The sequence below is a fragment of the Eretmochelys imbricata genome, chromosome 16 (assembly GCF_965152235.1).
Source record: "Eretmochelys imbricata isolate rEreImb1 chromosome 16, rEreImb1.hap1, whole genome shotgun sequence".
Classification (NCBI taxonomy): domain Eukaryota; kingdom Metazoa; phylum Chordata; order Testudines; family Cheloniidae; genus Eretmochelys; species Eretmochelys imbricata.
The window spans coordinates 8,223,186-8,294,484 of NC_135587.1; the positions used below are offsets into that span (position 1 = coordinate 8,223,186).

At 45.0% G+C, this 71,299-nt stretch overlaps 2 protein-coding genes across 3 annotated transcripts; one reads left to right on the forward strand and one right to left on the reverse strand.

Annotated features, from left to right (window-relative positions):
- Positions 1-719: 719 nt before the first annotated feature.
- Positions 720-30,810, reverse strand: LOC144276035 (ectonucleoside triphosphate diphosphohydrolase 2-like). The gene is made up of 9 exons (XM_077835855.1): positions 30,633-30,810; positions 23,570-23,687; positions 16,005-16,155; positions 14,514-14,673; positions 11,003-11,230; positions 7,289-7,561; positions 5,881-5,976; positions 4,002-4,136; positions 720-3,051 (listed from the first exon to the last, which is right to left on the reverse strand). The coding sequence occupies exons 1-9, from the start codon at positions 30,741-30,743 to the stop codon at positions 2,833-2,835; spliced, it is 1,491 nt and encodes a 496-aa protein (XP_077691981.1). The 5' UTR covers positions 30,744-30,810; the 3' UTR covers positions 720-2,832.
- A 1,817-nt stretch (positions 30,811-32,627) lies between these two features.
- On the forward strand, positions 32,628-50,691 carry NELFB (negative elongation factor complex member B). 2 transcript variants are annotated; one of them, XM_077835804.1, is made up of 13 exons: positions 32,628-32,753; positions 34,361-34,524; positions 34,706-34,805; positions 35,495-35,725; positions 36,956-37,141; positions 38,706-38,818; positions 39,410-39,512; positions 40,993-41,088; positions 42,756-42,898; positions 44,964-45,070; positions 45,725-45,866; positions 46,458-46,566; positions 46,835-50,691. In XM_077835804.1, the coding sequence occupies exons 1-13, from the start codon at positions 32,652-32,654 to the stop codon at positions 46,970-46,972; spliced, it is 1,734 nt and encodes a 577-aa protein (XP_077691930.1). In that variant the 5' UTR covers positions 32,628-32,651; the 3' UTR covers positions 46,973-50,691. The 2 variants fall into 2 exon arrangements, with proteins under 2 accessions (XP_077691930.1, XP_077691931.1); XM_077835805.1 differs by having other exon boundaries at positions 32,677-32,753; positions 34,365-34,574.
- The last annotated feature ends 20,608 nt before the right edge of the window (positions 50,692-71,299 follow it).

Sequence of the window (71,299 nt, forward strand, 5' to 3'; positions counted from 1 at the left end):
ATTTCTGGGGCAGCTCATGCTGTTCTCAAGCCCACAGGTGGAGTGTCGGGGCGGGCAGACCTGGGGGCCAAGTGAAAGCTGAGGTAGGAACCTTCAGTTTGCTCTTTTTTTTTTGTTTTTGAGTTGCATGTCTAAGTATAATTTTAATAAAAAGTTGTTCTAATAGGGAATCTGTGCTAGTCTCAACCAGGCCTCATGAACAAGAAGAGCTCTGTGTAGCTCAGAACCTTGTCCCTCTTACTAACAGAAGGCAATAAAAGATATTCTCTCACTCACGAAAGCTTATGCTCAAATAAATTGGTTAGTCTCTAAGGTGCCGCAAGTTCTCCTTTTCTTTTTATGTCACTTAACACTTTTAAAAAATGTTACCCAAAGGGTACGTCTACACTGCAAAAAAAGACCTGCAGCACAGTTTGGGCTGGCCCAGATCATCTGATTTGGGCTCAGGAGGCTCAGGCTTTGGGGCTAAAAATTGCAGTGTAGTTGATCGGGCTTGCACTGGAGCCTGGGCTCTGAAACCCTGCGAGGAGGGAGAGGATTTTTATTGCAGTGTAGATGTACCCTGACTGACTTAGAAGCACAAATGCTTTTAATTTTGGAGCTTGTGTTCTTAAGTCACTCAGGGCCTGACTGTTAAAGGTATTTAGGCACCTAAATCCCAGGCATCTAAATACCTGTAAGAATCTGGCCAAGTCAGTTTTGAAAATCACACTCTAAAGTCTTTAGTTGAAGGATTACATTTTATTTTATTTTATCCTTTCCATTTCTTTGAAAGCAATTTCCTCAATAGCACTGGGCTCTTTTACAAGAGTTTGAAAGTACCCATGGCTTTACCTAGGGCAGTGGCTCTCAACCTTTCCAGACTGCTGTATCCCGTTCAGGAGTTTAATTTGTCTTGCGTACCCCCAAGTTTCACCTCACTTAAAAACTACTTGCTTACAAACTCAGACATAAAAATACAAAAGTGTCACAGCTCATTGTTACTGAAAATTGCTGAATTTCTCATTTTTACCATAGAATTATCAAATAAATCAACTGGAACATAAATACTGTAGCACATTTCCGTATACAGCATATAGGAGCAGTATAAACAAGTCATTGTATGAAATTTTAGTTGGTACTGACTTCGCTAGTGCTTTTCATGTAGCCTGTTGTAAAACTAGGCAAATATCTAGACAAGTTGATGTACCCCCGAAAGACCTCTGCGTACCCCTAGTTGAGAACCACTGACCTAGAGAACCACCGTTTCTTCCTAGGATTGATGTCACTGTATGAAGGGTTAGTACCAAGAATTATGGTAAAGCAGCAGAGACAATGATTGGCCAGCGATGTGACATCATTCCCAGAAGCACCATGTTCCAGGAATACTGGAATAGCACACGACACTAGAAGTGCTCAGGTATCATTGCAGCCCTCCAAAGGAAATTTGGATGTTGGAATATAAACTAACCGCTTAACTTTAATCCTGGTCTAATGGATAGGTCATTGGACTGGAAATCAGAAGATCTGGCTTCTATTCCTGGCTCTGCCACTGACTGGATGCATGATTTTGGGCAAGTCATTTCACCTTCTGGGCCTCAGTTTCCCCTCCCACCTTTTGTCTTTCTTGTGTACTTAGATTGCGAGAACTTTGGGATGGGCTGACTCTGTGTGTTTTCACAGTGCTAGCACAGTGAGGCCCTGATATTGATTGAAACCTCCAGGTGCTACCTCAATACACATCATAATACCACCAAAGCCAGAAACAGAGATCATTCATTTTTGAAGATTCCCACTAACAAGAAAGGAGGAAGCTGTCAGGAAGATGAGCATGGATATTTTCTTTGTTAAAACTAAGATGCTGAAACAATCAGATAATTACTACCAACACTGAAAAGCTACTTTCGTAATTGGAACATGACTGTGAACTGGCAGTTACATTACAGCTGAATTTTAAGGACGTTCAGTTCCCAATCAGTGGACATAGGATCTGCTCTTCTGGGCGGGAACAGCACCTTGTACAGCAAATTCTTTTCACAATCTGATCATATCTGATCACTCTGCCCTTCTAGAATTGACAGGAATGTCCTGGTTCCATTGTGATGACAATCGTCGTATTAGTGTGCCGCTTCGCTTTGAGGCTTGCTCAGGAAGCCATTTTTCCTGCAAAAGCTACTGATTGTGGTCTCTGTGGGCCAGAGTTTCAAAAGAGCGCAAGGCCAGATTTCCATTATTTTCAGATTTCCAATTGATTCTGCTATCCGCCACCACGGTGCAAATCCGAAGTAACTGACTGCCAGGGAGATACCCCAGAGTACCTCAAGGAGTGACTGAAATCCGAATCTCTTCCACTGGGATCTGCCTCCTCAGCTCCACAGAAAACAACTACCAGCATGTACCCAGCATTCAGGGCTAGTTACCAGGCACTTTCTATGGCATCAGTGTAAACTACATGTTTACAGCCAGTCTGGCTTGGGGGGAGGCCCAGCTGGCTGAGCACCATGCCGAACTCTGGAAACCCCATCTGGCTGTTTGTCTCTTGGAAAAGTGATTGGATGAAAAAAATTAAACACTAAAGAGCTTTTTCTGACACCTATGCAACAGCTCTGCAGCGTCTCATATTCCACGGGTCCAGGAAATTGTGTAGCTTGCCAGCTAACTGCAATCCCAGATTTCCTGCAGCATGAGAGTTGCTATCTCTATTTGCAATGCTGAAGCCTAGTAGAAGCCCACCAAGTCTCAGAAATCTCACAGGAGAGACCTTCGTCTCTTCAGGCCACTCCTTTGTGTGCTCTCATTCTCTCTGTCCTGTAATTGCCCTCTGCTGAGAGCTGACAACCCCTGGGACAACAGTCAGAGTTCTTCCACAATGTCATCCTGCCCATTGTCCTTAGCCATCACACGGTATGCGATGCGTGTGAAGGAGCCCGTGAGCATCAGGACAAAGAGGATGAAGAGCAAGGGCCAGATCCCATATTCAATCCCTTTTAGGGAGCTCGGCTTATCCTCTGGGATGGTGTTGGTCAGATTCAGCATGTACCCAAGAGCCCAGCCAGCTGATATGTTACCAACCTAATGAAACAAAACAACAGAGTAAGACTGGGTTCGTGGCAGGTGACTAGTGATAGGTGAAGCCCAGGGCTGGAGGCTCAGACAGATATCTCAATGCCCAGACCCAACGCTTAGTTAATTTTATCCTGGTCTCAAAATTGGGTTAGAAGACTCAAAAGACCAGGCTTTCTCAGGAGATTACTAGTTTCTGAAGGGCACTTCTGCTTCCAGTCCTGGCCAAAGGCAGGAAGGGAAGGGATGTGACTTTTCTTTTAAAAGATGTGTCTAACCAATCTAACCCTGCCCCCCAGATTATTCAAAATCTGAACCCAAATTTCACAGCTGGCCCCCGGCTCTGTAACAGACCACACTAGCTCTCCAGATGTGAACACTCCCAAACTTTGCAAGGCATTCAAAAACCAGAAACAGACTGGGATTTTTTTTGACTCAGGCCCATCTCTCAACTCAGAAAACCATGAAGATGTCTTTTTGCCCTTAGTTTTAAATTATCTCCAGGCCACCTTCCCTGATCTACCACCTCGAATGGTGTCCTGCACCCCACGATACACTGCATTCTAATAGAGGACTAGTTGCTCAATGTTAGGGTTGGAATTTTGACCCATTCATTCGTGATGTCTGTCAAGTTTCACAACAGTGACTGACAGAGATGATCATCTTTCTGTGGCTTAGTTGATGGTCCTGCTTGTCAGACCAGTCACTTTATTTTATAAAAATATAGCACTGGGGTATAGCTGCATAGCTCAGGTTCTGAACGTTTGGACTCATTTCTTATTTTATCCACACTATTTTTCCCCATCACCTTTGCCTGGGAGGAACTGCTGCCAGCCAGGAATGACAGCATCCGTGTAAGATATCTCAAAAATGATCATGGGAGAGGACATATCCCTCCCAGGCACTGTTAGCTACCTCCCCACAGACACATCTGTTATCTAAAGCATCACATTACTGACCTTCTCCTGGAATGTAATCTGGCCAGAGCTGTCCAAGTCGAACAGGAATCCCCTTGTACTTAGATGGTAGATGAATGTGGATACGGAACAGTGATCAGCAAGACTGTCTGGTCGCATCTGGAACCTCTTGCTCAGCTTAACAGCATTTGCAAAAGAAGTTAGACAAGTAAATATTCACTAACTGCATTTCCGAATGCTCCTAATATGGTAAAATCCAGTCCTTGTTGCTCTGTGCCACCAGTTGCTGAATTGCAGCAATGCTCAGGAATGCTCTCAAGCGTCTTATTTATGGCTATGAAGTGAATGCTTCTTTCAGCCTGCTAAGCTGAAGACTTTTAGTTCACCCGCAGGGAAGGGAGAGACCCTCCTTCATCCAAATCACTTTACATTTCATTTTTGTTTGTCTTTTCAAAGAAAAAAATCTCTTGAATTCCCCATGGAAGGATCTCCATGGACCCCCTGGGTGTTGAAGGACCTCATGTCATGGGGCGCTCCATGTGGGAGGGAACAAGAGGATGAGGATAGTTTTGTATGGAAAGAAGAGTAACAGGAGACATAAGTATGTAAAATACAGGAGGGCCAGTTAAAATCCCCTTTCTACTCCTTAATACAAAGGAATGAGCATTTGACTAAATGAGAAGCCCAGGGAGAGGAGCTTGGATCACAGCTCCCATGGGTGATCTCTCTCTTCTGCACAACACTGTACAGATTATATCAAAGTCAGGGACCCTATTTGTTCGGCACAATGTACCTATTCTCCAATGCTGAGCAGTCTTTGGAAGCCACAGAGCAACCACAAACCACAAAGCTAATAAAAATGAAAAATACAAAACAGGAAAATTTAGATTGGATGACGTTTGACATTTGCGGAGATTTGGAGTTTTTTATAACCTGGGATCTCACAGTGATATCCCAAACATATGGTACAAAAGAGCCTATGTGCACTCCCTGATGATAAGTCCCATTCACAGCGAGATGGCACCTCCAGCCAGCTTGAACCACCCAACCATTCCAGCCACATCTCGGTGGTGTCAGCAATGAGGTGGAAATATTTCTACCAGGAGGATCCACAAAATGGCTGGAATTGTCAGAAGGGCTCAAGCACGGACAATCACGGCCAGATTTTGAAAAGAGCTCAGCATGTTGTGCAGAAGTTGGGTGCGGAGCTCCTTGGAAAGCCTGGCCCTGATTGTGGATGTTCAGCCCTTAGAAATCTGGCCCAGGGAGACCAAGCAGGACTCGTTACATTCAGCTGTTTTCAGAAGCTGGAAACACCCTTGTCACAGAGGAGGCTGGAGAGTGTGTCTGCTCCTAGTACTTTCTCTCTCTGCCTTAAGATGGAGCAGGGGCGTGTGCAATGCTTTACAAAGTGTACAAGGAAAAGCTCATCCATTAGGTCATTATACCCATTCCCACAGTACCGTGTATGGACAGGTGACTGCCACATGCGCTGTGTAGACAAAGAGGCAAAACAGTCCCTGCCTGCACCCATGGAGACAAGAATACCTCATACTGACACGAGCATCAGACCAAATAGCCAAGTAACAGATAAGTTGGGCTTGCTTCTCAGTGACACCAGTGGAGTCCCTCTGCTCAGCCCCATTGTAACAAACACCACAATCTGGCCCACTGACGGTGTGTAGAGAGTCTAGGTTTAGAGTATTTTTGCATTGACTGGATCCCACTTCTTGAAAGTCCCACGGCTTTGGAAATGGGCTAGATCTTAACCCAGCACCCAAGAGAACCCCCGAGCTCCCCTTGGCTGGGGTCACCTGCTCGCAGCACTTTCAGGATAACCGAAGGTCTGAGTCGGGTTTTGCCTGAAAGCGTTGCCTGCCTCACTTATCCCCATGGTACAAGTGGGTTAGCTCACAGTCACCTCTTCCATAGACAGCCCACAGAATACGTCGACTGCCTGGCCCAGGTCAGTAGAGGGTGTCATCTTCTTCACAAGATCCAGAGCCTCAGAAATCACCTAGAACAGCAGCAGAAATACTCATTGGAAAATTCAGCCCGTTTGTAGAATGAATAAAGCAAGGCAGCAGCGTGAGGGCACACATGGCATGTTCCCAGGACGCTCTCCCAGCACGTCTCTGTTTGGTAGCTGTATGTCTCCATGACATGCACCAGGAGATCAAGCAGAATTCATTACACCTGGTTATTGAACAAAGGGGCAAACAATAGAAATGTCTCTGGGAAGCTGCTTTTCTGGCCTTTAGCATGGACTAGGGCAGCCCTTGAGCTCCTCAGCACCAGACCTCCGGCTGGGGCTTGCAACAGGGAATAACTGGGGTGCAGAACCGCCCTGGCTGGCCACACCTCTTCCCAGCCCTGATAGCCTCAAAATGCCTCCGACGTGCCCCCCTGCACCAAAGGTCTGGTGGAGGCTCCCTGGGCCAGGAGTAGGGTAACTAGTTAATCTGATCCTCCAGCTACTATGTTGAATTACTTTCCCTTGTAGTTTGTATGGTAAAGATGTGGCTGGAGCTGCTAGATGCAGAGCAGCACCCAGGAGAGAGTCGGGTCTCATCTAGCACCTTTCACCCTCAAACTTTCCAAGCGCTCTTTGCGGACAGCGGAGTGAGGTACCAGCAGTGCAATAGCTGCAGCAGTCGTATGTTCAGCCCTGGCTCCCATAAAACTCTGGACACAAGGACCTGTGGTTCAGAGAGGGGATGTTGGGCAGCACATCAAAGTAATTCCCTACAGTATGTTTAGAATGTGCCAGAGGATCTGTAGCTTCCCCCTGAACAATAAGCAGATATGAGAAAGGACAGCGCCTCCAGAATCGCAGCACCCTGGTACTTCACTGCAGGCTCAGACAGCCTAAGCCTCTGTTCCACCATAGCACTTGAAGCCAAAGCCTTCTAACCTGGAGATCCTCTGGCTGACACCCGTGATGGATATCTGGTTCATTAAACCCATGCCCACATAGACACTTGAGAATTGTCACTAACCAGAAAGTTATCATCGTTTGGAACCTCAAAAAGGCAGTACACGTCAGATTCTCTTGGCTTGACGGGAGACCCCTACCACTTAAGCTAAAAAAGAATCTGTTGCTATTATTAGTGGAGGGCCCATGACACACCTTAGAATAGGTCTCATTCCATCCAGTAGAGGGCAGTGCTGCACATATTTACTACCCAGAGCAATTCCAGTTCCACCTAGCAGAGGACAGAGAACTAATACATACTAGTCAATCTCACAAAGTTTATTAGATGTTGAGCTGGGTACATCTCTTAAGAACTCCATGCGTAAAGCACACCTTAATGTCCTGGAGAACTTACCTGAAATCTAGTTATATTGGGTTGGAAAACTCCATTTGGAGAACACTGTGAGAAGCCGCAGAACAAGGAGTCGTCGAACAAACTTCCCATGAGTCTCCTGCAGGCGGAAGAGTTGCTGGAGCCATTTACGTGAAACACATCTTCAGAGGTAGGTATGTTTAAAGAGGCGTTACTTCCAGTGCAGGGCCCAGTATGCACAGAACCGAACCGCACTTCCCGGAAATAGGAGAGAGGCCAGCAGGGATTAGACACAGATTTCACGTAGCCATCATCCTAGAGGGAGAGGATAAAACAGGAGCACAGAGAGCGAAAGGCAGTGCTGGAGTCTGAACAGGACTTTTCAAATAAAGACAAAATACAATGAAACTAAGAACGAGAAGTACTTGTGGCACCTTAGAAACTAACAAATTTATCTGAGCATAAGCTTTCGTGGGCTAAAGCCCACTTCATCAGATGCATGCAGTGGAAAATACAGTAGGAAGATAGATAGATAGATAGATAGATAGATAGACACAGAGAACATGAAAAATGGGGGCTGCCATACCAACTCTTAACGAGATCAATCGATTAAGGTGGGCTATTATCAGCCGGAGAAAAAAAAATTTTGTAGTGATAATCAGGATGGCCCTTTTCAAACTGTTGACAAGAAGGTGTGAATAACAGTAGGGGAAAATTAGCACGGGGAAATAGTTTTTAGTTAGTGTAATGACTCATCCACTCCCAGTCTTTATTCAAGCCTAATTTAATGGTGTCCAGTTTGCAGATTAATTCCAGTTCTGCTGTTTCTCGTTGGAGTCTGTTTTTGAAGTTTTTTTGCTGAATAATGGCGACTTTAGATCTGTAATTGAGTGTCCAGGGAGGCTGAAGTGTTCTCCGACTGGTTTTTGTATGTTATCATTCTTGACGTCTGATTTGTATCCATTTATTCTTTTGCGTTGAGACTGTCCAGTTTGGCCAATGTACATGGCAGAGGGGCATTGCTGGCACATGACAGATTGACAGAGCCAGAAGAGTACCCAGAAGTCACCTACTACACGACAGGCCCAACAAAGAAAGTAACAGAACGCCACTAGCCATCACCTTCAGCCCCCAACTAAAACCTCTCCAGTGCATCATCAAGGATCTACAACCTATCCTGAAGGATGAACCCTCACTCTCACAGATCTTGGGAGACAGGCCAGTCCTCGCTTACAGACAGCCCCCAAACCTGAAGCAAATACTCACCAGCAACCACACACCACACAGCAAAAACACTAACCCAGGAACCTATCCTTGCAACAAAGCCCGTTGCCAACTCTGTCCACACATCTATTCAAGGGACACCATCATAGGACCTAATCACATCAGCCACACTATCAGAGGCTCATTCACCTGCACATCTACCAATGTGATATATGCCATCATGTGCCAGCAATGCCCCTCTGCCATGTACACTGGCCAAACCGGACAGTCTCAACGCAAAAGAATAAATGGACACAAATCAGACGTCAAGAAAGATAACATTCAAAAACCAGTCGGAGAGCACTTCAGCCTCCCTGGACATTCAATTACAGACCTAAAAGTCACAATTATTCAGCAACAAAAACCTTCAAAAACAGACTCCAACGAGAAACAGTAGAACTGGAATTAATCTGCAAACTGGACACCATTAAATTAGGCTTGAATAAAGACTGGGAGTGGATGAGTCATTACACTAACTAAAAACTATTTCCCCATGCTAATTTTCCCCCTACTGTTATTCACACCTTCTTGTCAACTGTTTGAAATGGGCCATCCTGATGGTCACTACAAAAGTTTTTTTCTCCTGCTGATGATAGCCCACCTTAATTGATTGGTCTCATTAAGAGTTGGTATGGCAACCCTCATTTTTTCATGTTATCTGTATGTATATATATATATATCTATCTTCGTACAGTATTTTCCACTGCATGCATCTGATGAAGTGGGCTTTAACCAACAAAAGCTTATGCTCAAATAAATTTGTTAGTCTCTAAGGTACCACAAGTACTCCTCGTTCTTTCTGCTGGTACAGACTAACAAGGCTACCACTCTGAAATGAAACTAAGGAGAATTTGGTTTCAACATACCAGGTTTATAACAGAGAAAGGGTGGATTTTAAAAGTTTTGCATAAACCAAGCCCCCGCCATTCAGATTCTCATCCAAACTATCCAACCCTCTGCAAAGTTGGGACTTGGTACTGAATGTTTTCACCTTCTGTGGATTTCAGTGAAGCTGCAAGTGTTTGGCACCTTACAGAACCGGGACTTGTAGTGAGAATTTAGAGAACATGCCCTTTATAAGTTTCCTGGTCTTTCTTGTTGGACCAGAAATAACGCTCATCTGACCTTCCCCTTCCCAGCCCAAAGCAGACATGCAGGGAAGGTAAAGGATGTTCACAGGTCAGACTTTTATCAAAATTTCAAGAACAGGCCGTCTGAGTTTGGGATGAATGTTCAGTCTACCAGTCAGGTCCAGCCCTAAAGATAAGAGATCCCCATGCCCAAACTCTTCTCATCCCTCTGAGACTGGGGAGACATGGCTGGGAATTTGGTTAATCACTCTGCTGTAGCTCTCGTCACACTGATTCTCTAGCGTGAATCAAAAGGAAGAATGGTCCATTGGTTAGACCACTAGCCGGAGCTGTGGGAGACCGGAGTTCAATTGTTGCTCTGCCACAAACATCTGGGCATTTCACTTAGTCTCCCAGTGCCTCAGTCCCCTGTCTGTACAATGGGGAGAATGCACTGCTTTATCTCACAGGGGCATTCTGAGGATAAATACATTAAAGATTGTGAGGCGCTGCTCAGATGCTCTGGTAATGGGTAGTACCATACCTAGGACTAGCATTTTGGGCTGGAAGCTTCATTTCCTGATGAGCCCTTTGCAGGCACCGTCATTCAGGAGCTAGTGTTTATGAACCCCATTACTCTACCGTAATGCAAGTGGGGCAGAGCAGGTCTCTCTGGGTTAAATCTGGGTCCAAAACGAGGGCAGGTGCAGCAGAGAGGTTTTTAACTTCTGTGTGTGTCACTTATACATACGGTACCCAGTGTCCATCCAGCCATGTATGCAGTACCCGTATTGCTCAGCAGCCATGAAGTAGATGTAGACTTGGCAGAATTTAATTTTTTATATATAATTTGGATGGAGAATATTGATGTTTATTTTTAAGCATTTTTTCTATTTTTATTGATTTCAATTTTCAGTTGCAGGAAATTGTGGGGGGGGGGCAGACAATTATTTAATAGCAGTAGATGTTGAGATTCAAAAAAGTTAAAGCTTTATAGCTGTTTAAAATACAAACTGCCAACACCACATCCAAATATACAAAGTAAATATCCTTAAATCAAACTCTCATAAGTTCTTAAGCAGCGTTTTTCTTACTGTCCCTTTCTGTACATTTCAACGAGCATTGATGGAAATATTTTTTCGTCGGTTTGTGTGGGTGCGGTGAAATCAACATTTAACAATGAAAATCTAATCCTTCCAAGCCCAAGCATATATGCCTGTGTTCATGCCACAGACACGCATTCTATGCACACGAGTATAACCAGTGCTTGTGACACATGCTCTGTGCTTGTGTACTCATAGGCAAGCTCCTGCATTAAAGAGGGTGTCTGATGTTATCTGACTATGTATGTACACGGACTATAACTTAAGACATTTAACATTATAGGTCTGAAGCAGCCATGAAGCACATGAGCTGCACTCACCTGTATGGCTTTCAACAGCAGCCGCTTCCGGAGCTGGTCTGTGCCATAGCACAGGAACTGGTGGGTGTAGACCCTGTGTGCTTGCCCGTACAACCGCAGCGTCACCTCGTTCTCAGGATCTGTGCTCCTTTCTTTGATCTTGAAAGTGATCTGGGTTGAGGCTTCTCTTATGGTCATGACTCCAACTGTTCCCCTCTTGGAGCGGCTCCACCGTCCAATCCAGCCATACTAGACAAAAAAGAACCAGAGAGGAAGATTTTAAAAATAAAGCCCCGTACACTTGACAAGTCTCTGAGTTCAGATGCTCTGGAGGAATGAATGGGGAGGAACTGGAAATGCAACATCACACCTGCCACCGTCGGGGGCACCAGCCACTCCAGCCCCTGCCACTTCTCCTAATCATCCACTTCCCTTCCTTCCAATCTCAGCAGCAAACTACTCATTTTCTCCCCTGCTACTATTTCTGTATTGGTGGCAGAGGTATCTATTTAAATAACGATAATAACAGGCCGTACCAACATTAACATGATACAAAGTCACCCAGGGAATTTTCCAAAGCCTTATTGCGTATCTAGCAAAATCAACTTTCCACTGGAAAATGGGCACGACCTTTAACCCCTAGCAGGACATCTAGGAGTCTGAGGTCTTGACACTGAATTGCTGCCACACTGTGGAGTAAACCTGCAGCCAGAGGAGTACAACCTGATAGCATCATTTACGTTCTTGGAGCAGTTTTGTTTATGGGATGGATCTCGAGTGTTTGAGATAAACGGACGGTAAATACAGAATGAGGGAAAGGTGTATGCTGTGTCTGGACAGCCTCTGCCAATCACATGCAGGAGGTCATTGAGTTAAAGACTGCAGCCAGGTTCTTAAAGACTGGATCATTTTTAGAGCTAAGGAAATACTGGATAAAAATATCCCTGGTCTAATATATATGAGAACTACTACATCATTCCGAAAGCTATAATAACTCTCACTGAGTGGCTGGGTCACTATAAAAAGTAATTTTCGCTCTGTTGATACTCACACCTTCTTCTCAACTGTTGGGAAGGGGCAACATCCACCTTGATTGAATTGGCCTTGTTAGCGCAGACCCCCCACTTGGTAAGGCAACTCCCATCTTTTCATGTGCTGTAACATATATACTGCTTACTGTATTTTTTCATCCGATGAAGTGGGTTTTAGCCCATGAAAGCTTATGTCCAAATAAATTTGTTAGGCCACATCTACACTACCCACCGGATCGGCGGGTAGTGATCGATCTATCGGGGATCTATTTATCGTGTCTAGTGTGGACGCGATAAATCGATCCACGATCGCTGTGCCGTCGACTCCGGAACTCCACCACGGCGAGAGGCGGAAGCGGAGTCGACGGGGGAGCGGCCACAGTTGATCCCGCGCCGCGAGGATGCAAAGTAAGTGATTCTAAGTTGATCTAAGATATGTTGACTTCAGCTACGCTATTCTCGTAGCTGAAGTTGTGTATCTTAGATCGATCCCCCCTGCCCCCCTCCCAGTGTAGACCAGGTGCCACAAGGACTCCTCGTTGTTTTTGCTGATACAGACTAACACAGCTACCACTCAAACTCTCACTGTGATTCACTGAATAATGTACTCATTTAAGATCCACATTAGTTGCTGAATAGGTGACTCCAGCTACAGCACTGGACTAGCTCCAATCATTTAATAACAATCATTGCAGACATGAGCACTGAGAACTGCAGAATCTCAACTATGTTTAAAGGCATGGGTCAGTAAGCAGTGATTTGTTACACCATTTCTCTCTACAGAGGCATATTGATGACTACACAGGACTCTCTTCCTAGCCCTACTGAAGTTCAAGTACTTCAATTCCACAGGGAGCTCTCCCTTCAGGAGCATCTTGTAGTCTCAGTTCTCATTCCCCACTTCTTCTTGCACAAGCAGATTTGACTGGTGCTGACATTAGTGATAGAAAGGGGCCACAAGAAAAGGCAAGGACATGTATAGTCAATACAGTAGCTGCTGTTCTGAATGGCACTACAAATCTTGTTAATTACCGTGCCTGTTTTTGAGTTGTCTCACTGCATTCTACAGCATGGTATAATAAGCCCTTTGTGGAGGATTCACAGACTCATAGACTTTAAGGTCAGAACGGAACATTATGATCATCTAGTCTGACCTCCTGCACAAGGCAGGCCACAGAATCTCACCCACCTACTCCTGCAATAAACCTCTCATCTATGTCTGAGCTACTGAAGTCCTCAAATCATGGTTTAAAGACTTCAAGATGCAGAGAATCCTCCAGCAAGTGACCATGCCCCATGCTGCAGAGGAAGGCGAAAAACCCCCAGGGCCTCTTCCAATCTGCCCTGGAGGAAAATTCCTTCCTGACCCCAAATATGGCGATCAGCTGAACCCTGGGCATGTGGGCAAGATTCACCAGCCAGACACCCAGGAAAGAATTCCCTGTAGTAACTCAGATCCCACCCCATCTAACATCCCATCACAGGCCATTGGGCCTATTTACCAGGAATAGTCAATGATCAACTAATTTGACATGTAGGACAATCTTAACTGCTTTGGGGTCAGTGTGATCAGACTCCCAGATGTGACTTTTAAAAAACAGCTTTCCACAAACAAAATAATGAAGGGTTTATGGACTGTAGCCAGCAAGCGCATGGAATAACGAGCCTTTCCCTTGTATGGCACTGCCAGCTTGGGAATACAGTGTTCTGTTTAATCCATACACCCTTGGAAGAGAGCGAAGGAAAATGTAATGAACTGGCGCAAGCGTGACAGAGTGAGGGGCGCATGAAGGCATGCACATTACTGCCCTCTACTTGCCGAAGTCAGAACTGCTCACAGCCGCAATACTACCATAGCTAAACGAGATTTTACCTGAGACAAAATGCTAGAGGCCTGTGATACTGGAGCAAAAGGATATGAATTCTGTTCGCTGTCTTTGGCAAATCCTGAGAGGTAACTGAACAGAACTAAGTGACCCACCAACCTGGAACAACAGTGAGGAAAGCACTGTCTGCACTGGAGCTGCAAGACTGAGGGGTCATCTTGTTTTTTTGTTTTAAACAACCCTTAAGTCTTGGGCCAGGTTTACTAAGAATCACAAATTACTTTAAAACCTGGACAAATTTTCCTGTAAGCCTTGGGGAGTTTTTGGTGCAGACGGCAGCATGTACACATCTGTAGGACCCTATCCTAGGACAGCCGTTCTATTAACCCAGTAGTAACAGTTTGACCTCTTCCACACTGGCCAGCCAAACGCTATTATCATATAGACTGGCCATAACTAAGTTGAAAGAGTGTTTAAGAACTGTTTCAAAACTTTGCTGGAAGCCCCATACAGGTAGAACCCTAATGGTCCCATCACTATCTCCAGTTGGTTACTATTTCCTCCTCCAGCCCCATTCTTCTCTCTGCTATGGAACCACTGAAGTCAGTGGAATCACACCGGTGTGATGGAGCGGAGAATCATACAGGTGTCCTACGCCAACCCTACAGCCTTTACCTTGATGAAGTTCTCCAGGAGATAGTTCACAGTGACCCAGCCAAACACCCCCTCATTTTGACTGGACAGAATTTCTGCTCCCTGAAAGTCAAAGGGGTATGACTTCAGCGTGGAGGTTACAGCGGCAGGAAGAGTATTCGACACAGTGGGACTGGTGAGGCTGGGTGAAGAGGGAAGAAGCACATTAGTTGATAAAGGGCCCCAAGAACAATCCTGAGTGACAACAGCCTCAATGCTTCTGGCATGAGGCACATTTTGGGGAATCATACAATATCAGGGTTGGAAGGAACCTCAGGAGGTCATCTAGTCCAACCCCCTGCTCAAAGCAGGACCAATTCCCAATTTTTGCCCCACATCCCTAAATGGCCCCCTCAAATATTGAACTAACAACCCTGGGTTTAGCAGGGCAATGCTCAAACCACTGAGCTATCCTTCCCCCCATAACACAGTGTAAGTTATAATACGGCACCAGTCAATTGCACTGATCACCAGCTTGGTCACATGGCTGGAGAGGAGCACACACAGGCTCTGCCCTTGGGAAGCAAAGCTTAAGGTCTTAGAGAGGACACAAGGTCCAGTGGTTAGATCATGAGGCTGGAAACTGGGAGATCCAGATCCAATTCCCTGCCCTACCACAGACTGCCTGTGTGGCCGAGAGCTAGTCAGTCCATGGGACTTAGACCCCTAAATACCTCTGAGGAGCTGTTCCTCCACTCCTCCTCTGTGAAATGGGGACAACAGTGCTCCCCCACCTCTCAGGGCCACTGGGAGGATAAATAGGTTAGACTGTGATGTGCTTAGAGAATGGGGGCCACCTAAGTACTTCAGATGGTTTACCTGGCCAGTGTAGTCAGGGATGAACAGAGGTGGGGAGCACGGGCAGAGTATAATGGAAGCTGCGGCAGGCTAAGCCTCGCCAAACCTCGCACCATCGGGGGGAAGGGCAGTGTCAGATTTGGGGCCCCTGGAAAAATCTCCCCCTGCCACGGCTCCGGGGCTGGAGGAGCTCTCGCTTTTCCGGTCTCAGGGCCACAGCAGGGAGGGGGAGCGGGAAGAGGAGCGAGCGGGGGCAAAGCCTTGTGGGGGGAGGGGGAAGAGAGTGGGGACAGAAGGGGGTGGGGCTGTGAGTGGAGCTGCAGGTGGAAGGGGTGAAAAGGGGGAGGGATGCCAGGAGCTCCACCATGGTCCCAGCTCAGGCTGAGAGCTCAACCTGTGGCTCGAACTGAGCTCTCAGCCCCCGCTGCCCTGGCCAGGAATATGTGGGGGGAGAGGCCAAGCTCTCAGCCTCCCTCCCCCACTCCAGCCGGGGCCACAGGGTGGGGCTGAGAGCAGCAAGCAGGAGTGGGGCCTTGGTTGGAAGAGGCAGTGAAGGTGGCTAGCCTCCCCAAGGGGAAGCTTCACCTACCGCCCATGATGGGGAGGCTAGTTTATAAAATGGTCATTCACACCCAATGTGCTATCAGCACATAGGTAGCTGAAACCTTGACTCACTTCAGCAGCCTCATGTCAGCAGTTGCTCCCAAATAGATAGGGGTTTGGTCATGCTGTTCCTCAGGGATTTCCTTCATTGCCTGGTCGAGGCATGGCTTTAAGCTGTTCCCAGCTTCCCCTAGGGATCCAGAGTGGCTGGAGATTCCAGGACCTAAGGACCCAAAAGAAACATAAGAAATATTATGACAGGGTGGGGTTAGCCATTAGCCACAGCAATACACGCATCTTTTGAGATAAACGCAGTTCTGTGCAGAGTTTAGGATTTGTTACAGCAGATCTGTAAGGTGATGAGTCACCTGTGCTAGGCTCCAGCCAATCCACAAGCCAGGGACTGGTCTGGTGACACTCAGGGCTGGTATATAAGCCTGACTGGCAGAACAGCAGCTGAGTCTGCTCACTCTCATTTCAGGGCTTGGAACTCTCTCCTGCCTGCTAGTGGCAACAGACTACCCAAGCCTTAGCCTGCCCCTGCCCTGTTCCTAGTCCTTCTCCATCCTTGCGCCAACCCTGCTCTGGACTCCTGATGCTGGCTCTGACCCTTAGGCCCAACTGCCACAACTCTGACGACTAGGCCTGACCATCCCCCTCATGGTTTCTGATAAGATCAACCAGAATCCTGCCTCTAATAATGGCTAATACATGATGCTTTAGTGGAGTGAGATAAAAAGTGAATGCATGTAAATATAACACAAGGCACCTAATTAAACCAACAGATGCAAATTTAGGGTGTCTACCAAACTATATAAATCAGCATAAAAGACCCACATCAGAGATCTGAGAGAGATAAGTGGGAAAGCACGCAGCAGACTGAGCTGAGGCTGTCAGCTTCCTTCTTAAGTCATTTCCTCATGTTCACAGGGAGGTATCTACACAATCGTTGTGGCTGCTCTCAGCTATAGCACAGGAAGCCTCTGTCTAGGAGGCCAGAGGAAGCTATCAGTGCAAAGTGTCCTGTGCATGCACAAGGACACTGCTGAAGGAAGATTAATGTGGCATTGAAACTGGATTGTTTTCAGAATAGCCAAACGATGTGTCCGCTTTCTGGATTCTGGTCACTTGCACAGAACACTCAAGAGGCTTGTTCTGTTTTAAGACCTGATGAGAAAACGTATCATACGGTCTCCCACAGTATTCTTCCCAGCAAGTTAAAGAAGTATGGGCTGGACAAATGGACTATAGGGTGGATAGAAAGCTGACTAGATCATCGGGCTCAACGGGTAGTGATCAATGGCTCCATGTCTAGTTCGCAGCCGCTATCAAGCGGAGTGCCCCAAGGGTCGGTCCTGGGGTCGGTTTTGTTCAATATCTTCATTAATGATCTGGAGGATGGCGTGGATTGCACCCTCAGCAAGTTTGCAGGTGACTCTAAACTGGAAGGAGTGGTAGATACGCTGGAGGGTAGGGATAGGATACAGAGGGACCTAGACAAATTAGAGGATTGGGCCAAAAGAAATCTGATGAGGTTCAACAAGGACAAGTGCAGAGTCCTGCACTTAGGATGGAAGAATCCCATGCACCACTACAGACTAGGGACCGAATGGCTAGGCAGAAGTTCTGCAGAAAAGGACCTAGGGGTTACAGTGGACGAGAAGCTGGATATAAGTCAACAGTGTGCCCTTGTTGCCAAGAAGACCAATGGCATTTTGGGCTGCATAAGTAGGAGCATTACCAGCAGATCGAGGGACATGATCGTTCTCCTCTATTCGACATTGGTGAGGCCTCATCTGGAGTACTGTGTCCAGTTTTGGGTCCCTCACTACAAGAAGGATGTGGAAAAATTGGAAAACGTCCAGCGGAGGGCAACAAAAATTATTAGGGGACTGGAACACATGACTTATGAGGAGAGGCTGAGGAAACTGGGGTTATTTAGTCTGCAGAAGAAAAGTGTGAGGTGGGATTTGATAGCAGCCTTCAACTACTTGAATGGATGGATCTAGGCTGTTCTCGGTGGCAGATGACAGGACAAGGATCAATGGTCTCAAGTTGCAGTGGGGGAAGTCTAGGCTGGATACTAGGAAACACTATTTCACTAGGAGGGTGGTGAAGCACTGGAATGGGTTACCTAGGGAGGTGGTGGAATCTCCTTCCTTTGAGGTTTTTAAGGTCAGGCTTGTCAAAGCCCTGGCTGGCATGATTTAGTTGGGGATTGGTCCTGCTTTGAGCAGGGGGTTGGACTAGATGACCTCCTGAGGTCCCTTCCAACCCTGATATTCTATGATTCCTGCTGAGTTCAATTTATTGTTCAAAACTCAACTCTCATTCAGATATAACTGCGGTTTGTAAAGCACCATTAGCATGCACAGCACTTTATACAACAGCTAGAAGACAAGCTCCTTACCCAGTGTGGCAACAGCATTGCCAACTCTGATGATTTTATCACAAATCCCCAGTTCCTGGAGGCATGTGATTATGTGATAATCTCAGCTTTCATTGTAAAAAAGTACAGTTTTGGCCCACATGGTTGTGGAGAAAAGCTTGAAAATATGACCCCGAAAGGTTACAACAGCAGAAGACAAATAAAAAGAATTCAGAAGTTATTTTTAAAAATTGCATGGTTTTTTGGGCCCTGACTCATGATGTTTGAATGTGTAGAGCCAGCAACGCTGACATAGCCAGAATTAGTCGTGGTTTCTGCCAAACTTTTTATTTCATATCCTTTTCATTAAAATATTTTTAAACAAAATACCTTAGAATTAAACAGCCAGAGCTACAAATATCCCATTCAATTTAACATAACTATCCAATGCCACACAGGCCTAAACAGAGGAACAACTAATATATTGTTAAGGACAATATGGTGTACATTGTTTATAGTTGTACAGTACCAGCTAGAACAATGCATTGTCATGTGGGACCAGACATATGCCCCCTGAAGTCAATCTAAGCATGGCCCCAATTCAGGGAAGTATGTGCTTGCAGTCAAGCTATTCAGCTTTTCCCAGTATGCACTGGGATCAACATGATTCAGCAGCAAAGCAGACGCAGAAGCTCAAGCTCAGTGACAGCACATGGCTATGTAGTGAAAAACAAGTTGTAACTGGGTTAGATGACTTGTCACAGTGAGTCAGTGGCAGGACCAGGGACGCGAAGTCTCCAGCCTGATGCCTTTTGCATTAGCACATTTTGACAATAGCTGAGGTAAAATCATAGGTGCTGACTCCGTGGGTGCTCCGGGATTGAAGCACCCTTGGGGAAAAACTGGTGGGTGCTGTGCACCCACCGGCAGCCAAGCTCCCCGCCCCACCGCCTCACCCCATCTCACCTCCTTCTCCACCTCCTCCCCTGAGTGCACCGCATCCCTGCTTCTCCGCCTACCTCCCAGTGCTTGCCGCAGCCAAAGTAGCTGTAGCAAGCTCCGGGAGGGAGGGGGAGGACCAGGAACGTGGCACACTCAGTGGAGGAGGCGAGGAAGAGGTGGGGTCGGGGCGGTGATTTGGGGAAGGAGTCAGAATAGGGGCAGGGAGGGGGCGGAGTTGGGGTGAGGACTTTGGGGAAGGGGTTGGAATGGGGACAGTAGGGGGCAGGGCAGGGCTGGGGCAGAGGGGGGTCGAGCACCCACCGGCACCAGTAGAAGTCAGCGCCTATGGAGAAGACTAACTATTGTGGGACTCACAGACCTACTGAAAGCTATTCATTTTTGTGTGTGAGCTTAAGCTTTTGTGTGCTTTCCTGAATCGGGGCCTGTCAAGATTCCTTCCCCACTCTGAACTCTAGGGTACAGATGTGGGGACCTGCATGAAAACCTCCTAAGCTTACTTTTACCAGCTTAGGTTAAAACTTCCCCAAGGTACAAATTAATTTTACCCTTTGCCCTTGGATTTCCACTGCCACCACCAAACTTGATCTGGGTTTACTGGGAAACGTAGTCTGGACACGTCTTTCCCTGCAAAATCCTCCCAACCCTTGCACCCCACTTCCTGGGGAAGGTTTGGTAAAAATCCTCACCAATTTGCATAGGTGACCACAGACCCAAACCCTTGGATCTTAGAACAATGAAAAAGCATTCAGTTTTCTTACAAGAAGACTTTTAATAGAAGTAAAGGAATCATGTCTGTAAAATCAGGATGGGTAGATACCTTACAGGGTAATTAGATTCAAAACATAGAGAATCCCTCTAGGCAAAACCTTAAGTTACAAAAAAGACACACAGACAGGAATAGTCATTCTATTCAGCATAGCTCTTTTCTCAGCCATTTAAAGAAATCATAATCTAACACATACCTAGCTAGATTACTTACTAAAAGTTCTAAAACTCCATTCCTGTTCTGTCCCCGGCAAAAGCAGCGTACAGACAGACACAGACCCTTTGTTTTTCTCCCTCCTCCCAGCTTCTGAAAATATCTTGTCTTCTCATTGGTCATTTTGGTCAGGTGCCAGCGAGGTTACCTTTAGCTTCTTAACCCTTTACAGGTGAGAGGATTTTTCCTCTGGCCAGGAGGGATTTTAAAGGGGTTTACCCTTCTCTTTATATTTATGACAGGGCCTATATGAGTTCTAGTCTGTTAGCGGATTAGTAGCTTCTTCAGTGTATTCATCAGGCTTACAGGTTTAAGGTAATTAATAAATTCTTTCTTGCAGGTTTCAACGGATGGGTGTGTCCCAGAACTCAGGTCCCTCACAAATCTAGCATTGTCATTGATAATTCCAAGCAGCCACAGCACTGTCATGAACTGCTGCGTAGTTCCCATCATCTCATAACAGACATGTTGAATTTGGGACCAGAAAAAAAGAACTTTGGTGAAAGCTACTTGCAAGAGCATAAAGCAATCCTAGGCAGATGATAGTTTCAACTAATCGTTAGTTCTATACATTAGCTCTTGAGAAGACAAATCCAGTAAACTACATTCTCTCCTTCTTTCCAATTTGTCTTTTCTACAAAGTGTCATACAAAAATGTTAGATTTTCTGAACTCTGTTAAACAGTTCCATTGCTAAGATGTTATAATTCAGGTACCCCTTGCTCAAGTCACTTCAAATTTGGTAGAAATGATTTATCTAGTCCTAAAGCCTCATTACTACATTTTTAATCCAATAAACCATTGTTTACAGATTTTATAGGGGGACCAAAATCAGGCTTATAATGGAAATTCACTGCAAATATGGAATTTCCATTATAATAATAATATGCTGCTCCATAAAATAATATGACTTTCTGTTTGTCTATGATCAAATCTGCTTGCTTTACTCATAAGTTTTCAGTCCTACTGTTAGCCCTAGAACCAATGCAGCTGTGGGAGAGTGAGGTGGATTCTAGTCCACCCTGTACATCACGAACAAAATTGCCAGCTAAATACTGTTTGAATTGCAGAAATCTTTTTCCACAGATGACGGTGTAAGAGGCAGAAGGATCTTAGCTGGATTTTCAAATCCCAGGAGGAGCCATTAGAAAAAGTGTCTTCATTTGATATGAAAAATCATCCACAGAGGAGTCAGTTTTAGGTCCCATTTTTAGGTCCCATTACAGTTTTGACCCATTTTGTCAGCAATTAGTGGCACAGAGGGATCTGAACATAGTTTGTGTTCACAGATCATGCAGTTTATCTAATACCTTAGGTATTTACCCTACTGCCACAGTATCTGATCAGCACCTCACAGCCTTTAACATATTTATCTTTACAACAGCCCATAAGGCAGGCCCGGGCTATTATCTCTATTGTATAGAGGGGGAACTAAGGCATAGATAGGCTATGTGACTTGCCCAAGGTCACTGTCTCATGGCAGAGCAGAGATTTCAACCTAAGTCTCCCATGCCCTGCGCTCGTGCCCTAACCACTAGACTAACCTGCCTCTCTCTAATTTCTGTCCTTCATACTCACAGATTATGCCTACTCTAGGAGCGCTTCACTGGCATAGGAATACCCCTATATGGCAAAGTACTCCTTGTATGGATGCCGCTAGCCCAGTAAAACTATATTTTGTGTGAGCAGAGTAAAACCACACACGCCCAGAGCAAAACTAGCTCTACTGGTAAATGCAATTTTTCTGGTGTAACGGCATCTACACTAGGGGCTTCTGTCAGCACAGCTGACAGCGCAGCACATCTCTGACTGGCCTAGCTATGCAGGCAGAAGTCTGTAGAGTAGATCTGCCATCCATAATCAGAGAACCAGGTTTATCCCCCTGCCAATGGCCTACGCTGGCACATGGATATTTGCTTGTAACTTGTTCGTGTGTAGATGGGACATATCTCTCTACAGCTGGTTTGGCCAGTCTTCCTCCTTCCCAGCTGCCTCATGCAGTAAGGCATCCCAGAGTGCATTGCTCCACATGCTGATGGTGCTGCTTGAGGGTGTCTGCCCAGCACTCCTGCATCTGCTGGGGCACTATGGGATAGCTGTTCAGATTTTCCCAGTATGCACTGAGATAAACATGGTTCAGCAGCAAAGCAGATTCAAAAGCTCAAGCTTGGTGACTGCACATGGCTGCGTGGTGAAAAAAATTGCTACATGGACACAATTCAGTGGCATCCATTGTAAGTGGGTCAGAAAACTGTCATGCTCCTTACAAGAACAAAGATACATAGATAGATAGAGCTTACTTGTGATTTGGACAAATTTCACACTTTATTGAGAATAAGAGAGATGGGGTGGGAACAGCGCTCATACTTCTGCTGAATCAGCTGTGAGGGAGGCGGAATTTCACACCTTGGTTGCTGCTGTGGTCTAGCTAGAGGCAGTTTTCTGCATGGCTCAGTTAAGAGGATACCTAGAAGCCTTCTTTGCAGTGAAAAGGGCTAGAAATCCGACTTTGCTGTCCATGAAAGATGTGCTCTTGCCAAAAGTGGATATAAGAACTAATAGCTTTCAGTAGGTGCTAATGGAAAATGCATCAGGCTGGAGATTTAGTATTCCTGTCTCTGCCACTAACTCACTGTGACACCTTCAGCAGGTCCCTGCCTCGCTGTGTGCCTCAGTTTCCCCATCTGTAAAGTCGGGGCAAAAATGTTTACCTATTTTTGCAAAGAGTTTTGAGACCCCCAGCTGACAAGTGATCTATCTATCTATGAGGCCACTCAGTAAGGTCGGGCATCATGGTCTTCAGTATCTAAAGATCAGGATGCTTATGATATATAGTACTTGACCTGAGGAGCTTGCAAAATCAGCTGCTGATCCTGCAAGCTGATTCCCATGGGTACAGAGCCCCTTGGAGTTGTTGCAGCACAGGGAGAGCTATTGAATTGCATTCAAACTCAATACCTACTGTTCCCCTAACAGTTGACACACAGCACTGACGAGTGCCACCGACACCAGATGTTGTTACCAGTGAAGAGACAATGCCATAAACACAGTCAATACCACTCCTCGCAAGACACACAGGCCTCTCACATGCTTCAGCTAGTACCATCTAGTGGAACAGGCAGTTCCACTTCATTTCCCACCAGGTGCTTCAGCCATCAGGCAGAGTAGAAACAGCTGCCTCGGTTTTAGTTTGTAGGGGATTTATCTGCACCTCATAATAATTTCTTTGTGCAGAGTTAGCAGAAGAGCATGTGGCGGGAAACGACTATGCCATTAAATGGCACCCGGTGCAAGCGTCCATAAATGAGCAGCAGAACAGCCACCTTACCTTGCACAGCACAGGAGCGATGTTCACTGATCACCGCAGTATTGTTCTCTTTGCTGGCTGACCACTGGTATATGAACAGGGTAGTGCGGGACAGGCCAGCATCCAGCACAATGCCGTACTGAAAAACAACAGGAAGGTCATTAATAGATATGCCCCTGAAGACACGCATTTGCACATCGGTTTGTTATTGTGGGGTTGCTCGGCTGCACAAATACTCAACATTGTCAACTCCAAATGTACCCATTGTGACCCTAAGAGTATCCCAGTGCTCACTGGTGTCAGGAAACGCATTTCAGATTCCCTGACCAGTTCATAGAATCATAGAATCATAGAATATCAGGGTTGGAAGGGACCTCAGGAGGTCATCTAGTCCAACCCCCTGCTCAAAGCAGGACCGATCCCCAATTAAATCATCCCAGCCAGGGCTTTGTCAAGCCTGACCTTAAAAACTTCTAAGGAAGGAAATTCTACCACCTCCCTAGGTAACGCATTCCAGTGTTTCACCACCCTCCTAGTGAAAAAGTTTTTCCTAATATCCAACCTAAATCTCCCCCACTGCAACTTGAGACCATTACTCCTTGTTCTGTCATCTGTCATCTTCAGTGTACCTCAACTCATAATCTATTTAATATGTGGGATGTAATAAATCCTTGGAAAACTAGTAACTTACTGATCATGAATATTCTTGTATGATGTATGTATGGCAGTGGTCACCAACCAGTCAATCGTGATCAACTGGTTGATCGTGGAGCCTCTGACAGTCAATCTCAGTCTGAGTCTAGGGTTGCCAACCCTCCCAGTTTGACTGGGAGTCTCCTGGAATCGGGCTCGAGCTCCCAGAATCTCCTGCAGTCAAACCAGGAGATTGGCCACTAACAGCCTGGCAGCGCAGCAGGGCTAAGGCAGGCTCCCCGCCTGCCCTGGCCCCACGCTGCTCCCGGATGCGACTGGCACGTCCCTGCTGCCCCGCGGGAAGGCAGGGGGTCTCCGCACGCTGCCCTCACCAGCAGGCACAACCCACACAGCTCCCATTGGCCAGGAACGGGACCTGCAACCAATGGGAGCTGCGGGGGTGGTGCCTGCAGGTAGGGATGGCAGGCAGAGCCACCTGCCTCCGGAGCCACTGCCGGACATGCCGGCTGCTTCCAAGAGCAGCGTGGGGCCAGGGCAGGTAGGGAGCCTGCCTTAGCCCCACTGCACCTGCACCACTGCTGCTGCCACCCGGGAGCCACCTGAGGTAAGTGGCGCCCAGCTGGAACCCACACCCTGAACCCCTCCCACACCTCAACCCTTGTCCGAGCCCTGAACCCCCTTCCACACCCCAATCCACTCCCAGAGCCCGCACCCTGCACCCACTCCTGAACCCCAACCCCCTATCCCAGGCTCAGCCCAGAGCCCCTCCCACACTCCAAAACCCTCAACCCCAGCCCAGAGCCCGCACCCCAACCCCTCCCCCAGTCCGGTGAAAGTGAGTGAGGGTGGGGGAGAGCGACAGAGGAAGGGGGAATGGAATGAGCACGGCGGGGCCTCGGAGATCTGTGGGGCTGCTACTCTCCTCTGGATCTGAGGGGTCCTGATAACCCATGTGCACTTTTGACATCCTGCTGCAGTGACTGAGAAATCAACCCTGGGAGAGGATTAGAGGAGAAGATGCATGCGTGAGTGCAGGCTTGCACTGAAACTTTGGTAACAGCAACAAACTAGGAAACGGTGTGTGGGAAAACCCCAGGAGAGTTACCACATAAACACAACTGTTAAGAAAGTTATTCACAAGCAGCCAAGTGCTGGTTGTAGATGTTTATGTTACTTGTTGCTCCTAAGAAGTTGCATGGCACGCTGTCCGAGGTTTAACTCTGGGTATCTTTTTAAAGTCCTGAACAGAGTGTGGTTCAGCAGAGCAGGAGCCGGAGGGGCAGCACAGGAATGTATTCATAATATTATATCAGCACCTTCCTAACCTGTTATACAAGAGCAGACCAAACCCACTTGGTGTGGCCCTCTGTCCCCCTCTAGTACTGGCTAGGCCCCATGAGTTGATGAGCCTGCTGCAGGATTAGCTAACAGAGCTGGTCTACACTGGCAATGCTAAAGTGCTGCCATGGCAGCGCTTTAATGTGGCTTATGTGGTCGCAGCAGAGAGCTCTCCCAACGCTCTAAAAAACCACCTCCACAGGGGGCACAGCTATCAGTGCTAGGAGCACTGTGTACACTGGTGCTTTTCAGCACTGAAACTTGCTGCACTCCGGGGGGTGTTTTTTCACACCCCAAGCGAGAAAGTTGCAGCACTGTAAAGTGCCAGTGTAGACAAGCCCAGAGACAGGACTTTTAGCTCAGACAAGAAGCATTAAGATCTAGAAGTCCCAGTTCCAATCCCTGCTGCTGACAACCCACGCAGAGGTGTCGGTGCTATACAACCATTTCAGAATCAGGACTCCTGCCGCAAAAAAAATCCAGGAGATTGGCTTAAATCATGAGATATTACAAAAATTGGGGTTGTTTTCTTTTTGCTATGGTTTCAGGGCCTTTCAGTTTCACTCAGGTCACATTTTCAAGCTTTTCTCTACAACACCAAAGGCTAGAAACTTATCTTTATTTTTAATAAAAGCTGGGAGGCTCACATGTTCACATGATTCCAGGAGCTGGGGCTTTAAGAAAAATGCCAAATAGCAGAGATTTGTGGTAAAATCATGAGAGCTGGCAAGTGGAGAAGTTACACGTGTGAGGAAATAAATGTCTTATAAGCACGAGGGAGTGTCTATTAGACATTGTTTGCCTAATGCACCAACTGGCCTTGTAAATGTCACTGGCAACGTAGTTTTCAGGCCCTTCCCCCCCACCCCCAGAAGTTTACAATAATCCCATAGAAGCATAAAAATCAGATCTGCTTCCACCTTCCTTACTGGGAATGTTTTATCTCTATCTAAGCTGCATTTTGGTTTGTTATTGTAGGGTTACTCAGTAAGGAGGACTGAGTTATGCACAGTGCTCTTTGATTATAATTAAAAATTGGTGAGTACTGCAAGAAAATTCCTGACCATTCAGTGAAAATATCAAGCAAGCTCATGTGATCAGTTTTTGATCCTTCTGCATGCCCCAGAGTAACTGCAAAAAGCAACCAAATTCCCTGGGAAGGATGTTCCTGAAGCATATGTTGAACAAATGCCACCAAATAGTTCCAGAAAGTTTCAGATTCGTAACAGTGAGCATTTGCCCCTGCAATGCCGATTCTCCTCATCTAACTGGGGAGCAACATGACATGAACAACATGTCCAGTCCAAATGCTCAGGTTGGGATTTTTAGGGTCCTAGAGGGTTTGGTCCCTCAGCTCCTATTGAAAGTTGATATAAGTTGGGTGCCTAAATCCTATAGGCCCTTTGAAAATCCCAGCTTCTAAGTCCAAAATGTGAATTCAGAATGCTCAAAGTAATAGCCACTAAACCGTTTGCCAGCAAGCCACAGGCTTAATTCTGTTTGCATATAAAGTGCGCCGAGGGCCTGACTCATTTACACTAAGGTCACGCTACACTGCTTAAGTCATTAAAGTGAGATAGATTTAAGGTCTCCATTTACACCATGAATTGGCCTTAGTGTAAATCAGAATTGGATCCTGGATAATTTTTGAATGAACAGATTCATCGAAATGGCAATCTACTCACAGACCAGCCACAAATAGAATGAAGGGCTACATTTGACTCAAAATCTGATGTGAGTAGTTCCCCCAGCCATAGTTAGAAAGCTGGTAGTGAGCATTTGTAAAAGACTTAGGATGACAGATGCTGTAGAAGTGTGAAGTATTATTCCCAGTCGCTGCTCTCCCAGTTATAATAGCAAACGCTTGCCTGTAAAAGTTACACAAGACTGTTTCATTACTATATTGTATGCCCTCTACGCGAGGGAATGAGGACTGCTTCACTACGAATGAATCTGTGCGGGAAACGGCATTCAAAAAGTTTCCTATGCCGCACTGGGATGAAACCAAGACTTTAAGATGGTCATGAAAAACCAACAAGAGACACCCACCCCAGAAAAGCCAATAGCCTGGTAGGGAAGGCACTTCCTGGGATGTGGAGGACTCAGGGGTCGCCCACATCCCAGGTGAGTGCCCTTCCCACCAGGTTATTGGCTATGATGGGAGGACTCCTTCCCATCCTGAACCTGAGAAACTTCCCCACAAAAGTTTCAGCATATCTGGCCCTTTCCCCTGAAAAGTTTCGGTTTTCACAGATTGGTCTTTTCTGACCAAACATTTTATGAAAAAGCTCCCCACCAGCTCTAGCCAGATGCCCTGTGCTGCTAACGGTTCATTGTCAAAGGGCAGGGCTCTGTCCTTGAGGCAGGGGGATCTGAATTCCATCCCCTGCTGTCATGGTGATGTTCTGAGGCCACACTGAGTAGCAAGGTGACAGCACAAGGTTGTTACAGCATGTATATTCCACTTTCACACGATAATAATTGCCCAGAGCAGCAGCTACTAGCCAGCTCCCCAGCCATACAAGGGCTTGCTTTGCCTGAACTGCTAATAGCTGAGCACATGCTCTCACCAGTCCACACATCCAGCTCTCCACATCTATCCTTCATCCCCATTCGTTCACACTGACCAGACATCTAGCAGTCAGAGGACTAAACCCACTAGCTAAAGGCCATGACAAGAGATACTGTCCCAAGGCAAAGCCCAAGGGTGAAGCCAACTCTCTCCTCCCCCAGCTGCTGGAAAAGAGGATTGTGCTGAAATTCCTGTCAGGTGCTGACCCTGCTTTGGGCTCTTTCATCTCTCTGATGAACAAATATCTGATCGCTATTAAGCCATCCCCATCACCTCTGGCTGCTAGAAAGAGTTTTGTCTGTGTTTCCCAATTGGTGTATGCTGAATGCTATGAAGGAGCGTGTGCGATCACTGTTAATCTACCCCTCCCTTTCCTTTTCAGCTGGTGCAAACAGGTAATCTCTTTCCCACCCTCAGTCTTTATTTTTGACTTCACCTCCACCCTGTGAATAGTCTCAGCCTCACTGCTGCTGGCCAGAGCTATCCCAGGCATGGGCAAAATGAAACTGCCCTGATTCTGATCAGTTTCACAACTACTTGCAGGGTTCTAAATAGCAACAGTGAAAGGGGACAAAAGTGGCCAGTTTTTATTCATTTAACCTTAGGAAAGCTCTGAGCAGCAGCAGACACACTAGAGCGGTTGTTCTGCAGACTCAGTCAAAACCAAAACACGAAACCACCAGTGTGCCACCCACTCATACAGTCGCATTCGATGGAAATGCTACAGCTGATGTGAGCAAGGTTGAACTTCTTGGAATAGGAAAGTGTAGGGCGCTCAGATGTGGAGGTCCTTATAGCAAGAGATCATGGTCAAACTGAACAGCTGTTGGGGAGTTCAAATGAATGCTCACAAACATTTTTTGCACTATTTAGACAGCTTTACTCCTGGCTACAACCAAGGATGGAGCTAATGCAAAGTATTTTCATATCCTGTCCAAACTTTCTTCATATGTCAAATTAGAGGTCACTGGAGCACAATACCTCTGTTTCCTTATAAAGCTGTTATAGGGAGAGCCCAGGCAGTTAGCAGTCGTAACCAAATGCACCCCTGTATTCACAACCTACACACCATTGTAAGAATCTTTGTACAAAATATGCCTTGTAAAATATCATTTGAAAACTAATAACTCATTAGTCAATAACATGCTGAAATGTGTGTAGTAACCTTATATGTAAAAAGTTATAAACATAAGCTGAAATTAGGTCTGAAATATGTTTACCAGACAAGTCTGGATAAATCGGTTTCTCAAAGACAGATCTTTGGCAAGAGAGGGGGGCAGGAACAAGCAGATCTGCATCTTAGTGAAGAACAGCCTGGAACCTCTCTCACCACCAGACACCTTGACTGCAATCTCACAGCAGGAATGAACTTTATCTAGGGGTAACCCTCGGGAAAATGCATTTCAAAGGGGGACTGGACGATAAAAGTGAGTGGCAAAAACACCCCAAGTTCTCTCTGCCTATCCATCTCTCCCCTTTCAGAGAAGATGACAAAGGAAACAGCCTTTGGACTTTGGGAGAGAATCTTGGACTGAGCTTGGTCAGCAATGTTCCTGGAAACATGCTGTAAGGGACTTCACCTTGAACCAAGTCTAGTTTGCTATGTTTAGTACTAGGAAGCATTTTATCTTTATTTCTCATGTAACCATTTCTGACTAATGCCTTATGATTCTTCTCATTTAAAACCCAACTTGTTTTATTCTTTAAATTAAAACTAATCCAGTGTTGTGATTGTGTGGGTAACTACTGTATATTGATCCCCTTAGAGGGGCAATGGACCTAATAGATCTGAACTATATAGGAGAGGGCTGGACAGTGTAGAACACACTTTGGGGGGGGGGGGAAGGGGGAGGAGAAATCAGAGATTGGGAGTATGTTGGGGTCACCCTGCAAGTGGTAACCAAGGCTGTTGGAAGCCAGAGTGTGGCTGGAGTTTGCTGACAGGCTGCTGGGATCAGAGTTGCTGGACCAGGGCTGTGGCTCTATGCAGACATGCAGGTACACGTGTAACCTGCATGCTGTTTGTGAGGAGCCCAGGTTGGGAGCCACAGCAGCACAGCATTGTGAGACACCCCAGGTTGCAAGGCAGGGGTGACACAGCCCCTCATTGGTTTGGACTGCACCCCGGAATGTCATAGCAGTAAGATATTGTACAAAAAGGAAGTTCACTGATATTAGTGCTTGTTGCAGCTGCAAGGAGCCATATGCCAGAGAGCAAGCTTTCTGCTTGTGGCCCTTTGAAGAAAGAGGACAGGCACTGCTGAATTTTGCTACTAAGTTAATTTACTTACTGGTACAGTGTGTTTAACAGCATAAAACAAGGCAGTTAATGGATTTAGAGACAATGCTGCAACAGATGCAAGTAAAGCCTAAAGTAAAAAGACAGATTCCCTTTTACAGGCTGACCACATTAGACTGTGATAGATAATAGTCAGTGTTTGCTGATGTTAATATTCATCCTGGCACACCTTGCATGCCATATGCCAGGCTAAGCCCACCTCTGTGACAGCCATTCCTTACCTTGCACCTGGGAGGGTTCTGCACATCTTTAGTGGTGATACAAAGCAGCAGGATCCCAATCAATCCAGCTAAAATCACCAGGGAAGGGGGAAGAAGCTCACGCCAAGACATCAGGCTCCTTTTCCTGCTTCTGCTGAGCGAAAGAGGAAGCTGTGAAGCAGCAAGCACAGTGACTGTCTGAAAGTTATTCAAAGCCTTCAAGAGGGGGTGAAAGGTGGAGCCAGATGCTAGCTTTCAACACAGCTCAAGCCTCACGGCATAGACCAAGACTTGATGTGTGTAAAGTGGTGTCCTCTTTACTGCCAGCACAGTAAATGAAAATACAACTTCGTGCTTATTTAGTCTCCAATGCTCAAAGACATTAATGGAGCTCCTGGTTAGTATTAGCCTGTCTGTAGGTGGGTCTCTTTTCATATGCCGGATGTTCTTTTCCTGTGTGACAGTATGGAGAGCTTATTTTAGGCTACTCTTAATTGACACCCTAAAGCCGAAGAAGCCATGCATTTGCCTTTGAATAGCCATTGCTGCCTCCTTTATGCGCAGATTAGTGTGGTCAGGAGACCACGTGCATTTCTGTGCTCTCTAGTATTGTCTATGTCCAGTGGAACTTTGCCCCAGAAAACCAAGTTTAAAGTCCATAAAATTAAGGGGAACTTCAGCAGAGAAGTTTGTGCAAGCAGTACAGGATAAGTGTCCAGAAACAGATCTGGCATCAGCTCAAGAGGAGCGGAACTACCTCAGATGAATGTGGATTGTGGTGGTGGCATAGGTTTATAAATGAAATGGGGAAAACCAAGGGAAAGAGTAGGAGGGGTGATGGACCAATGACATGCAAATAGTGATGTGAAAAAAGAAAATGATTCATAAAGGGAAAAAAATACACCTATACACTGTGAATAAAAACGAATGCAAAGAATCAAAGCAGGCTGCCAAGTGGGCAGTGAAGAAGGCCAAAAAGAGTGCCCTAGATATCCTGTATGCTTGTGCTTTTAAATGACCCACATCTGGCTGGCAAAAAGGATCTATAGCATTGCAAAAATGAGATGCAAAGGGAAGGAGGATGGTATTGCAGTACCATTGTAAATCACAGAAATGTATGGCTGGAAGGGACCTTGAGAAGTCATTAAGTCCAGACCCCTGCATAGAGGCAGGACCGAGTAAATCTAGACCATCCCTTACAGGTGTTTGTCCAACCTGTTCTTAAAAACCTCCAATGATGGGGATTCCACAACCTCCTTTAGAAGCCTATTCCAGAGCTTAACTACCCTTACAGTTAGAAAGTTTTTTCTAATATCTAACCTAAATCTCCCTTGCTGCAGATTATGCCCATTACTTCTTGTACTACCTTCAGTGGACATGGAGAACAATTGATCTCACAGTCCTCTTTATAATAGCCCTTAACATATTTGAAGACTTATCAGGTCCCTCTTCAGTCTTCTTGTCTCGAAACAAAATGTGCCCCCCACCACCCATGTGCCGCTGAGACTGAAAACCCAACAGTGCGCCGTACAGGGCAGAAGCCTGGGCAATCCAGCGATGGCACGTTCAGCGTCCACAGGCGTTGAGACGAGAGGTCTTCACGCCGTGAGGGGAGTTACACAAAGAGACAGGTTTACACATGAAAGGGTTGGGATGGAAGCCGAAGCCTGTGATGTGGCCAGCAATATCCAGGACAGGTGCGGAGAAGAACTGAAGGGCACTTGGTGAGGACAGCATGGCAGGGGGCTCGAGGGGAGGTGGCAGGAAGGCTCTGGGGTCTCTATAGCCAGGGGAGCAGGCAGCACCCGGGGGGGATCTACGGGGGACGGGCCGTGAGAGCCCTGGGTGCTCAAGGGCCCCCCGCAGGCCTGCGGCAAGGCTCAGCCGGCTCCTAGCCCCTCCCGCCGCAGCCCGGAACCTGCGCGCCGAGGAGCAGTTTCGGGGGGGGACGGGGACAGCGTCGGACCCGACAGGGCTGGGGGGCGACAGCGGGAACGGACCGGGCGGACCCTACCGGCTGGGCCCGCCGAGGCCGCCGCCATGTTCGCGGGGCTGCAGGAGCTGGGGGTGGCCAATGGGGAGGACCTGAAGGAGACGCTGACCAACTGCACCGAGCCGCTCAAGGCCATCGAGCAGTTCCAGGTGGGGAGCGCGGCCCGGGGGGCAGGGGCTGCGGGGGCGACGACCCCGGGGGGGGTATACCCGGATGGGGGCTCCCCGGGGCTGGCGTTGCTCTGCCCCAGCAGCGGTCTGGTGGCCGGAGCTCTCAGTTGGGTCTCAGGCGGCCTCCCGCCCCGGTGGGGTCGTTCAGGGCCGTCTGCGCGGCACGCTGAGCCCGGGCTCCGGCTCCGTGTTCAGCCCGAGCCCTGTCGCCTCCGCGCGCAGGCCCGTCTGAGGTGGGTCAGCGCGGAGTCGGGGCCGAGGTCCCAGGACTTGGGGGCGGGGGTCGGAGCTGATAACTCCTCGGTAAAAAGGGTTGCGGATGCCGTGACATCCATCGTGGTGGTGTCCGGGGGCCGCAGGGTCTTGTCCTCTGACACCTCTAGTTGTTTCTGATCCCGGCCTCTGCCTGCTGCTGGACATGGGCTTAACTTTTTCACCGTCGATCATCCTCCTGTTGTATTGCAGCCTCATTTGCTCTCCGGCCAGATCTAGCAGACAAGTTGTGGGGCAACTTCAAAGAGGGATTTTAAAATCGATCCAGGATATTTTTTTTAATGTCATAATTGAGACAAACGTTGGAGGCCCCCATCACAAGGAGAATCTTAAAAAGCAGCTTTTAAAATGAAGGGAGTCTCTCTCCCAATTGAATAGGATTTGACAGTTGTGAGAGTAGCTTTCAGGTTTGGGTTTTTTGCAGCTTAACACAGGATGAAATGTGAAAAGGAAGCTTTGGTTACTCTTGGCTCTTAACACACTGGCGCTCTGTAGTATCTTTTCACCTCTGCAATGTAATTTTCTGTAATACAAATGGAAGCTGACTGTGTATGTTACCTGGCATCTCTAAAACTTCATGGAACTATTGCACGTGTAGTTACACAATGCTTCAGTGTTTTTAGGATTGGGGCATAAAGCTTTGGTATATTTCAGCAGTGGCAGTTTATATATTTAGATAATAAAATTGGGTTAATGGAGTTTAGCATAAGCTACCCAAATGCATACGTTTTAAAAGTCCTGGTAGATTGTTGAATGATTAGAGAAACATTGTAAGGTACTTCATGCCCCAGATTTAAGGATAATTAAAATAAAAAAAAAAAACCTTGTGAATGTTTTTGTATCCAAATGGATAAATTTTAATGGAGCAATACTTTTTAAACAAATAAATAGTCCTCTGCACTGTTTACTACCCGTGCCTAGGAGTCAGAGGGATGGACAAGGACTCTGTTGTGCTAGTGTGTCCACATTTTAGTGTTGCACTATTGCATGAGAACTAGAAAAGGAAACTTGCTAGTCTGTCTTCATTGCCCTTGTTGAGTTAAAAAGTAAATAAATGGCATCAGTGATGAAAAGTGTACTAGACTTTTAAGTTATTTCATCATTAATAGTATTATGCTAGTGCTAGTAACATAACTAAGGACTTTTTTTAAAATGTTATATTGTTTCTTACTCAATAATGACCATTTAAATTGAGCTGAGTGCTTACTTTTTCTTAACATAAGTCATTTTAGTACTGTCTCTTGTTATTTATTGCCAGCAAGAATTTGTGTTTAATCCAAACTTATAACTCTGTATGGTGTTTGTTTTGCTAGACAGAAAATGGAGTCCTTCTGCCCTCTCTCCAGTCTGCTCTGCCATTCTTGGACCTCCATGGTACTCCTAGGCTGGAATTTCATCAGTCTGTATTTGATGAGCTGAGAGAGAAATTGCTAGAGAGAGTTTCAGCCATTGCCTCAGAAGGAAAGGTTGAGGAAAGGTGTGTTACTGATCATCATTAGAAATTAATTTCAAAATTAATCATGGCAGGTAAAATTTTCAAAAAGCTTAAGTGACTTAAGCACTTTTTCAAAAGTGACTTAAGCGCTTAGGACCCTAAAGAGTCACTCAGGAGTTTTGAAAACTTTACCTGGCAACTTTTCTTGCTTGAATGTTTCCAGATACAAAAAGCTGGAGGATCTGCTGGAGAAAAGCTTTTCCTTGGTCAAGATGCCATCTATACAGCCTGTGGTGATGTGTGTCATGAAACACCTGCCCAAGGTAAAATCTCTTGCATCTCTTGGTTACAGCCCCTTTCATTCTCTGCTGTTAGCTGGGCTGTATGCCACGTTTGCAAACTCTTCAGTCAATTTATCATTCACTGGTAGATAATTTGGCTTATGCTTTGTTTGATTCTCATATCAGTTAATTTAATGTAGTTCAAAAAGTATTTCATATTTTCATATTTCATAAAGTACACACTAATTAGAGAGAGAAGTTTGTTCTTCTGTTTTTAAAATGTGCATGTCCCCCCCATCCTTCCCAAAAATAGTTTGAGCTCAGTGGTAGGGGACTTTTCCAGAACTGATTTATATGGCAAGTATTTTAAGGATGCAGCTAGCTTTCAAAAAGGGGCAATATTTCTGGAAAAGGGTACTTAAAAGGAAACAACTCTTCATTTAAGGCACTACTGCATCTTTAATGTAATAGCTTCAAAACCTGTACTAGTGCTAATGTGATGCCTTCTCTAAGAAGCTAAATACTTTTAAAACCAGGGTGGTATTGAAGGGGCAGGGTCATGAAAGAAGGGTCTCTGCTGTTGCCTTGGGTTTTAATTGCACTGGTTGTAGATGTTACTGGCCAATGCAAGGTTGTGATTTAGATCTGCCTTATAGTCAACTACCTACCATTTTAACAGTCAGGTAGGTGAACCCCTAAACTCTTTACTGACACTGCACTGTTGTTTACAGGTCCCTGAAAAGAAACTGAAGTTAGTGATGGCGGATAAGGATTTATACAAAGCATGTGCCGTGGAGGTGAAGCGCCAGATCTGGCAGGATAACCAAGCTCTGTTTGGTGATGAGGTGTCCCCATTGCTGAAACAGTACATCCTGGAGAAAGAAAACACTCTCTTTAGTAGTGATCTCTCTGTCTTGCACAACTTCTTCAGTCCCTCTCCAAAAATGAGACGTCAGGGAGAGGTAACAGCAGGGAGAACTTTTACAGTGAAGTTTGGAATGGAATTCTCCAATCTCTGTCTTGAAAAGGGAGCATATTGGGTTCCTATACTGCCAGCATCATCAGATAATTGAGTGTCCATCTGGCCTTACAACTTTGCTACCACCTGAAAAAAATTATTTAAATATTTTGGCTAGTTATTTAATGTTAGTTCATCTTCATTAAACAATTCTTAATCAAATCAACAGGTCAATCTTATATTTAATAGTTACAAATAAACATAATGTTCAGTATCGTTACATTAGAATAGCACCTCATGACATAAAGTAATAGGTTAATCTTTTGTTTAAGCAGATTTTTTAAAATAACATTTAAATAGCTAAACAAAATGTTTAGCCAATAATATTTTCCCCCCAGTTCTGTTTATCAGTCTGGGATTTAATCCCATGCCCATCGTTACAGTATCTAAGCACCCTTGGCGGTTAAATCAGGGATTTGGGGGTTTTACCATTTTTATTTTGTTTTTGAAGGAAATTGTAATAGTTCAACAAAAAATTGGGAAGAAGCCTCAAAAGCTGCATATGTAGCTAGCCTATGGGACAGTGTGATCTTATTAATGTTCCCTTCGCCTCAGCCACTCTTCCCTCCTGCTGCATACTACCTCGTCAACTTGTCTTAAACTCAGTTGTAAGTTCTTCAGGGCAGGGATTGTGGCTTCCTATGTAATTGTAGAGTGCCTGTTGCAGTGGGGCTTTTAGACACTCCCACTGTAAGCATTTTATTAAAATGTTAAAACAAAAAACAAAAAAAAACCCCAACATCTATGCCCTAAGCAGTGTTTTTACTCCAAAAAGGGAGGAATGCCAGATACTCCATGAAGTCTCTAGGGACTTTGTTATTACTTTTGATTTTATGTGGTGGGCACTCTGGAACTGTGGTGATAGATGGCAGTATAAAACCGTAAGATCACTTTTACAACAAAAGTAATTCCTACTGGTATACTTGGTATAACAGGTCAGATTGTTTAGCAAAGGGAACAGAAGGTCTTGCAATTACAAAAGTCTAGACAAAAAACAATTAAAGCACAAATGGAGTTGAAATGCTGAAAAAGTCTGGTGTGAAATGTCTTTTAAAGCTGTATGTTTTAGTTCAGGCATTCCACAACTGATGGGGCAAATAATGAAATAGTTTGAAAGCTGTCATGTAGGAAAATCTTTTGGTACTAAGTGTGCGTTTTTCCATTTGGGCTTTAGGTGGTTCAGAAGCTGACACAGATGATTGGGAAGAATGTGAAGCTATATGACATGGTGCTACAGTTCCTAAGAACATTGTTCCTTCGGACGAGGAATGTCCATTACTGCACGCTACGGGCAGAGCTCCTGATGTCGCTGCATGACCTGGACATCAGCGAGATCTGTACTGTTGACCCCTGTCACAAGGTAATGAATAGATGGACCAGGCACAAGTGGTACTTCGGAATTTTCAGTCTGAGCAGCTCTCATTTGTGCCTGCTGTCTTGAAGGTCAATAACCCAGAAGGGATATTATCTTCAGGCATAGAAAGCGGTTCAAACCTCAAGTCTGAAATTCTTATAGTCCTTGGAATGACAGGTTCAAATCCCAGCAGTGTTAACAAAGCCCTTTGTCTTTGCGTGGTAGATAAATTGTTCATCATGCTGTCTGTGGTGCTTGGTATAAAATCTTAAAAAGCAGTGTACCATCTCACCTACATGGATGCTGCCAAAAACAAAGTTCATGCCATTGGTTTGCCCCAGTGTTCTTGGACAAAGTTTCCTTCCCCTCCTTGTTGTGCACAGTCCTATGCACAACCTGATGCTCTTTGCCCAGAAGTGATCGCATTTCATTAGTTTAGTTTGTGAAGTGCTATGGATCTTGAAATATAAAGAGCTAAAATTAATAATTATTAAAATATAAGAAGTTTTGCTAGCTTATTTAGCGCTGCATTGGCATTTATAATGTGAATTAAGTCATTCATCCACTATAAATGCAGAGTCACATTCTATTCTCTACACTTCTGTCCTGGTTACATTATTTACAAAGTTTATTTCTCATGCGATGTGTGTTTCTGAAGAAAAGATACCAGTGATGAGAAATATATTTAGCACCTGCACAGTGGGCTCCATGCACTTCAGAAACATGAATTGATCAAGATCCACAACATCGTTGTGAGGATTATGTGGTTTTAATATGGACGGGGAGACCAACACATAGGGGTTATGGCTTGTCCAAATTTCCAGTGTAAGTCAGTGGCAGAGCCAGGAATAAAATCCAGATCATCTGACTTCCAATCCCATGTTTTTACCACCAAGTGATATTGTCCCCTCAGTTACCATGTACTCCTTCGTGTATGGCCATGAGATATGTTCACATACTACATGGTATATAGTACGTGTTAATTTTCAGGCAGTGCTTGTTGTGGGAGAGGAAAAGGTGATGCCAGTTGAACCTGCTGTACAGCAGCTTCATAGAACGATCTTGTGTGTTTGGATGTCTGCTGGGCTTCCTCTGCTCCTGACATCCAACTCCCTCTAGAACTTCCCAACACACACAGGACTGTGCAAGCAGCAGATACTGCTGGTCAGAGGTTGATGCTGTTTGTGTGGATGGGAAACTTTGTCTTCCCCCTTCACATGCTGCCACATGAACCCATGTTCTGTTGCACTGATGGAGGCATTTGAATATAATTCAAATACCTGTAGGAGCTTAATGCAAAAGGCTCGCCGATTAAGGACCTGTTTTGTCACTAAATCTGAAGCCTTTGAAAATTTGGCAAGAGTCTTAAAACTTATGTTTGGTGTATCTAATGTTGCAGCCTCCTGTACAACTGTTGGGGACGGGAGGAAAGGCTTATGCCTTTAAAGGTGTATTTAATTAAATATCGAGCCAACAGTGTTACTTTGAAGCCTTGAGGTGATTCATATATTGTAATGCTAGTTTAGAGGAGTTGCCATGAGTGTGTCATCAACGTTTCCTTTCTTTGCAGTTCACCTGGTGCTTAGATGCCTGCATTCGGGAGAAGTTTGTGGATAACAAGCGAGCTCGAGAGCTGCAAGGGTTTCTTGATGGAGTGAAGAAAGGACAAGAACAAGTACTGGGGTGAGCAGTTCAGGCTCATGAAACTGAGGGATTGACAGGGATTGCTCCCATTATCCAGAATGGCTGAGAATTACTTCAGTTGTTAATTCTCCACAAGTGTCTAGTAACAAAACCAATCATTGCCAAACACAGTCCTCCTTAGTGCATTCAGCAAGACGATCGGTTTATTCTCAGTATCCTATCCCAGTAACCTGTAACTCTAATCAGTGGCCTGTAAAATAAAAGTTAAAGAGATTGTTGGTTTTTTTTCAGGCAGGACTCACCACTTTTAAGCATCTAATTTGTGATCTAAGGCAGAAACATATTTCAGTGGATATAATCAATTAGGTTTTATCATTATAGTTTTTGCTGCATGTCTTCCTTCCCTCATAGGTTTTTAACCTGGCAGTCTCCCTTTAAATATACATTGAGCCTATGTATAGTGTCTCAGATTGGACAGGTTGAACAACAAGAAATGGACATGACCAAGGTTGTTTTTTCCAATACAGATACTTTCTTGAGAAGCAGGTAGTCTATGGCTGGGTTTGTGGTTGGGCCATGGGGTTTGTTAGTGTATATATAAAATGCATTTGTGGTTCTGTTTCCCTTTAGGGATTTATCAATGATCTTGTGTGATCCCTTTGCCATTAACACCTTAGCTCTGAGTACCATACGGCATCTGCAAGAGCTGGTTGGGCAAGACACCTTACCCAGGGTGAGTCTGAGAAACCTGCACAGATTACAAATGAGCCCTGTTCTGGTTATAATGAGACTGCATTTTACAGCAAGGGAGAAACTGACTGACAATACAGGAGAACCAATGAGACTGTGTGCTGTCAAATGCACAGGTAAACTGAAAAAGAGGAAAAACATACATTTTGTAGTAATTTTAGGTGTCGTGTAATTATGGTAGATATCAGAGTAACAGCCGTGTTAGTCTGTATTCGCAAAAAGAAAAGGAGTACTTGTGGCACCTTAGAGACTAACCAATTTATTTGAGCATAAGCTTTCGTGAGCTACAGCTCACTTCATCAAAAGCTTATGCTCAAATAAATTGGTTGGTCTCTAAGGTGCCACAAGTACTCCTTTTCTTTTTATGGTAGGTACACAATTTTCAGACAAATGTGATTTTTCCAAGTTGACAGTGCCCCTTAACTTTTTTCACTCTCTACTAGCTACATGCTCTTCTAATTATGCATACTTGAAGGCAACTGCTTTCTATCTACTTGAATTCCTGCTTCAGTTACAGCATTCTTTACTCCCTGTGCTAAACTTGGTGTCTTGCTTTGCTGATGGTAGGGGGATAAAATAAAGTCAATTCCTGCTGAATGGTGTAACTGGAGAGTTATTTTTCTTGTACACTTTATTGACCCATCTGAATGTAAAATTATAGTTGTTGCTCTACATTTACATCAGCCACTCGGAGAAGAAGATTATACACTTAATTTTGTGAGGCACTCGCTCTCTGTAATGCTGTGTTTGGCTGTTTTGGCTGCCCCTGTTTGGCAGGGGAGGCAGAATTACATCGGTAATGTTGGCTGGCAAGTGACCACTGTTCAGCCCTAGAAAGGACTTAGAATGCAGTCTGCTGTTTGTATCCTCAGTTTCCCTGGTATGAGCTGAGTACTCACAGTCTGTGCAACAAGAATGTGAATCTTTGCCCCCAGTGGATCAGGACTCAGATCCTATGATGGGAACCATACAAGGATCTAAAATAAACCCTTCCTATATTTCATCTCTTGCACTGCTTTTTCATTGTCAAATTAAATCATTTCTTTTTATCCTTTCAAGCTTGCAAAAAGGCTGATATCATTTTTAAACACTCGGTATTGGATATTTACTGACAAACACGTATAGTTTCATTCTGCCAAATATTGTACTTTATTATGTCAAATTGTTTTTGAAAGTTCTCTAGCCAATTGTCTGATCAGATGGCCTGAATATCTCCAAACACACTGTAAAAGGTTACATTGAGGTGTGTTCTGTAGCATTTGCAGCTGTTTGGGGCCCTCTGAGCTATAATTCATTATTTAAATCATAGAAATTAACATCCCCTAGCAGTATTTGTGATCTAATGTCTCTGGATAATGCTTCTGAATCCAAGAAAACCACTGAATATAAATGACTTCCAAATAAATCTCCAACATGTAGAGAATTGTGGAAGAACATAACTTTTATTAAATTTGAATTTCCAGGAAAGTCCAGACCTCTTGTTGCTGCTAAGGATGCTGTCTCTGGGACAGGGAGCCTGGGACATGATTGACAGCCAAGTCTTCAGGGAGCCTAAAATGGTAAGCTTCTTGAAGAGTATTTCCTCTTTGATTTCTTTGTCTTCCCCTCTCTCAAAGACTCCTCAGTGTCACCTTTTCCAAATGCCTCTAATAAGTACTTGCAGAATTTGTAAATGTCCTGATTGTGCAGATGACACCTTGCATTTGCATGCACCAATAGGTTGGGAGCATACACAAGTGGGTCCTCTTGGAAATCCCGCCCCCCCCCCCTTTTTTTTTTTTGCAGTCTTGAATATCTGGGCTTTAACTTCTTTATATCTCAGTTTTATCTCTAACAAATTCAGCACCAATGGCTCATAACTCCCGGGATCTCCGCCCACAATGGCAAGACTGTAGATCAGAATGAATGTAAAAATAGTATTGCTGGGGCTGGCCCTGAAGTGTAATAGCAGCTCATTGCATTGTTGTTCAGGGGCTAGCACTTCTGCTTCCCCAGTGTTGTGATAGGGATGGTGTGGAGGTAGCACAGTCCACCCCTGGGAAGCATATTTTGGATCGCTCAAGTGACCCTCCTGCCATGTTCCCTCTGGCCTGCACTCGGAACAGGTTTGGTAGCTCTTGGAGAAGTTCTATTCAGCTATCTACAGAAGAGAGGTTAACCACAATACTGGGCAGTGGGAGGACCTCTAAAAATTCCACTGTGGTTTCTGTTCTGTGCTGCAAAGTGGGGCAGCTCTTCCCAGGGAGGGTGATTGAGGCATTGACCGTATAAACTGCTAGCTGACTGCACGTTTACCTCTGTGATGTACGTTTTCCATAGGTGTTTGCATAGGTGCTGGAACTAGGGGTGCTACTGCACCCCCTGTCTTGAAGTGGTTTCCATCACATACAGGGTTTCCAGTTTGGTTCAATGGCTCTCAGCACCCCCTACTATACAAATTGCTTCAGCACCTGAGGTGGTTGTGCATGAATAGTCAGATACTAAGGTGATTAGGTACTTACATGGCCCTTGACAGAGCCTGGGCTTACCTCATAGCTTAATTGAAAGGTTCCTTCTTCACCTGTTGGTGCTGTATGGAGAAAGCTCCACAACCTGCTTCATTTTTAATGAATTTTTTGTGGTTCCGTACGCTGCCACTTCCCGTTGTTTTAATTTGATATAAAATAAGTAATTTTCAACTGCTGTGGGAATGGAGGAAATGAGTGTGAACTTTCCCCTGGCACTCCTCCTGGGAGCATGACTAAGTGTGTAATGGTTAATACTGGTTCAGGGAATTAGCAAGATGACTTGTACTCATTACCATACTACTCTGTCCTTACCCAGACCCTCTGTGTCCAGCACTTGCAATAATATAGGATAAGGTGCTCTAGGCCAGATGTGTATATCACCGGGTAATTCTGTTACAGCAAAAAATTCATTCAATAGTTTTTTTGTGTACGAAGTGAAGGATAGTTTTCTGATTAACTCTTTATATTCTACTGGAGGACATGAAAAGAGAGGTCAGTGGTTAGAGCAGGGACTTGGTGTCTGGATACCAGTGTTTTATGTTCCTGTCTACCATTGATATGCTGTCTGGTCATAGGTAAATGGTTTACCTTAGTTTTTCTAGCTGTATGATGGGAATGTTACATGCTTACCTAAATACTTTGAGATTCTTGGATGGAAAATTACATACATGCAGACTGTTTTTTTTTTTATATTGCAATGGCTTTTTTCCCCCTCTAAGGAACATGAGTTGATCACCAAGTTCTTGCCGATGCTGATGTCTTTTGTGGTGGATGACTACACATTCAACGTAGATCAGAAACTGCCATCAGAAGAGAAAGGGCCAATTCCCTACCCCAGCACCATTCCCGAAGCTTTTACCAAGTATGTCATCAACCTACATACATTAGATCCCTTTTCAAAGCAAAGCATTAGGCTATGTCCACACTACATCATTATTCACACTTCTGTGTGATGTAAGTTACACTGAAGTAATTTGTAGTATAGACGTAGTTTTAGGTAGCTAAGCTATACTATAGAAGAAGCCTGGCACAATTAAGAGAAAAGAATTAACCCTAATTAATTCAAGGCTTCAGTTCCATTCATGTAGCTCTGTCAGTGGAACACTTGATTAAAAAGACACCAGAAAAACTACAGATCTTGAATAGATCAATAGAAGGGATCTCTGGCAAGAAGTATGAGAGAGGCAGCGCTGCTTTGGAGTCAATGAGGGTGCTGTCCAGTTTAGAAGTTTCCAGTCAGAGAGCTCAAATACTGTGGCCTTTTAATCAAGGGCTCAGATTGAAAGTCAACTGCACAAGAAACAGAATAAAACACTAAGGACCTGATTCAGCAGGGTACTTTAAGTACACGAGTAGTCACACTGACTATAAAGTTAGGCCTATGCTGAATCGGGGCCTATGAGAATAGAATAATATTGTCTTGGTGCCTTTGGCCTGAGTTATTTCTACATGGACCCTACTGAGGAGAGTCAGTTGTAAGCAGAGCTGACATTAAAAAGAAAATTTCGCTGTGTAACTTATTGCCAAAATTAACCAACCATGAGCTACTGCTGCTTAAACCAGGTGGTGCATAAGTGGGTTAAAGAGACCTTGGAGTGAAAGCACAAGAGGTTTGCTATAGTACTTAAAGATTTGGTTACCCATGGAAGAATGAAGATCAGTTCAGGCCTTCATAGTGGTTAGAAAGAGAATAGTTCTGTGACTAACAAACATGGCTGCTGCTCAGCAGTAACGGAATTCGGGAGGTGTGAGTGACTGATCGTCACCACTGTTTTTAAACTAGGCATATCAGATTGTTTTGCCCTCATTTTCAAGGAAATGGTGCCCGTGTCATCCTCTTATCAAGTTCTCAGTGTCCTCTCTATTTGAAAACATTGAAGCAACCTGGGTGGAGCAATATTTCTTACTGTTGATTTTTATATAGGCGTGGCCCACGGAGGTGGACCATCACATTAATGTTTCTTGTTCTGACATTTCAGGTCAGTCTTTGCAAAACAAATGAGTAAGGTTTTTTTGCATTGCTGTTTTCAAATAAAGGAGACATTTGTGTGTCCTTCATAAGCAGAGTACAGTGGCTGCTTTCATGGTATTATTGAATTTACGTGCATTTGGACTGACCACCAATACTTATTAGCAAGAGAATGAGCACCTTCAAATGCGCTACTAGAAATAAGATGACTATACATGCAATGAGAGGACTTCAGTTTCTCTTTGAAATCCTAAAGGTTTGGAGGTCAAAAAAGGAAACTTCTCAGGGTTTCTCTTTGCAAGCAGACAGAAAGGATCTCTGTACGCTCAGTTATGTTCAGACCTTACACTTATTCCCAGTACTGTTCTTGTCTGAATGGCCGTACCCAGAATAGCACATCCAGTTAGAATCACGGTCACAACTATTTCATAGCAGAATTGGTGTCTGAGTTGGGAAACTTTAAAACGAAGCAGAATCCGATTTTCCATTGTGTTTAGCTTGATCCTAAAGCTTCCTTCTTATTATTAACTGTTCAGTTAGAGTTGATTATTGGAAAGTAACAATGTTTGTTGAATAATTATTTCTTTGGGCTATGGCAGCCGACAGCTCTCATAAATCTGAACACTTTCTCTTAGCCACCACTTCACAGGAGACTTCAGGTTAGCTATTGAGACATTTCCCTGCTTCCTACTCTGTGGCTTCCAGGCTGTGGATCCTGTCTTCTTAAGGACAGGTTTCAGAGTAACAGCCGTGTTAGTCTGTATTCGCAAAAAGAAAAGGAGTACTTGTGGCACCTCATCGATGAAGTGAGCTGTAGCTCACGAAAGCTTATGCTCAAATAAATTGGTTAGTCTCTAAGGTGCCACAAGTACTCCTTTTCTTTTTGTCTTCTTAAGGTCCTCTTTAGTATATGGGTTCTTGTTCTATTGGTTAAGAAACTTTCTTTGTGCCATAACAGATTCCTTCAGGAGCACAGAATAGCCTGTGAGGTTGGGCTATATTACATACTTCACATAACTAAACAGAGGAACAAGAATGCTTTTCTCAGGCTCCTGCCAGCACTAGGTGAGTCTTGTTTTCCTCTTATGTTTTGTACCCACTTGTCATATATAGAAGGCCTAGAAGGAGGAATATAAGGGCTATGGGGATGAGTGTGGTTAGTGTTGACAACTCTTGGATTCTAGTTTCAGGTCTGCTAGTGATTCACTGTGTGAGCCTTTGCAAGTCCCGCAAGTTTACTTACCTGTTCAGTGGTGATGTTTTCCTACCAAGCAGGAGTTTTGTGAAGATTCTTGAATGTTTGTAATTCCTTGGATGAAAGTCACTGTACTAGCAATGTGATTAGCTGTAGGCTGGTTGGAATATTACTACAAGATAAATTGTCTCTCTGAGCTGGTAGCTTCCTGCTCTAAACAGTCCCCAAAAGTTTCAGTGGATCAGAACTTTCCACTTTATCCAAAAAAGGAACTTGCAATGAAACAACACCGAATGTAGCCCAGGCTTAGCTGCTCCCAGAATTCTTCCTCAGTGGCTGCTCGGCCCACATCCTGGGTTCTTTCCCACCTCCCTTTATACCTAGGTAGGGTAGTGAGCCACCTGCAGTGGCCAGTCAGAAAAGTGCACAGAAAGTTTTTCAGCAGGCTCGTCTTCTGCTAATATGGTAAAGCTTTCAGGCAAATGCTTGCCTGCCTGTTAGTCATTGTCCTTCGTGTTGTGCAGCTGAGACATTCAGTGACCTGGCCTTCAGTGATATTTTCCTGCACCTGCTCACCGGTAACCTCACGTTGTTGGGTGATGAATTTGCACTGGAGGACTTCTGTACCAGTCTCTTTGATGGGTTCTTCCTCACTGCCTGCTCAAGGTAACTGACATCCTTCTTCAGAAAGCACAATATTTACAAGATGAATGGGACAGTTCACACCTCTCTGAGCTATTGTTTAGCCTGTCTGCAGACTCTTCACTTAGCTCACACTGGAAAGACTATGATAGCTGTTGCGGTGGTTTTTTATATGTTTAGATTTTGCAACCAATTCTGTAGCAATAAAATCGCTGAAAAGAGAGTGTGTTGATTATAAATGATTACACAAACCCTAAATTGTTATTCAGAGACAGAAGGTGCAGTGGGACAACATCCTCCTTACAGTGCAGTAGCAGATCGAATTTCTGCTTTAAACGTTAGATTTAACTTCAGCTCTCTAATTTATAAATGCACATAAATAACCTGGTAGTAGTTCTAAACGCTTGTATTAATTCCTGGCAAGCCTATAGAAGCATTAGATCCTGTACCATGCAAGCAATTCCTTTACAACTTAAGTATTTTTGATGATTGAGAACAAAACTCCCAGTGTTTGAACACCCAGGCACTGCTCTGATGTTGTTGCTGTAGCTTTCTCTCTAACTTGTGGTTGTGTTCTGTACATTGGTTTCACCACTTTACAATTGCTCTTTACAGAAAAGAGAACGTCCATAGACACGTGCTAAGATTGCTACTTCACCTGCATCACAAAGTGGCACCTACCAAATTAGAATCACTCCAGAAGGCTTTGGAACCTACCAAGCAGGTAAGAAGGGTCACAAAAGGAAAAGTAATTGCAGATGAAGGCAACTGCATTCCCTGAAGCTGCTTACCAGGGCTTATGTTCTGTTTAGACTAGCAGCTTTCAGAGTGTCTGGAGTATTGACTTAATTATATCATGACTTACTCTTCCCACTTTCCTCTGTGTTGAAACACTCCCAGTAGTCCTAGTACTTAGTGTTCCAGCTAGTAACAGCTAGAATGAAGTGTGACTCTTCTTTCGTTTGTTTGTTTTCCCAATGCTCATTCCATAGAGCGGCGAAGCTGTGAAGGATCTTTATAACCAGCTCAGCGAGAAACTGGAGCTTCGCAAACCCAGTCCAGCCCCGGTGGCTGAAACTCCATCCATGGAACTGACTTTGCCCACAGTGCCCACCCCAGCCTCGCTCTGAGCCACATGAGCGGGACTCTGAGATAAGAGAAACTAACCTTTGCGTCCTGCAGAGTGGAGGCGTTTCAATGTACTGCTAAGTGTTTCTGGCTACCATGGTGGAAACTTACCGAAAACCACTGAACCTTTTGCAGAAGCAGGACATTGTCAGACACTGCAGTTTGTCCTTGAGCACTGTCTCTTGCTGGCTAGAAGGCTCAGTATGCAGTGTGTTGCATAGGTTTACTTTGCCTAAGGATAGATAGGTGGCTTCTTGTGGATCTACCCGGCTTGTATAATTTTTTTCAAAAGACAAGTCTTATTTTTAAACCTCTGTATCTTCTTGCATTTTTAGACTTACAATTTTCTGGGGCAGTAAAACCCCGGTTGTGTAATCAGGCAGAGGGAGCAAACCCTTGAAGTCTGAGCAGTTTCTCTCTTTGCCCCCAGCTTGCTTCTTTGGGTCTTTAAAGCTGAGAGATGGCTCTCAACAAAAGGGAACAAGGCTGCAGATTTTATATATTGTTCAAAACTGCTGCTTCCCTGTGACCTCATGGAGACAAGTGCTGTGCATACCTATTTGCCAATCCCCATGAGAGCAGGACAGCCAGGGCAGGGCCTAATTACAGCTCTCTCTTTGGGTTTATGGATCGCCCTTAGACATAGGGGGTGCCATAGTTGTAGTGCACCTGACAAGTTAGGCACCTGCTTCTGATGTCAGGGGTTGGCTGTTCACCAACCTGATCCCCAGTTTATTTCACGGCAACTGGTAATTGGCAGCCGTCCCGGACTTTGGACAGCAGCCGCAGTAGGAAGGAGAGGAGAGGGTTGGAAAAGATCAGGAGTTTCAATTTAAAGGCATGCTTTTTGTGGAGCCCCAGGATTTCTGGCCACGTGGGGTCTGGTCCCAAGGGGGGCTTCTCAGAACCCAGAGTCACAGGCAGGCTGCACCTCCCATCACTCTCACATCTCCCCTCAATATTTGTACCCATCTCCCTAGCTCAGGCTGGTTGGCTCGCTTTGTACTGAAGAGCGTGCACGAGGTCACACCCCTTCATCCTCACATGATGCTGCCCTGATGCTGTGGCAGCATCTACTGGGGCCATCACTGGGACCTGGAAACTCAGGACATTAGTAGGAACGGGGCAGATGTGTTGAGTTGCTGCCAGCAGGTGACTGAGGTCCCCAGTCCAAAGTGAGCAGCGCTTGATACTCCCGATGGTCCAAAGACCATAGAATCATAGGACTGGAAGGGCCATCAAGAGGTCGTCTAGTCCAGTACAGCTCCTGACCAACTGCGGGACCCTTGAGGCTCCTTACTGGCCAACCTGCCATTTGCCATCTCTTGCCTCATTGGTCGAGGGGGCTCTGGCTGCCTGCCGCTGAAGTGGAGCAATGGAACGCAGATATGTGGGCTGGCCCCTTGGAGGCTAGCTGCACTGAGCAGAGGGCCACCCAAGTCCCCTCACTCCATGCTTGTGGTGGTTAGTCACTTGGAGATGGTTTGCATGAGCCAACATACCACCAGAGGGGCCATGGGCTCATAACAAGACTATCCCTGCCCTCAAAGGGCTGCACCAAAGGGACAGGGGAGTACAAGGAAACAGTGGTCAACATGGAAAGTAGCAGCCACAGCACAGCAGCTGCCTAACCACTGTTAATTCTTTTTGTAGACATCACTGCAGAGAGGAGCCTGCAGGAGGAAAGACCTTGCAGATGTTTTATGGGAAGCTACTCCCATGTTTGAGGGGTGGCATTGGAGAAAGTGTGTGTATGCCAGGATGGGGTTTCCTGGAGCCACGGGCTCAATTTCTGCCTCCAGGACACAGCTCTATAATAAAAACACCTAGTTGTTCTCAAGCGCTTTTCATCAATAGCTTTTAAAGCGCTTTACAAAGGAGGTCAGCGTCATCATCCCCATTTCACTGGGGAAACTGAGGAACAAAGCATTGACGTGATTTACCTGAGGTCACCTAGCAGGTCAGTGGCAGAGCTGTGCATAGAACCCAGGTCTCTAAGTTCCAGTCCAGTGATCTCTCTATTCTCTCCCTCACTCCCTCTGATGTACTGGGGCTAGGCCATGGTTGCGGCAGTCACTCAGGGTTAGTACTGCAGTAGAGTTAGTTGCTTTAGGACTGCTCCTGTCCCCCGGCTGCTACACCAGTAATCCTGCTCCCAGTGCACCCTCCCTCCCCATTCCATATGCTGCTAACTACCCTGTGGCACATACCCTCCCTGACCCCCTGTAATTTGGGAAGGGAGAGCAAGGAGCGATGGTATCTGAGGCTGACTGCAGACAAGAGGGAGACCATGGATCTGAAGCTGTTGGAAGAGCCGCTCTCCTGCCAGAGTTTCCCCAGCTAGCAAGTCACGGACAGTCGACCAGCCTGCATGCTGGCCCCATGTGGTTTCCCCCCAGTGACCACCACACATCCATCCGTCCCAACTCCCCAGCTGCTTCTGTTCCTTGGCCACCCTCCTTCCCTGGCTCAGGGGTTTGGTTGGGGAGGGGGCACCTTGGCAGCAATAGAGAATGGAAGTAGCTGCATAACCCATACTCTCGGTTGGGTTGGCTTGTTGCAAAAGGAAAAGATGAAATACAAAATGTTGACGCTCAAATAGCTTGTATGATGCGTGGTGATTGCAGCAAGAAGGGTTATGCCTTCAAAATATTGGAGTTATGAATTTCTTAAGTTACAGAAGAGCAAAAAGAAGGGAGACACCCTGGGTAGAGTATCAAGAATGGCCAATTTTCAAATATTTATTTTTTAAAATTAGATAATTTTTCAAAAAGTGAACATCCTAGAGAGTCTGCTTCTATCCGCAGCTATTGCTATGCAGACTTGGAGATGAAAACGCTTTCATTTTATTGCCAGAAATTACAGAAACTTCTGTTTCAAGGAAAATCTCAACACAGTCTCAATTAGAAGTTGTGTCTATGATGCACTTTCTCTCTCTCTCTCTGTGTTCCCCCTGGCCCTGAGTGCAGACTTCGGAACTCTGTATTGCTTCAGAGATCCTGTCTGCAGTGGATCTTTTCCTTTCCTGGGTCTGAATGTGTTCTTGTATTGGATCTTGCCACTCTTGACTCACCTGGCAAAATAAAACTAGACTATCAAGCAGCAATTTTTATTTATTATGAATTCTCATTGTGCCTCCATATGTGAACAGATGTTGCCTTGTCTGGGTGTTGTGGACCATGAGTCATGGCAGCAAAGATGCAGTGGTGTGTGTTTAATCCCTAAATGTCTCACATTGGGTACCTGGAATTAGTGGACACCTCTGATAATTTTGGCCTCACTCTGTGTCTCAGTTCCTTAGCTGTAAAATGGGAATAATAATATCACCACCTAACCTTCAAGGGGTGTTGTATAGACAGATAGATTCAGTAAGTCTGTGAAGCACTCCGCTAGTAAGGCGAGAACACATGCCTGAGGAAACTAATAATTCTGTATTCACTGCAGGGTTTGAATGGCATGTGGTAAATAAGCCTGTGGGCCACACGTTGAATGAGGATAAGAAGAAATATTGGATTCATTCACTGAATGAGGCAGGGGTCCTTTAGAAAAAAATGTGTGAGCATGTAATTAAAGCCTGCATTATAATGCACATGCACAAGAAGGCTGAATTAAGGCTGTATTCTGGAATTTCCTAATTTGGGAGTGCTTGACTTTGCAACCTGAATGTTCTCTTAATGTACGTTTACTTGATATAAAAATCATAATAATTAGATAAAAACAATTGCTAGTAACTTAGCTTAATTATAACATAATTCCTTCAAATGCTGCCTCTGCATAATGTTAACTGTCTGGGAAGTCTGTATTATTCTGTTATTAAGTTCTTTCAAGACAAAGAAAAGATTGACAGATGCTAAAGTTCTTAAAAGACCAAGACTTAAATTAAATTTTCATTTAAGCTAATTATACAGGTTTACTAGTAAATGCTCAGAAAATTCATTTCACACTCAAAAAGTAAGTATCATTAATTTGAGGAGCCCGCTCTATGAGTAAAATGGAAACTCAACCCTAATTATGGAACTTTGACCAGTGTCTCCATAATTCATTGGGAAGGTCTTTAAGGAGCAGCAGGTGACTTTAATTTCCAAGGACAGACTGCAGTCTAAGTGCTGGTGTCCACGAACCAATAATGTATGATTTTTCAGTGTACTTTATCTGTTCAAAGCACAGCTCCAAGCCACTTCAGTTGCAGCTGTACATGCTCAGCATGGCTACAAGTCTGTTGCCAGCTGTCACATTAGACACCCAGAACATGAGGAAAACACAATTTAGTGGACACTTGTAAAAAGTTTGGTTTAAGTGACTTCCTCAGAATCACTCATGCACTTGGTGGCAGAGGCAGGGCTCAAACCCAGCACTGCACTCAACTGAGAGATCCTGCAGACAACCACCTCCTTCAGCACGCAACCCTGATTCATCCCAAGAGTAGGTCTGTCCTATGCACTGAAGGAGGACTTTCAAAAATTAAAGAAATTAGTTAGGGAAGTGGATTGGACTGAAGAATTTATGGATCTAAAGGTAGAGGAGGCCTGGGATTATTTTAAATCAAAGCTGCAGAAGCTATCGGAAGCCTGCATCCCAAGAAAGGAGAAAAAATTCATAGGCAGGAGTTGTAAACCAAGCTGGATGAGCAAGCATCTCAGAGAGGTGATTAAGAAAAAGCAGAAAGCCTACAGGGAGTGGAAGAAGGGAGGGATCAGCAAGGAAAGCTACCTTATTGAGGTCAGAACATGTAGGGATAAAGTGAGACAGGCTAAAAGTCAAGTACAGTTGGACCTTGCAAAGGGAATTAAAACCAATAGTAAAAGGTTCTATAGCCATATAAATAAGAAGAAAACAAAGAAAGAAGTGGGACCGCTAAACACTGAGGATGGAGTGGAGGTCAAGGATAATCTAGGCATGGCCCAATATCTAAACAAATACTTTGCCTCAGTCTTTAATAAGACCAAAGAGGTTCTTAGGGATAATGGTAGCATGACAAATGGGAATGAGGATACAGAGGTAGATATTACCATATCTGAGGTAGAAGCGAAACTCAAACAGCTTAATGGGACTAAATCGGGGGGCCCAGATAATCTTCATCCAAGAATATTAAAGGAATTGGCACATGAAATTACAAACCCATTAGCAAGAATTTTTAATGAATCTGTAAACTCAGGGGTTGTACTGTGTGATTGGAGAATTGCTAACATAGTTCCTATTTTTAAGAAAGGGAAAAAATGTGATCCGGGTAACTATAGGCCTGTTAGTTTGACATCTGTAGTATGCAAGGTCTTGGAAAAAATTTTGAAGGAGAAGGTAGTTAAGGACATTGAAGTCAATGGTAAATGGGACAAAATACAACATGGTTTTACAAAAGGTAGATCGTGCCAAACCAACCTGATCTCCTTCTTTGAGAAAGTAACAGATTTTTTAGACAAAGGAAACACAGTGGATCTAATTTACCTAGATTTCAGTAAGGCGTTTGATACCGTGCCACATGGGGAATTATGCGTTAAATTGGAAAAGATGGGGATCAATAGGAAAATTGAAAGGTGGATAAGGAATTGGTTAAAGAGGAGACTACAACGGGTCCTACTGAAAGGTGAACTGTCAGGCTGGAGGGAGGTTACCAGTGGAGTTCCTCAAGGATTGGTTTTGGGACCAATCTTATTTAATCTTTTTATTACTGACCTCGGCACAAAAAGTGGGAGTGTGCTAATAAAGTTTGCGGATGATACAAAGCTGGGAGGTATTGCCAATTTAGAGAAGGATCGGGAAATCATACAGGAAGATTTGGATGACCTTGAAAACTGGAGTAATAGTAATAGGATGAAATTTAATAGTGAGAAGTATAAGGTCATGCATTTAGGGATTAATTACAAGAATTTTAGTTATAAGCTGGGGACGCATCAATTAGAAGTAACAGAGGAGGAGAAGGACCTTGGAGTATTGGTTGATCATAGGATGACTATGAGCCGCCAATGTGATATGGCTGTGAAAAAAGCTAATGCGGTCTTGGGATGCATCAGGAGAGGTATTTCCAGTAGGGATAAGGAGGTTTTAGTACCGTTTACAAGGCACTGGTGAGACCTCACCTGGAATACTGTGTGCAGTTCTGGTCTCCCATGTTTAAGAAGGATGAATTCAAACTGGAACAGCTACAGAGAAGGGCTACTGGGATGATCCGAGGAATGGAAAACCTGTCTTATGAAAGGAGACTCAAGGAGCTTGGCTTGTTTAGCCTAACTAAAAGAAGGTTATGGGGAGATATGATTGTTCTCTATAAATATATCAGAGGGATAAATACCGGAGAGGGAGAGGAATTATTTAAGCTCAGTACCAATGTGGACACAAGAACAAATGGATATAAACTGGCCACCAGGAAATTTAGACTTGAAATTAGACGAAGGTTTCTAACCATCAGAGGAGTGAAGTTTTGGAATAGCCTTCCAAGGGAAGCAGTGGGGGCAAAAGATCTATCTGGCTTTAAGATTAAACTCGATAAGTTTATGGAGGAGATGGTATGATGGGATAACATGGTTTTGGTAATTAAATATTCATGGTAAATAGACCCAATGGCCTGGATGGGATATTAGATGGGGTGGGATCTGAGTTACCCAGGAAAGAATTTTCTGTAGTATCTGGCTGGTGAATCTTGCCCATATGCTCAGGGTTTAGCTGATCGCCATATTTGGGGTCGGGAAGGAATTTTCCTCCAGGGCAGATTGGAAGAGGCCCTGGAGGTTTTTTGCCTTCCTCTGTAGCATGGGGCACAGGTCATTTGCTGGAGGATTCTCTGCTCCTTGAAGTCTTTAAACCATGATTTGAGGACTTCAATAGCTCAGACATAGGTGAGAGGTCTTTCACAGGAGTGGTGGGTGAAATTCTGTGGCCTGCTTTGTGCAGGAGGTCAGACTAGATGATCATAATGGTCCCTTCTGACCTAAATATCTATGAATCTATAAGGATGGGGTCCCATGGAAAAACTAGTATGTGATCATGTAATTAAAGACTGCATCATAATGCATATGTACAAGGAAGCTGAATTAAGATTTATGATGAGAGTTAACTGGAGCTGGAGAGCTCCATTACGACACCTGGTTCCAGGGAAGCAGACCCAATTAAAGATGAGACCCTGCTGGAGAGAAGCTGGGTAGTTACTATAAAGGAAAAAGTTTGGAGCAGAAGGAGAGGGTGTCTGTGTGTGCAGTGTGAGAGTGTGGACAGACTGGCAGGACTGAGGAGGAAGCCTGGGGGAGAGATGATTTGGGGGTCCTCTCCTGAATAGAAGGTTTGCAAGAGGCCAGGAGAAAAATAGAACAGTGACTGGGGGTGGAGCAAGCTATGGTGGTGAGTCCTGGAAAAAGGGCAGGATCTGGACTTCCAGGGAGCTGGCCCTGGGAAGTGTTCAGTGGAGGAACAGAGTCTGAGAAATTTAGGAGGGGTCAACAGTCAAGCCTGAGGAGGTCAGAAGTTCGTTTAAGTTAGTACTCTTGGTCTGGGATTCATTGGGGATTACACAGCCCTGCAAGTCCTGGCCCTGAAAGAAAGGTGAAGCTAGAGAGATTATAGGAAAAAGTCTGGAAGGCAGAAAGCTACAGAAGTCCAGGAAGGCAGGAGCAAGGAGTTTGACAGAGCAGATTGCAGTGGGAAGGCTTAGGTTCCCCTACCAGACCTTAAGAAGGGGATAAGGAGGACTGAAAACCCTAAGAGAAGGTGCTAAGACCCTGGGGGCCCAGAGTTGGGGATGAAGACTTTGGACTGTTGGTTGTTTTTTCTGTTACCTAGAAGGTGAGGAGCTAGAACATAACCTAGCCAGAGCACTGAGTTGCATTAGGAGAGACTGCCGCGGGTCTGAAGCAACCAGCGAGGGCCACTAGAGAGGAAATAACTGCTATACGACACCTAACTCTGAGGAGGCACACAAGTGGTGAGTCTGCTCTCGTACAGGTTGCATAGGCAACCTTAATTTCCTAATTTTTGGAATGCTTGACTTTGCAACACTAATGTTCTTTTCACTTTTTTTAACTGGTTGTTGTGGTTTTTTTATCGTCATCGTCATGGCATATCCCATGGGGACATGGTCTCCTTGCAAATCAAGCCCCACCCAGCTTGATCTCTGGCAAGGCACTTACGGTGGTCTGATTGTAAATTTTGTTTACGTCCATCACTAGCAATCTTGTTATGCCACCAAAGCTTTTGGCACTCATGTGATTGTCGGCGTGTAGTGGCATCCCTTGGTATACACACTCCAGAATTCATTGGAGTTCTGTTCTTACAGTATGTCCATACCAAGAAAGCTGCCACAGCCGACCAGTACTGATGGATGCAGTTGCTGGGTTCGCTTCAAATAGCCTCATTTCTGATCTTGTCCTGCTGCTTGATATGGAGCAGTTGAAGGAGGCAACAAGAATCAAAACTATCAATCTGGTGTTCTTCAGCCTCCCCTAGCGTCGTCCTCTGTCTGCTGCACCCCAGCTTCAGTCCCTCTCCTCTTATCTAACCACCCCACAACCCGACCACCTCCCCTCTGCCCCTATATACTCCTAGCTTCTTCACCTCCTCCCTTGTTCCTATTCAACCTCTGGCTCTTGCAACCCATCTCCTCTCTACCCCCATCCCTCATCTCCCTGCATGCCCATGTAGCCTTCTCCACACTGCCTGGCTCAAGTAGGGTGGCACTGGGACACAGGAGGCCTTGCTCTCTGTACTGGGGCCCAGTGCCACAGTGGACCCCAGAAGCCAGGAGGCACAATTTCAGGGAAAGTCCTGATCAGCCCCTGCAGCCCCGGGCTGGATCATACCGAGTGCAGATGGAATCTTCAGAAAATTGAACTGACAAGCTCTGACAAGTCTCTACTGAGCATGTGTGAACAGCAGGTTTTTTTTAAGGCTTACAATTTGGCCAAATTTGGTCAGATTTTCATAGGGGACGGCAAAAGTCACGTACCTGACAGCAGGGCAACTCCCCCTGCCAAATTTCAAGTCCTTCCTCCAAAACATGGACGTGCTAAAGCTCCCCATGAAACAATTGTAAGTTTTTTGTTTGTTTGTTTAATATTAGCAAAACATTTTACCCTAATCTAGTTCTTGAGCCATTTTAGCTGAAATATTGAGCCCGAGGCAGACACCACCCGACATTCCAGCCTGAATGGTTAAAGTTTGGCAAGGTTATAAAAAAATGAAAACAGGGCCTTATAATGGAAAGTTTTAAGCCACCTTAACTATCGGCAGCACAAGCAGCTCAGCTTATATAATAGGGCCAGATCCCCCAGATAGTGTCAATTAGCAGAGTTTCATGTGATTTACGCGAGCTGAGTATTGAACCCAAAACGTAAAATAAAGTTAGATCTAAGTAAAATATTATTAGTGCATTAGACAGTGAAAGGGGCATTGGATTTACAGTCGGTGCCTGTCTAGCTCTCAGAGCACATGTTCAGTACCATTCATTTCACAATAAAGCCAGAATACAAACAGACCCATGCATTCTCAACTCCCTGGAGTCATCTGATGAACGTCTGTGACACAAAGAAGGCCAATGAAGCTGTTCTGATAGGACGGATATGAAGATATCATGGAATCTGAATATTTGCCACATCAACCTAGCTGATCTGCTGAGAGCTGTTTGGATATAGGATGCTGCCTAGCAGTGAACAGGAAACTTTCCCACGTGTTAGGTTTGATCACATTTGAATTAAGACAAAGGCATATGCAAAGAGACGGTTCAGGGGTGATGATCAGTCTATAAGAACCTACATGGGGAACAAATATTTGGCAATTGTCTCTGCAATCTAGCAGGCAAAGGTGTAACAACTTCCAAGGTCTGGAAGTTACAGTTAGAAAATTCAGACTGGAAATAAGGTGTACATTTTTAACAGGGAGGGTAATTAGCCAGTGGAACAATTTACTGAGGGTGGTTGTGGATGCTCCATCACAGTCAATCTTTAAATCAAGATTGTGGTTTTCTAAAAGATCTGTCTAGTTCAAACAGGAATTATTTGGGGGCAGTTCTCTGGCCTGTGTTATGCAGATCTGACTTGATGATCACAATGGTCCCTTCTGGCCTTGGACTCTAGGAACCTCTACCCAGTGACACTGCTGCACTGGTACATGATGACGCAGCTGTCGGGATTCTGGCTTAAACTCATTCAGAGCACATTTTACCCCTTTTGGTTATTGTTTGCCTCCTTTTAGAGACCCAGTACCCACAGAAGGGATGATGGCTGCTTGGTCTTGATTTCAGGCAGTGAGATAGATAGGTGTGGAGGTTGGCTGTGTAACATTGCTAGGCAATTGCCTTCCAAAGCCCAATTCTCTCCATGATTGTGAGCACGAGCTAAATGTTATGTGTCAAAAACAATAATGGAAACTGCTTCTAAAGGAATGCAACGCCCCGAATGTGGGTTTAAACACTATCATTAACATGCTCAAAGGAGAGAAAACAATTCCCCACTTGCTTTGCTACCACAAAATCATGTGGTCTTAACAAAGCATTTGTCAATTCATTCACGGATGCTTATTATATGTAAAGAAGGTCTTTGGAGGCAGTTATTCATCACATTTCATGCATGCACAATGGCTTTGCACAAATGGAGCCTTGGAATAATTTTGGGACAAAGGTTGGTTGTTAAAGAATTCTGGGCCCAGTTCTCCGTTACATTACAGCCCTGTTATGCTCCTCTGGCAGAATAAAGGGGACTTAAAGTGGGTTGAAATGGCCCCCTGAGAATACCCCTTACCAGGGGGCCCGCCAAGCCAGTGCAGAGCCTTTATGTGAGCTCTCCACCATCCCTGCTCATGTCTGTTGTGTGACTGGGAGGTCCATGTGTTTATTAAGCTCACCAGGCAAACCTGCTGGTCCACTCTGGTAACTGGAGGAGCAATAACTCTGTAACCACACCACAATGGCCCCATGACACAGGGTCCAGAGCAAGGGTGTGTCAGAGGCACAGCCAAAGTGCGCTCCACTGCACTACAGCTATCTTTCTCCAGTTCCCGTGGGGGGGCGGGGGAGCAATTGGGAAGCACAGCTTAAGTTAGGGCAGCTCTCCGGCTGCAATAATTTACACCAACGGCTGGATACAGGAAACCTAAAGATGGCTTAAAGCCACCTTTCCCCACCTTTTCTGCCTAAGTGCAGTAACTGAGCATCAGACCTTTTATTTTGTCACACCTACAAGTCGAAAAGTGAGTGGCAGTGACCTCAGATAGCTTCAGATCCCAACAAAATGCTTCCCACTCTTTCCCCCCAGCCCCTCAAACATGGTTCATCTTAAAATTCTTTCAGAGTCAATCCATGGCGAACAAGTTTGGAATACACTAGCAGAAGGCTTGGTAAGAAGAGTTAATAGCAAGTGGCAACGTTTCTATTCTCAAAGCTACTTAGCTTCCAATACTTTCATTTTCTTTAAAGCAAGCTTTCCCAATCCCCCTCAGTCAGTGCGAACCGCTCCTGGGGCCCAGCTGAAGTATTTGTCACTGGTTCCCTTCACTCTTCCTCTTCTACTCATCATCATCATCGGACAATGAAAAGAGGACTTCTGTTCCCAGGCACTTCCTTGGGAAGGGAACAGAAAGACTGTCCATACTGCAGAACACATCCTTTCCATTCTCTGGGTCCAAGGGTCCTTGCAGGGTTCCTGAGAGGCTATGAGTGCTGCATCTGCCCTTCTCCATGGAGATGCAGTGTTTGGGAACACCAGAAGGCTTTTCCCATAGTGAGGTAAAAGACAGGTCACTGGGTCTTACTGTTCTGGGATGAGATGCCTGACCCTTCTCCCTTGCTAGAGATTCAGCAAGCTTAGAGTTGCTTGACTGCACATTGGGTAGCAATTCCATGTCTGTGCTCTCATCTGGTGTGAGTGGACAATCGAGCATGGGGATGATAATGGCACTGTCCTTACTGTCATGAGCTACCCCAGTATCTTGACAGTTGCTGCTTTGTGGGAGGTTCAACAAGTCTTCAGCAGTATCCTTTCTATCTGCCAAGTCCTTGCTAAAACTGAGCCCTACAATGTTCTTTAGAGCCTGGCTATTTCCAGTGCCACGTTTCTTTTTCAGAGCGATAACAGTGTGATCCCTTCCTGATGCCCCTCTTCCCTTGTCGATTATTTCTTGAACAGCTTTTAAAGCCTGTAGCGTCTTTATACCAGAACCTTGTGGCAATGTATTCACACCAAATCCCTGTTCCACGGCCTGCCCTTCCTTGCTTTCCTTTCCTTCCATTGCACTGCTTAGTTGGAGCTCCTCAGCTGAGCGGATGGGTTTTTCAGTGGTTGGCTGCGGCTGCACATGGCTTCGATTCGCTGCTCTCCTCTTGGTGGAGTTCTCTTGATGTTCACGCATTTTTTTGCTGACAAGCGCTAACTTGCTGACGTTGTGTGCTAGCTCCATCATGCCGTGTGGCATGGGGGATGTGCGCAAGCTGGAGGCATCTCCCAGAAACTCACTGGTGGCACCAGTGAGTGGATTTCTCCTACTCGTAAAGGAAAATACACACAGTGGGACAGCAGTTAGCATGAACTCCCAAGGAAACACACAGCCACCTGAGGTACAGAAAGGAAAACCCTGAGTGGATTCTTTGCTGCCAACACAGTGAGTTTGTAGCAGCCAATCAGACTGATTCACTGGTAAAAGTCCCTCACTTCTCAGCTGGGACATAATCTGCAGGTCAAGGGGAGTTTTGTCTGATTGAAACTTGGCATTTCCATTTCGTAGGAAACGTCATCATTTCAAAAATTGTTCTCCATCTGAATTGGAATGAAAACCAGTTTTCTCCAAATTTCCTGTGAAATGGACATTCTGAAAGTTCCATTCCAGAAAACTTAGAAATTTCATTTCAAAATGAATGTTTTGGTTTGAAATTTGTCTTGTTGGTTTAGCTGTATCTTCCTTTTATGTTTACACTATTTCATGCTATGTTAGCAGCTGTGTGCCATAATGACTCGTGATATCAAGTTATATCATGATAGTATGACACATTGTGTCCTGTCCCCTACCACTATTGATTTGTTCTAATACAACATGATTTGCCATATTATGACAAATCTAGTAGTTGAAATATTTTAATTTATTTTATATTTTATTTCTAAATTCCTTGAGGGCAGCAGCTACTTAATACCAAGTGAAACATCTTATTTTCTCAGTGTTTCCTGTTTGTGTTATAGTGAAATGGTTTGGCAATTAAACAAGAAAAGAAGATAAGCACTCGGGCCTAGATCCTCAAAGGTACTTAGGTTCAACTTCCATTGATATCAATGGACGTTAGAAGCCTAAATATCTTTGAGGAACTGGGCTCCAGTGTAATAATTAGAGGAGTAGATTTTTTCAATATATTTGTGCTAGTCAGTAACCATTTCCCTAGGATATTGAAAACAGCTGCTCCTCATTAGCAGCTGACAAAGAACTGCTTCAATGAACATTTTTCCATCAGCTCTAGTAAGGACCTCAGGTCTGGGCCCCGAAAGAGAAACCAGCTTAATGCACCAGAAACCTTTAGGAAAACATTGTAAACCATTTAGAAACAATTCTCTCTCTCACTTTCTGGGGCATTTTCCTCTGCCCTAAAGTTTGCACTTTAAAGGACCCCATCATAAAACTCTGATAAATGGATAAAACTCTGAAAGCAGGGGGTGCTTTTGCCTGTATGAGATGCATGCCCTAACAGGCCTCTACTCCTCCTTTATTCATGACAGGAAGCTGTTTTCATCCTGTGGGACACCACCCTAACTCTAGTTTTAACATAAGGGCTGGGAGATGAGAAGCAGCAGCGGCCCCTACACAAGCCTTAGGGGTTCCATTGCTAGCACATGAGCTGCTGAGCAGAGCTGATCGCATCTCTTGCATGCAGACCTGGAGGCGTCAGCATCTCCCACAGAGGGATACCAGGAAGGAGTTAGAGAAAACTGCCCCGAGGAAGCATAGCACCTTGGGCAGTGAGGAGCCAGCTGGCATGCTGAGTGGCATGTTACAGATCCTCTCCTTCAGCCTCCTTTCCCCCTTGGACTCAGTGCTGCTGGCATCTTTAAGCATGAACAAAAGGCTTTAAAAAATATGCAATGAAACCTGTATAAAAAAATCCAGCCTGAGCAGAGTTGGGCTCAAGGGCTCTGCACCAACAATTGAGGACAGATTTTCAACAGACCCAGCTCCCATTTAGACACCTAAATAAGGGTCAAGTTTTCTAAGGAGTTCAACGCCCACTGGGAAAATCTGGGTCCCCAGCTGGGTCCTGAGCCCTTCTGACGCTCCTGGCCTTAGAGTGTGATTCCACCACTCAGAAGGCTTGAGGGCCATTGATGGTACGGTGAGAAATGCACCTGGGTTCACCACAATGCATCTACCAGATGGAATATTTACAATAAGGGGTTTAATTCTGAGAGACAGTGAGCACCTGCAACTGCTCAGGGTGAGGCCAAAACTCATTCGAAATAGACCCTGTCGCCATATCCATCTCCTTGAATGTTCTGGAGCAAAAGGACACCGAGGAGGCCCAGAGGCAACCTCTAGCCCATTGACGTTATCCCTCAGAATGACACCTGGGACTATTATGAACTAATGACTCCAGCAGGCTGTGATGCCAAGGATGAAAAGGGGACAAGAACCAGTAATTTCAGGGTATTAGGATGTTGCTCTGCAAGTCTGATCGTTAGAAAACGTGCTTGCTGGCCAAACACTGCGTTCTCCCTTGCTCCTGTGGATAATGGACCCATCTGAAAAGTACAGCTCTCATGGGCAGATATGACATATTGTGATGCAGATGGCTGGAGGGAAATTACACACTTATGTGTCAGGCCAGAGGCCAGCAAAGTGGGGAGCTGCTGTGCTAAGAGCTATGGGGAGAGAAGCACTGGATTGTCATTTGGATTGCTTCTCTAGGGCAGTTTTCTGGGACAATTGCTTTGGCTCTTTTCAACCACCTAATGATCATTTCCAGTGTGCAGTGTGTATCAGGAGAGTTAAGATGTGCTCTCCCTTGTAAATAAAACCCCTCCCTATCAGTAGACTGCCCTTGGCTTTGGTGGAGTTGGATCTAGCCCTGATAATGTAGGGGTCTGAGGAGTTGGCGAACCTGCTTCTGTTGTCGCCTGTTACTTAGCTCAGTTGTTTCGGTATAAGGGGGACACATGCTTTGGTTCTGGCTAAACTCTGCTTTAAACCGGATTCCAGCCAAAGTTGTTTCCTAACATAATTTAAACCTGTCTACACTGGGGTCTCATCAACACATGGAAAATTAGGACCTGAAAGTCCCCACCAGTGGTACCAACACTGTAGAATTGACAGGGCTCAGGCAATTTGATCACCTTCTTCGAGGAGGGTGGTTTAAAGAAATTCCTGGGATAGAAACACCCTGATGGTAAAAACCCCCGAGTCCTGTTTGCCTATAGCCTGCGCTGGTGGGGTCACTATGGGTCCCCGTTTCCCTATAGAAGAGCTAGCCTAACAGCCCAGAGAAGAGGCTGTGTGACAGCTTGTACCTGAGGGTCCTGTGTCTCTCCTGGCAGCAAACAGGGGGCCAGTTTGTTTGAAGGGCTGATTTAGGTGGCTTCTGACCTGGCTGATGAGCTAGGTAAATGGAGCGCAGATGCTGCTTCACGTTCTCCCTTGTACAATAGTAAAAGGTCTGTCCTGGAATAAAAGTGCAATAATCAATATGAGTGTTTCTGCCAGAGAGCCTTAGACAAAAGTAATTTCCATTTGTTGCCTTTGTGGTCTTGAGAGCACACCCAAAGCTGCAGAGTTTGCCGCCTTATTTTCCATTTCACTTCCCCCTGTGCTGGGATGTTGATGCCAGATATTGCTGAGAACCCAAGTGTGTCATTCAAAATACTTACAGGAATATGGAAGTCACCCATCTTCACTGCCACTGAACCAAGGTGCATCGAAACCACCTCCCGAGTCCTGCAAACTGCATCCTGGCATACAACACATGCGGGGGGTGACCCTGTGAAGGCCCAAAGCCTCCCGCCCCCTCGCCCTTCTAACCTTGATTTGAGTCATATAAGAACATATGATCCAATATGCACATATTCCAATCTTGCAGCCTTATTCCTATTGGCTAAATAAAGCCAATGAAGAGCCCTTTGCAATGAATGGAACAGCAGAGCAAGATGGATGCATCCAGCTTCTCTACACAGTTGTGGAGTCTGGTTTATCTGATAACAGGAACAGCAGAAAAGTGGTGATTGATCATTAATCTCCAGAGTCAACACTACAAACATGGGAGGTTTGTACTTCTCTCCAGCCCTGTCTATAACACAGAGACATTGTGTGTTAGCCAGAAATGTTAACACCTGAGCCTTCCCACAAAGGTTCTAGTACACTTTCAGCTCTGTTTCCCCAGACAATCCTGGCCTATGCTTGTGTCTTTACCATGAAAAGGAGACATGGGTGACGGAGGGTTCACCACAGCTTCACTCTGTCCCTTTCTGACCTGCAGCTGGAGATGGTCTGCCTGCTAGTGTGACGTAGGATGGGCCAAAGCATGATCAGCACTCATTACCCGAAGCATGGCCAACCCCTAGCTCTATTGGGGTCAGTCTGACTGCCTGGCACGGCCAAAGATCATAGTATGGGAACATCTACAGTAGTGGGCAAAACCATGTCAAGCCAAGATTGGGAAGGACTTAGAGAATTGTTGTGAACAGCTTTGCACTTTCCTAGCATAGTTCCTCTGTGCTAGAAACTCATTTGCACATTGTCTTAGTGCCCAGGCTATGTTTGTAAAGCAGTTCTTAACACAGTTAGGTCTGACCTACGCAGGCTGGAGGAACCAATGCTGACGTTTTTTCCTTTCTTAGAAGAAACCACATTTAGAAACGTGGCTAGTACCATTTCCCTATGATGTGGACAGGACCTTTGTGCTATTGTTTCAGTTTGTCAGCAGATTCACAAGTATGGTGCAGCCTTTCATGTTCTAGAGGCCATTTTCAAAACCAGATGGGGTCCAGTTTGTTACTGGTGTAACTCCACTGAAGCGGAGGGAATTTAGCCAGGGATGTTGTACAGACTTGTTCCAATGAAAGCTTAGAGGCTGGAGAATCCAGTAAATTCTATTGAAAATGGGTAAAGCTCTTGGATTTCTATTGTCATGAGTTCTTACCATCTGCTTTGGGGCCTATGAGAAATCAGCAGGGAGGTGGATTGATGATGACCACATCACAAAACCCCCGCCTTCACAAATGAGCCCCTTGTTGGGACTCCTGGAGGAGAGACACTGATTTCTAAAGAGAAGTGCTTATTTGTTTGCGTCTTAATTAATGCACAATACAATTTTAAATGCCAGGTGTCTTTTTGACAAGGTACATCGAATATAAAGCTTCATTTCCAGTGCAGTTCAATCAACAGCATGGAAGTATCTTAACACAATGCTCCTACAGCGTCACCTTTAAACTTCCCAGCTTTACCCCAATGACGATAATACAATGGCATTCCATATAAGGAAACACTATGGATATTGTAGTAATGTCACTTCGTTGCAAAGTTTTTGAGGATGATTACTGCTGTGCTGGTTAGAAGAGCTTGTCTGATATGGGAGGAGAAAGTTACATGTTGTTAAAAATCAACTGTTTCTTGTAAGACACTGCCAATTGGATATGGACTTCTTACCTGGAGTCATAAACTGGTATGCTGCAATGGTTTGTAATCGCTTCTTCTCCAAATTTTCAGGGGTCAGCCTTTACCAGAAAACAAGACAGGGAAAGCATCAGAGTTAGACCAAGTGTTCACCTCTTCTCTTGTCCAGGTGGGAGAAAAGCAGCTGACCAGACCTGAGTATCAAATCCTTTCACCTATGCTACTCAGATCATAGAGATTACATGTGCTACAATATAGGGGAGTGAAGGCTGCAGAGAAAGGATAGCATTTGTATCAAAAACATATAAAATACTATTTCAAAAGCTTAAGGGTGGTGATACCCTGAAAAGCAACTCTAAAAATAGCAGGACAGACTCCAGGGCCATGTCTGTTCTCTCAGTGACTCAATATGAAATTTTCTCAGTTTACAAGTAAAAAGATGTTTTCTCTAGCTACCAACCCTCCTTGAGTCAAGGGGGCTCTTTCTGGTTCACACACTATCCCCTGGAATAATTCTCCAGCTGGAACTCAGTAGACATAGCTGATGATGCTTTGGCCACATGAATTCAGCTCACTCTCCCGAAACTGCTCTGCAGGGTTAACAGGAGCAAAAACTTCTTTGTTGTTGTTCAGTGAACTCAGTGGCAATGCCTCAGAGACATGCAAGAAGATCTGATGTGTGCTATTTTTTACAGTCACCGTTCTGACCGTAACTGCATTTAACAGGTAGCACATTGGTACAAAACTGAAAAGAAATGCTTTTCTTCTGAGAAATACTTGCCCATTGGTCTATGCTTGTATTATAGCCTATAAGGCAATCAGTTAAGAATGTGTTCAGGAGAGTGTATTACCTCTTATTCTCCCCAAATCTGCTGAAAGCACTGTGTCTTTGAGCTTGTGGTGCTTGTAAGTGGTGCCCTCTGTTGGCCACACTTCTGTCTTCACCTCTTGTCACAGGACTGTACAGCTTTCCCTGCAGTTAGAAAGAGACAAGTAAGAAAAGAAAGGTGGAATGTATTTCCAGATGAAGTGAATCCCCATGAAACACAAAGGAAGAATACAATTCAGGGAAGTTGGACAGAGTATTTCTTGGTGGCAGACTCTTAATTGTACTTCTCTTGCAAATAATACCATGCTCTGAAGTTAAAATGAAGGTGTTTGTCGCAAGAGATTATTAATGGGATAAGGAAACCTTCACCTCTAGGTCACCAGTTCAAAGCCTCCTCATGTAGGCAGTAACCAAAAGTTGTTCCCATCTGATGGGCTATATGAAATGGGTTTGATGGTCTCAGTCCAATCCCTAGTGGACAGATGACCACCTAATTACAAAGCTCCAATCACAACAGGCCTCCTTGTTGGCAATCCCTGCAGAGGCCAAAGATAGAATGGGCCATCGAGACTGACCTACCTTCACGCCCACTAGACGTGGTCCCACCACCACAGGGTGCAAACACATTGGTGAAGAAGTGATGGTGGGAATGTGGTTAGCACCACTGCTGCTAAGGCTGTATCATTCTGGTGTTCTTCAAGGAATTCAGATTCGAATACACACTTTCTCCAGCAATAAATACTTACACTTCCGGAGTTTAGTTTGATTGCTGGCTTTGGAGGAGCACTGTAGCATCTGGATTCTGCAGGTATCTTGGAGTGAGACCCCAGTGTGCTACCATAGTAGTTGCTCCGCCCACTCTGTCGGTTTTGTATAAACACCCTGTGTGTGAGAAACTAAACATGTTTCCAGTTCGTTAATATATAAGCCAAATTAGTCCCAGTGGTTTCAATCGGCTTACACTCAGAACAAACATAGCCCAATGTTTTCAGTGTAGCAAAGTTGTTTCCTCTGAAAAATGAATATTGCAAATAAGTGAGGGGAACCTCGAGCACCTCACCCAGCTTGCTGTTTGATTAGATATCTTAACAATGAGTTTTGCCTTTGTAGGTGAAATCTGTGTTGCAGCTTGGGGTTTGTGAGGCTTTCATGCTATTCTTCTGAAGTCTTAGTAAGCAATCTGATTAGCACCTCATGTGATTTATGGAACAATGAATTATGTGGCTTAAAAGCACTGCACCCACAAGGTATTTTTTCCAACTCAAGACTTCAATTATACTGTTTTCTAAGTGGAAGGACTCAGTGGGGCTGGGGGTGGCTTCTAGGGAGCTTAAAGGTAAATGAATTCTGGCCTCACTGCACACCCAAGGTAAGCGGAGGTCTAAATTTGGTATTGGACTGAATGTAAGTACCAACTAAGGGACAGTGGGGATCTCCTCCTCTAGTGGTAACTAGACCCAAATCACCGTCCACATGAAAGAAAAATAGCCACTGCCAAAAGACAGTGACAGGACATAATAGCTCCTTCACTGAATCCAATTACTCTGACCCCATTCAGACTTCCCTGCATCCTAGGGCTTCCCCATTGCTGACACCCCAGTGTGCATGGCACGGCTAAAACCTCAGAAGCTCCAGGATTTAAGAAAGATGGTGCATCTAACTAACAGGGAAGTTCCTGAGCACAGGAGAGTGCGAATGAGGCTGCAGCAGTCGGACCAAAGGAGGAGTGACTAGGTGTTGCCACCATCTGAAAATTGGGGACTTGGTGGCATTTCAGCAGGGATTCTGAACTGTTCTGCATGCTCAAATACCTGAAAATAGCAGGAACTAGTGTATCAGAGAAATACAGGTTGACATTGGTCCCAAACCATTTTCTCAAAGTAACTGTGCATGCTAACGTGTTCATTCCCTAGGGATTTCTGGATGTTAACCACTACGTCGACACTGGCCCTGGAGGTGTAACTTCCGGATCAGGTGGGCATACCAGTGCTGGCTCTGATTGAGCAAGCACACGAAAAATAGAAGTGCAGCTGGGGGGGTGCAAGAAGTCACAGGGTTCAGGCAACCTGCGCCTGATTCCATCCAAGACCCTAGGTACGTACTCGGGCGGACTAACCTGTTCCATTGCAGTCACACTGCTATTTTTTGAGCTAGTGCAGGTATGTCTACGCAAGATGGAAATTACACTTTCCCACTCCAGTGCAGACATACCCTTAGAGAATGAGATAATATAAATGCATGCAAGGAGCAGCAGACAGGGTGTGTTTACCTCTTGTGGGTACTTAAATCCTGGTCTGAAAGAGTTCTCCTTTGGGTTGGTTTCTGTCCCACAATACCTGATGCTGGTCGTTTTGTGACCCCGTGGGAGAGTCTGGTTTTCATTTCCTTCTGTTTCTCTGAGTTTTTCTTAATTCTGGGCTGTCTAACATTTGGTCCTGAATCCTGCCTGCCTCCCACACCAGACTGTGAGAGGATTTCCTTCAATTGGGCTGCTTCTGCCATGTTGTGTTTATGCCTTCTTGTTCTTTGTCCTTTATTGTAAAACTAGAGAATTATTTTTCTGAAGACAAAAGGAGAGGGGAAGGATTATTATTTTGAGAGAATCCGAGACCCACATTAAACAAATAACTTGCTGTTCTGCAAATGACAGATGCAAATCAAAGCTATAATATTAATAGTAATGTCTGTGTGTGCGTTTGTGTGTGTACACATGTTACATGAAGGTTTAGTATAAAGACTTTATTGGCATGGCTGCATTACTCCTGAGTAGCAAAGCAATGCACTAGTCAAATTAATACTCAACCAAAATCCTTAATGGTCCACAATGTTCTCGCTCACTGCTACTCGTCTCGCATCTCACTATCCTGGACAGAGTCATCAGGAATGTGATGTCAAACTGACTCCATTAGCGTTTGATTTTTACCAATAATATAGTGCTCTCCTCGTCAGGGTTCACACCTGGTTGCAGCAAGGAGCCAGCACTGGGTGAAACAGTAGCTTTTTATAGCTAGTGCCAGCTGACAAATATTCATGCTGATTGACCATGAGAGAATTTTGACCCATCCAAAAAAAAAAATGGCCTGCCCCTTCCTGGGCACACACACTATTCAACAGTGGTGTCTCTGGGTCACTAGCATAGCCTCTTTACCCCTCTGATCTTCTTCTCAGGGCACCCACCTATAAATATGATGATGATTGTGGCTGCTTTTCTTAACTGTGTTTCGAGGGCCCTGCAGAACTCTTCAAAACCCACCAATTGACTACTTCACTGACCTCTGGGTTTGACAAAACGCTAACCCGAGTACATGTAACAATGATGTCCAGTAACCTTCCTACCTCTTGTTCCAACAGGGACAGCCTAATCTTATCTGAGCCCAGCAGCGCTTCCCCTTGTGACGGCAGCCTAGCTCTCCCACGCTGTCTGGGATGCTGCTCCCTCTCCTCAGAGGAGCCAACGGACAAGCCTTCAAATTCAAACCCCCAAAGTTCCGAGTGAGCCAACTGGGTGGAGCTCTTGGTCAAGAGTCCAAGCCCCAGGATACATCTACACTGCTTTATAAACCCAGCTCTGTGGGACCTAGGCTTGTGGACTTGGTGTTTCCAAGCCCATGCTTGAGTGTCCACACTGCATTGTAAATCTGGGATTATAATTGCAGGTCTCAGGTCTCTCAGCCATACTAATTCATCCAAACTGCACTATGCAGACCTTCTGACTCGGGTCTGTGTCTTGAGGTGTGTCCACACTGCAAAGTGACAGGGCTTGGACCTGAGTCACAGAGCGACTCCAATTCCTATCCACCCTAAACCCCAGGTCCTAAGTGCTTGCTGACCTGAGTCAGACTGATTTGTGTGTGGACAGAAGGGGGTTTGGGTTCAAACCCAAGTCAGAGCCCAGGCTTAGTGTGCAGTGTAGACATATGCTCTTTGTCTTCATCCACCCAGTTCCTTTTTGGTCTTCACCCACAACATACCCCATCATATAATTTTACTTAATGTATATCATATGAAAATATCTCATATTAAACAACTTTCAAATCAACATAGTTCTTTCTCCACAAATGCCAGTAATGCTTCTTGCCCAAGTCTAACCTACCCCATCATATGTTTTGTTTATGCCACATACTTTAGTTTATAGAAAACTGAAGTAGTTTAAGGAGATTCTAAAATATATATTGGTGATTTTCATATCTTTCCCTCATTACAGCAAAGCTACATTAGTATTGTGAGTCTAACTGTACAGGCCTAGAACAGAGAGGGAAATTATAACTAATACATTTTTTAAAACCTCTGAAATAGTTTTTGTGTATATATAATAATGTTGGTTGACATTATTATATTTCCCAGTGTTTCTAATGGACAGAATTGATGACAGATACATTGGAAAGAAGGGTTTTCAGCAATCTGGTGGGATAACCAATGCATTTCTAGCCCTACAGGTTCACAAGGTATTTGTTTTTAAAACTTTTCACTAGTCCAGGTCTGAATATTGCTTTTTCTGCGCCTCGGGCCCTTGTAACTTGGGGCAAGGGGAGGGGAAGAGGGAACTCCACAGATGGGAGAAAGCAGAACGCACATTTTGTAGCAGCTTGGTGGTTTTGTTCTGGTTTTAAAAGGCAGCTTTTTGAAGCTGCGCAGAGATTAGGAATGTTAAAAATTGTCACAGCAGAAGAGTCAGTGGACACACAGCAGGTGAGCTGGTCAGAAGTGCAAGAGTAAATACTTGCCGAACTGGTTTTATGATTTGCTGAGCTCCTCTTGACTTAAATGTGAATTGAGGACTTCACAGGATTGAGCATGGAGCACATCACAGGATTGAGCTCCCTAGGATCCAGCTCTATCGCCTTTCTTCACACAGCCCTCAGTTCAGCAGAGCACTTAAGCAAGGGCTTAGTTTTAAGCATGGGCTTAGTTTTAAGCACATGCTTATCTGAGTTCCAGTTATCCTCAGTATTAGGACTAGACATTGAGAGTTTCTTTCTACTAAGCTCTTGATTTGAAATGAGAGTGGCGGGGAGGGGGCGGGGACAGAGTAGGGAAAAGAAATGACTGCAATTAGGAAATGAATTAGCATCTGATCATAAACCAAAGAGAAAATAGTACCAGTGTATGGGTGGTGAATTTAAAAAAAAAAAAAAAACTTTTTTTCTTTTTATGAAAGGCAGGATGGTCCAGTGGTTAAGATGTTAGCCCAGGACTTGGGAGACCCAGGTTAAATTCTTTGCTTTGTCATAGACAGCCAGGGAGACCTTGGGCAACATCTTTGTACCTCAGTTCCCCATCTGTAAACTGACAGATAATAGCACTGCCCTGCCTCACAGCGGTGGTGTAAGGATCAATATATGAAAAATTGTGAGGTACTTGGATACCCCGGTCAGGGGAGTGGGGGGACCATATAAGTAGCTTAGATAGGTGGACAGCTTTACCAAATTTGAGATCTAGTTAGAGGAAGATGATAATGTGCCTGTGTGGAGGGGACAAAGGGGATGTCGGGGAGGGATAGCTAAGTGGTTTGAGCATTGGTCTGCTAAACCCAGGGTTGTGAATTCAATCCTTGAGGGGGCCATTTTGGGATATGGGGCAAAAATTGGGGACTGGTCCTGCTTTGAGCAGGGGGTTGGACTAGATGACCTCCTGAGGTCCCTTCCAACCCTGATATTCTATGATTCTATGTGCTGATTGCTACAGACTGAAGGTGTCAGAGCAGACAGCAAGGTAAATACACGTTAACCCTCCCTGTCCCCTCCACACATGTGTTACAAAGCTGGGCTGTCTTTCTGAATGAGCCTCCAGGGGCTTCACAAGCCCAGATGGGCTTCCCTCTAACACAGCAGTCTCCCCGACCAACATAGAGGGCACCCTAGGCGGGGGTCGTCCTGCAAAAAGGTCAATACAGAGCACCCCCTTGGTGTGAGAGCAGGCCAGGCCAAGGACTCACCCAAGAAAGTAG

What these genes read in the sequence shown, in the direction of transcription:
- LOC144276035 (XM_077835855.1), bottom strand. Translation starts at nt 30,743, where the DNA reads ATGTCTTGGCGTGAGCTTCTTCCCCCTTCCCTGGTGATTTTAGCTGGA. An exon ending in AGAACCCTCCCAGGTGCAAG is followed by an intron (nt 23,688 to 30,632) that starts GTAAGGAATGGC and finishes GTTGTTTTTCAG; the next exon opens with TACGGCATTGTGCTGGATGC. An exon ending in TCCTGGAGAACTTCATCAAG is followed by an intron (nt 11,231 to 14,513) that starts GTAAAGGCTGTA and finishes TTTTTTGTCTAG; the next exon opens with TATGGCTGGATTGGACGGTG.
- NELFB (XM_077835804.1), top strand. Translation starts at nt 32,652, where the DNA reads ATGTTCGCGGGGCTGCAGGAGCTGGGGGTGGCCAATGGGGAGGACCTG. An exon ending in CTGTTGACCCCTGTCACAAG is followed by an intron (nt 37,142 to 38,705) that starts GTAATGAATAGA and finishes CTTTCTTTGCAG; the next exon opens with TTCACCTGGTGCTTAGATGC. An exon ending in CAGGCTCCTGCCAGCACTAG is followed by an intron (nt 45,071 to 45,724) that starts GTGAGTCTTGTT and finishes CGTGTTGTGCAG; the next exon opens with CTGAGACATTCAGTGACCTG.